The 72,089-nt window shown below is 45.3% G+C and overlaps 2 non-coding genes across 2 annotated transcripts; one reads left to right on the top strand and one right to left on the bottom strand.

The window, feature by feature from the left end:
* The first annotated feature begins 46,013 nt into the window (after positions 1 to 46,013).
* Positions 46,014 to 46,151, top strand: LOC114810554. The gene has a single exon (XR_003758250.1). It is a non-coding gene; the product is annotated as a small nucleolar RNA SNORA7 (small nucleolar RNA).
* A 4,590-nt stretch (positions 46,152 to 50,741) lies between these two features.
* On the bottom strand, positions 50,742 to 50,881 carry LOC114810746. Its single transcript, XR_003758441.1, has one exon. It is a non-coding gene; the product is annotated as a small nucleolar RNA SNORA7 (small nucleolar RNA).
* Between the last annotated feature and the right edge of the window lie 21,208 nt (positions 50,882 to 72,089).

Below are 72,089 nucleotides of genomic sequence, written 5' to 3'. Positions count from 1 at the left end.
GTGTCTGGAACATTAGAAGTGCTTAACAAATACCAATAAAAAGTGGGTGAAGTGATCAATCAATGAATAGTATTTATTGAGTACCTGCTGTGTGTAAAGCACCTAATTAAGTGCTTGGGAGGGATATCTCCCCAAAAGCTAAGGGGTTCCATTTGACCACGCACTCCTTTCTGCTCCTTAAAAATGAACTTGACTAGGTAGATGCTTCAAAGAGGCATCTTCTTCAGGGCTACTCAAATAAGACTTAGGGAGAACAGTTGCTTTCCAAATGTCCATTCCTTTGGTCTTCAATTGTTCCCATCCTCCCTTAACTCACTTTCCCATCCCCCTTGTATTTGCCTCTCTCCCTCTCTCTCTGCCACTTCTTTCCATCACTTTAGTTTCCAGAGTTTCTCTGGATTGATGAGCGGATAACTGTACATTCCACAATGTCCAGCCCAGCCTATGGGAGCAGCATGGCCTATAGATAGAGCACGGACCTAGGAGACAGGGGACTTGGAGAATTTGGGTTCTAATTCTGGCTCCATCATTCATCTTCTGTGTAACCTTGGGAAGTCAGTTAACTTCTTTGTGTCTCAGTTTCCTTGTCTGTAAAATGGGGATTAAGACTATGAGCCTCATGTGGGACATGGACTGGTCCAACCTGATTAGTTTGTATCTATCCCAGTGCTTAGTGCAGTGTCTTGGCACATAGCACTAAACAAATACCATTATTATTATTAGTAGTACCCAGAAGACAGAGAGGAACTACTTTCGGGCTTGGGAGTCAGAGGTCATGGGTTCTAATCCTGCTTCTGTCACTTGTCAGCTGTCTGACTTTGGGCAAGTCACTTAAATTACCTGGGCCTCAGTTCCCTCATCTGTAAAATGGGGATTAAAACTGTGAGCCCCATGAGGGACAACCTGATTACCTGGTATCTACCCCAGCACTTAGAACAGTGCTTGGCACACAGTAAGCGTTTAACAAATACCATCTTTATTATTACTCTTTATTTATACCCTTCACACACCCCAGTCTCAGAACCCCCAGCACATATTTACAAAGCCATAATTTATCTTATTGTCTTTCCTTCTAGACTGTAAGCTCCTTGAGGGCAGGAAACATGTCTTCCAACTCTGTTACAGTGTACTCTTCCAAGCACATAGTACAGTACTCTGCACACAATGAGAGCTCAATGCATGCCATTAATCGATTGACTGAAGTCAATTGGTGCAAGTACACACTTTTGGAGATAATCACTAGAAACAGATTTTTGACCCAAACTACATGAAGAGGGAAAACACCTCCCACACTAAACAAGTATCTATAATGCAGAACAGAACTAGGTTTTGTTACAATCCAAAGGAGAAATCATTTTTTCCCTGGACTGAATTCGGGGCTGCTTGGCTGTGGACCATGGAACAAAAGCTAAGAGGAAGGACCCACCCCATCCAGCTCGACATCATCCTAGACAGGAGACACTCCTTAAAAACGCTGCATAAGCTCCAGTGGCCATGACTCAGCTGCACCCACAAACAGACCAGAGAAACGAACGGGATTTCAGTCGGAACATAAAGAGAGAGAAAGAAACTTAGAATATTCAGGGAGAGAATCTCAAGGGGATAAAGCAGGCGCCTGGGAGTCAGAGGACCTGGGTTCTAATCCTGATTCTGCCACGCATGTGTTGTGTGACTGTGGGCAAATCACTTGACTTCTCTGGGCCTCAGTTACCTTGTCAGTAAAATGGGGACTAAGAATGTGATTCTCATATGGGACATGGACTTTGTCTAACCCTTATTGGTTTATGTCTATCCCAGAGGTTAGTACAGTACCTGGCAAATAGTAAGGACTTAACAAGTGCCATTTGAAAAAAAAGTAATAATCGACAGCAACTGAAGATTTCTAGGACTGAATTTGAATAGCAGACCATCCACATAGAAATCAATCCCAAACGTCTGGACCTTTGGCTCAGGCCACGTTACTTGAGAGATTCCCTGAAAACCTGCTTTTAAGCTGGAATCATCCACCAATAATGCCAGATTCACCCACATTAGCCTTCCTTTTCATCTCAAATGTAGCTAGGAGAGAGAGAAATGATTTATCATTTACCTCATTTATCATTTACCTCATCTGTAAAATGGGAATCAAGACAATGAGCCCCATGTGGGACACAGACTGTGTCCAGCCTGTTTAGCTTGTGTCTACCCAGGACTTTGTAGAGTGCCTGCCACATAGTAAATGCTTAGCAAATGCCGTTTAAAAAATCAAAGGCATTGGATCAAGTCTTAGGTCTTCTTAGGCATTGGATTAAGACGTAGGTCTTCTTATCACAGAGACTCAGATGTCAGATCTCAGATCTTAGAGAAGCAGCATGGGGTAGTGGAGAGCTCATGGGCCTGGAAGTCGAAAGGTCATGGATTCTAATCCTGGCTCCACCACTTGTCAGCTGTGTGACCCTGGCCAAGTCACTTCACTTCTCTGTGCTTCAGTTACCTCATCTGTAAAATAGGGATTGAAACTGTGAGCCCCACATGGGACAGGGACTGTTTCCAACCAGATTTGTTTGTATCCACCCAGCGATTAGTACACATAATAAGCACTTAACACATACCATCAGTATTATCAATATTCTTATCATTACCTCCTATCCCATTATCAGTTCCTAGCCAAAGAGATCCCACCTTCAAAGAAGCAGCATGGTGTAATGGCTAGAGCCTGGGCCTGGAAGTCAGAAGGTCATGGGTTCTACTCCCGTCTCCACCATGTGTCTGCTATGTCACCTTGGGCAAGTTACTTCACTTCTCCGGGCCTCAGTTACCTCATCTGTAAAATGGGGATTAAGACTGTGAGCCCTGTGTGGGACAGGGACTGTGTCCAACCTGACTGACTGATATCTACCCCAGTGCTTAGAACAGTGTTTGGTACATAGCATTAACAATACTATAATTATTATTATTATCTCTCACCCCCACCTGTGCTCAGAGCAGCCCCGCTGTGGGGGCTTTTGACTTCTTCTACACTGTGAGCTCACTGTGGGCAGGGAACGTGTCTACCAACTCTCTTACATTGTACTCTCACAATCGTTTAGTACAGTGCTCTGCAGACAGTAAGAGCTCAAACAATATCATCTATTGACTGATTGATTGAGCCATTGGTCTAAAAGTCACCTCCTCCCCAGATTACTGCATGCATTCTGGAAGGGTGGGGATGGAAAGACTCTACCAGATGATGGCCAGCTGCCACCTGGTTAGCAGGTTTTAGAGGCAGGCACCATGAGTCACGCCTCCCAATTTGCCCAAGTACCCGAGATCCGCATCTCTACCTAATTACAACCATGGCATTTGTGAAGTGTTTTCTTTATGCCAAGCAGTGTGCTAAATTCTGGGTTAGAGACCATCAGATCAGGCACAGTCTCTGTCCTACATGGGCTCAAAGTCTGATAAAGAGGTACAGGTGTTGTATCCCCCACTTTGCAGATGAGGAACCAGAAGCACAGAGATGTAAAGTGATGTTCCCGAGGCCACACAGCAGGCAAGTGGCAGGTATCCTGCCTTCCTCTCCTTTCTGGCCCCCTGGGAGCCCTTGACTCTATTCCCAGAGTTCAGGAGGCTGGCAGCTAAGAGGAGAACATACCAGGGTACCTAGCACTCACTCATTTATTCAATCAAATTTATTGACCAATTACTGTGTGCAGAGCACCGTGCTAAGCAATTGGGAGCACACAATACAACAAGAAATAGACAATTTCCTGCCCATGACAAAATTATACTCCAGAAAGGGGGACACAGACATCAATAGAAATAAATAAATTACAGATAGAGTAAAAATAATAATAATGGTATTTATTAAGAGCTTACTATGTGCCAGGCAGTGTTCTAAGTTCTGGGGTAGGTACAAGCAGATCAGGATGGACACAGTCCCTGTCCCACATGGGGCTCACAGTCTTAATCCCCATTTTACAGATGAGGGAATCGAGGCACAGAGAAGTTAAGTGACTTGCCCAAGGTCACACAGCAGAGAGGTGGCAGAGCTGGGATTAGAACCCATGTCCTCTGACTCCCAAGCCCTAGCTTTTTCCACCAAGCCATGCTGGTTCTCATAATAATGGTATTTGTTAAGCACTTACTATGTGCTAAGCACTGGGGTAGATACAAAGTAATCAGATCGCCCCATGTGGGGCTCACAGTTTTAATTCCCATTTTACAGATGAGGTAACTGAGGCACAGAGAAGTTAAGCAGCTTACCCAAGGTCACATAGCAGACAAGTGGCACAGCCAGGATTAGAACCCATGTCCTCTGCCTCCCAAGTCCCTGCTCTTTCCACTAAGCCACGCTACTTCTGCGATATGTCCATCAGTGCTGTGGGGTTGAGAAGAACTAAGGGAGCAAGTCAGGGCAACACAGAAGAGAGTGGGAGAAGAGGAAAGGAGGGCTTCATCTGGGAAGGCCTCTTGGAGGGGGCATGCCTTCAAATAAGGCTTTGAAGGGGGTGAGAGGAATTGTCTGTCAGATTTGAGGAGGGAGGGTGTTCCAGGACAGAGGCAAGATGTGGGCTAGGTGTCGGCGGTGAGATAGACGAGATTGAGGCACAGTGAGAAGCTTAGCACTAGTGGAGTGAAGTGTGTGGGCTGGGCTGGGCTGTAGTAGGAGAGAAGTGAGGTGAGGTAGGAGGGGGCAAGGTGGTGGAATGCTTTAATGCCAGTGGTGAGGTAATTTTGTTTGATGTAGACTTGGATGAAAAATTACTGGAGTTTTTTGAGGAGCAGGGTGACATGCCCTGAACTTTTTAGTAGAAAATTGACCCAGACAGCAGAGTGAATATGGACTGGAGTGGGGAGAGCAGCACTCCTGAGGAGAACCTGTCAATTAGTCAAAAAGGCCAATCAGGAGGCCCATTATTTGAGGAAGAAAACATGAAGGGGGAAAGTGTCTGTGATGGCTATAAGATGGACGGAAGTTGACCTAACTGCACTACCAAAGAAACCACGATTGCATAGCTTCCCTTGGGTTCTAATCCTGGCTCTGCCAGTGCCTGTTGTTTGACCTTGGGCCAGTCTTTTAATTTTTTTTGCCTCAGTTTCCTCATCTGTAAAATGAGGATTCAATGCAGGCTCTCTCCCATTTAAACTCTGAGCCCCATGTGGGGCAAGGCCAGTGTCCAATTTGATTAACCTGTCTCTACCCAATGCTTAGAACAGCACCATGCATCTAGTAAGCACTGAATAAATACCATAATAATGGCAATGATAATTGCATCAAAGAAGGATGGAAAATGTTTATGCCATTAAAAAATATAGCACAATTATTTTTGAATTTCATTTTGTCCCAGATAGACCCAGCTGACGTGTGTTCTGAGCACATGCACCCTTTAAGAATTCAGAAATGGAAGATCCAATCGATCAATCAATTATTTATTGAGTGCTTACTGCGGGCAGAGCACCGTGCTAAGTGTTTGATCCAATGGGCCTGTTAGCTTTTGGCTCCTGAAGAATCATAGGAACCTCAGCTGGGACTCCATAGGACATGGGAGAGGACCTTCATTTCATCTTCTTCCACAAAGATGTGACTTCCGGGTATGATCGGGACACTGTACCAAGCTATAGGAAACACAAATTCATTTTGGAGGGAAGAGGACTTTGGGGTTTGAGGAACTTGCCATTCCAGCTCAGCTCAGTCCTGCAGACAACCTCAAAAATGGATCGGTTGGGTCGACACAGTGAGCTGAAAGCCGGTGGGGATTTGGGGGTTTTTGCTTCATTTATCTGAAGTAGGTTTGGAGCCAAGATTAAAGGAGAACAATTGGCTTTCCTTTCTGGGTGAAACAAGCTGGCAGAGAAGCCTTTCCACAGCCCTGTGATGTGGTAAACTTCTTTGCGATGAGGGGAAGGATTGAAAAGGCCACACCTTTTTAAGAAACCCCTCTCACTGGCCTCCCTTTTTTCTGCATTCCTATTAACTAGCAGCTGATTAATGCTGAAAATTGATATTAGCAAAAATTATTTAAATGCTCACTATGTGCAGAGCACTACACTAAGTGCTGGGAAAGAGCATATGGGTACAGATTAGAAACTGATCGTGTCACACGAAGTGCCTGGGAGCCTCAGGGGAAATAACTCTTTTTTGTGAGTTATTTTTTAATGGTATTTCTTAGTGTTTTACTTGGTGTCAGGCATTTTACTAATTGCTGGGGTAGATTCAAGGTAATCAGATTGGGCACAGTCCCTGTCCTATATCGGGGTCACTATCTAAGTAGGTGGGAGGAAGATTTAATCCCATATTGCAGATGAGGAAACTGAGGCCCAGAAAAGTGAAGTGACTTGGCCAAAGTCTTACAGAAGACAAGTTGGGGAGCCAAGATTGGAACCCAGGTCCTTTGGTTCTCAGACCCACATTCTTTCCACTGGGCTGGAGGGTCACCCCAAGAATTGTAAGAAGCCCACCCAAAGTTGAACCTTTTCTAGAGAAGTCTTGGCTCATGGTTGGCCTATCCCACATGCCACGCAGCAGCAGAGTTGATTGAGCTTTACTCCCATGGACGGCCCATGAGCTATACATCTGGTTTCCATAAGAATTCCAGGGGACAGCCATCTAGGATTGCTGCCCCTCTGGTCGGCACGCAGGACAAGCAGCAGAATATGGGGTACTTGGGCCCAGAGAGCCATTCCAGATGGGAGACCAGGATTTCCTTAGCTATGTATCGGATGCCGGATTTCCTCTTCTCGGAAGAGCTGCTTAGGACCGCAGGCTCAGCAGTACGGGGAATGGCTTGTCCAAATCCAGAAGAGGGCATTTTCTCCAAGTGCTGAGAAGGATGCCCAAGCTCCTGCAAGTGCCAGGGAGGGAACATGCCAGGGTGGAGAAGAAACATTGATTCTCCAGCTCGAGTGTGGGAAAGACGACAACATCAGTGCTACTCAAAGAGCACAGGGAAGCACTTTCTTAAGCACAACCTAACCCATTTTCCTGGCCCAAGTTTCAGGAGGAATAAATAAGCCTCCAAAGTATGGAAGGAAATCATACACGTGCTGGGATTGGGGGCTGGAGAGGAATGAAAGGGAAGGGGAGTGCGGAAGAAAAAGGAGCAAACAGCTGTTCCCTAATCCACTGAGATGAGAGCACGGGGGAATTGTTAGAAATGGCAGCAGGAAGGGCTTGAATTTTATATTCTGGACGCTAGGGATCACGAGACACTGGAATATATGAGCAGTTCTGGTTACTGCACGTTAGCTAGGACATCATAGCGCTGGAAGCAGTACAGAGAAGAGCAAAATGCCTCCTCCATTTGAGGACAGGCTGGAAAATATTAGAACTCTTCAGTCTTGAAAGATGAAAGCGGAAAGGAGTTGGGATGAAAGTTTATATAATGCTGGAGAATGTGGAAAGTGAGTTGTTACTCACCAAATCCCCCCACACCAGGATGAGGAAGCATCCGTCGACACTCGCTCGTTATAGATTCAAGACAAACAAAAGGAAGCTCTTCTTTACATAACACGCGGTAAGCATATGGAATTCATTATCTTCGGAAGTTGCGGAGGCAGAAAAATCAATAAGTTCAAGAGGGGTTTGGATAGATTCATGGAAAAGAGATCCATTAGGGGTTACCAGAGGGAAAAATTAGGGAAGTTAGAAGGCTAAAGAAGGGTTTAGATAGATTCATGGCCAACCGTTTCACGAGAGAAGGGTTATTAGAGGAAAAGTCTGGAGATGTTAAAAAGAACATACTCGCTCCTGAACAGATGTTATTCCAAGTGTCTTTGGAGGCTACTGTCAGAGACACAGTTCTACTCTGGAGAGATCAACATCTTGAACCACAATCTAAATAGGTGGGAGGAGGATTTAATCCCCATTTTGCAGAAGAGGGAACCAAGGCCCACTAAAGTTAAGTGGCTTGGCCAAAGTCACACAGCACACAAGATAAGGAGCCAGGATGCAACCCAAGTCCTGTTATTTTCAGACCCACACCCTTTCCACTGGGCTGGAGAGACACCCCAAGAATTTAAAAAATGCCATTCAAAGTCAAATCTTTTCTAGAAAAATCCTGGCGCACATTTGGCCTGTCCCACATGCCACAACAGTGACAGATTTGCCCAGCAGCCCTCCTTTTTCTTCTTATGAAGCTGTGCCAACTCCATAAACATTTAAGAAGCCAAAGGTCGAAAACAATCATTAAAAATTAGTTTGGATGGAAATACATTCATTTGATCATATTTATTGAGAGTAACCTGTGTGTAGAGCACTGCACTAACCAAATAACAATGAACAGTCACATTCCATGCTCACTAGGAGCTCACAGTCTAGAGGGGGAGAATTCTGGGTAGATTGAAGGGAATGAATTACACAGCCTCTTGAGATCCCATCCACTAAGTACTCAGCAGTTCCATGAGCCACTGAAAATCTGGTGGCAAATTCATTGAAAAAGAATCCAATAACTAGGAACAGTTGCAGAGAACTAACAACCTGCTTATTTTCCAAATTCCCTAGGGTTGCTGTTGGAGTAAATAGCCTAGGTCTGTGCAGAAAAACCCTCCCTCTGCCCTTGGTCAGAACACACCAAGGTTAGTGTGTACTTCCAAGAGTATGTGATGGAAAAAGTTTCTGTGACAGAGTCCTCCACACAGATATGACTTAGGCGGGAGTTTGCTTCCTTCCTCCAAATAGACTTTAAGCTTACTGGGGGTAGGGATTGTTTTCGCTGCTTATTTTGCACTTCCCAGGTTTTTACTGTCCCCAGTAGCTGCTCAATAAATGCTGTTTTTTATAGTATTTGTTAAGTACTACTATGTGCCAGGCACTGAACTAAATATGGGGATAAGATACAAGATAATAATTTTGGACACAATCCATGTCCCATGTCCTCATGGTCTTAATGCCCATTTTATAGATGAGGTAACAGAGGCACATAGAAGTGAAGTGACTAGCCCAAGGTCACACAACAGACAAGTGGCAGAGCCAGGGTTAGAACTCATGTCCTTCTGACTCCCAGGTCCATGCTCTATCCACTAATAATAATAATAATAATAATGGTATTTGTTAAGCACTTACTATGTGCCAAATACTGCCCTAAGCGCTGGGGGAAATACAAAGTTGTCCCACATGGGGCTCACAGTCTTTATCACCATTTTACAAATGAGGCAACTGAGGCACAGAGAAGTTAAGTGACTTGCCCAAAGTCACACAGCTAACAAGCTGTCCTTCCATCATAGGTATCAGGCAGACAACCTCATCACCCTGAACTCATCTACATCTGAAGGGTTTCAATATTAATAATAGTAATTGTGGTATTTATTAAGCACCCAGTATGTGCAAATCACATAAGCGCTGGGGTAGACAATCCCTAAGTGTGCAGGAGGCAGGGAATAGGGTGAATACTGAATCATTTTTCTCAGTATTCTGAAGATGAGAGTTTAACCGGAAAGATCTCAGAAATCACTTTGGGAATCCCATGTCCAGGTTTATCTTTCAGTCTTCTCTTTCCCTGAGCAATCAATCAATTTATCAATAGCATTTTGGGGATACTTACTGTGTGTTGAGCACTGTACTAAGCATTTATAGTGTTTATCACTAAGTACTTTGGGAGAGTACAATAAAACAGAGTTGGTAGAAATGCTCCCTGACCACAACTCACAGCCTGGATGGAGAGACAGACATCAATATAAATATATAATTGATAACTATGGACATGAGGGCTGATCCTAGAAAATTTTGTTTTCTTCCTCCTATCATTCCTCCTCTAACCCAGATCCCTATCTTTCTCTCTTCCCCACCAGATACTGTATGGAATTATTAACCTAGCAGTGTGGTCTAGTGTAAAGATCGCTGGCCTGGGAATCAGAAGACCTGGGTTCTATTCCCATTTCTGCCACTTGTATGTTGTGTGACATTGGACAAGTCACTTAAATTATCTGTGACTCAGTTACCGCATCACGAAGTGGGGATGATGACTGTGAGCCGCATGAGGGAAATGGATGGGGTCCAACCTGATTAGCTTGTATTTACCCCAGTGCTTAGGACAGGGCCTGGCACACAGTCAGTCCTTAGTTAACAACTGAAAACTAAACAAACAAAAAAACTAGCTTTCCTTCCCCACCCCCTCTAAGTCCGTGCTCCTTCCCTCATCCTTGCAGTAGTTTTCTATCTCTGGGGCTCACTCTGGAAAGCACTGATCCAGGCAGCCCTGAGCCCACAGCTCCTCCTCACTGCTCCCAGATGGGAAATTCTCACAGCTAGAGAGAGCCTTTTAACAGCGTAGGCTGGAGCAGCTGTAATTTCCTCCCATCCTCTTCCTTGTTCTCCACCCCCTCCTCCTCCTTCCCCACCTTCCTTTCTTCTTCCCCCACCAGACAAATCCCCTACACTGGAAAAAGTCACTTTGAAAGAGAAATCCCACCTTCTACCCCATCCCACCAGGAAGCAGGGGGCCACTTTAGGTTTTCCCAAGCCTCCAGATCAGTTTGCAATAGGGTTGGACTGAAAGGATGTGGAAGTTAAGCGTCCTCACCCTCTTGGGTTAGAAAGGGCAGGAAAACCTTGCTCCTTGGCAGGGCAAATATCCACACGCCTGAACCACCAGTATCCTGCCCTGGAGACCCTTCACATATGGAGAGAATAGAACAGGAGCCAGGTTGTGTAGAAGCAGAGTTTAGACAAAATGGTCTCTCTAGGTCACTTCCAGACCTGGGTTTCCCAGTATACTTTAGTTCTTGCCAGTCAATTGCATTTACTGAGCATTTACTGTGTGCAGAGCACTGTACTAAGTGCTTGGGAGAGTACAATTTAACAATATAACAGACACTTCCCTACCCACTATGAGCTTACAGTCTAGAAGAATGAGCTTACAGTCTGGGGGTGAGGTGAAGGAGAAAGCTCTTGACCAGAAAATGGGAGTCTAAACTCTTCCCCTCTCCTCCTTTCCCTTCTCTTTCCCCGTCCCCCTCACTCCTCTCATCTACCTAGGCCACTTGATGCTCTCTCTGATCAGGAGAAGGCAGCACAACCGTCAAGGCCAATTGTCAGCCAGCTGGTGAGTTGGCTGTGGGAAAAAGGAATTTTCACTGGATTTTGGAACCAAAGGGGTAAAGAAGCCAGGCTGCAGCACCACTTGGATAGGACAATTCAGGATCCACAGAAGAGCTGAATAGAAGGGAAAATCCAGACCAGACCAGGCTAGGAGAAACCAGGATGAAGTTCACTTTCACAACAAAGCTTAAGAAGGAACAAGTTTAGACGGGAGCTGAGTGCTGTTGGCCAAATTTGCTCACCTCTTAATTAGGACAGGGGAGGCAGGGAACAGAGGGGCTTTTTCCACCTCCCTTTACCCCTCCCTCTTCTTTTCCTAGCTTACCGAGAGAGCTTGGATTGAGTTATGATTACAACCTTCTCACTAGTGTAAATCTGGATGTCAGTCAATTGTTCAGTCGATCAATGGCCCTGTACTAAGGAGCTGAACTGCACTTGGGAATGGGGTAGCATCAGGGAGAGAAAATGGGCCATGAGAGAAGAATGTTGTCCAAGGGGTAACACTGGGAAGAAAGGTAGGAAGATGAAGGTCAGAGTTGTTGGAAACTGTGATTCACAGACTCGAAACCACTGGAAAGGATAGAGGACTGTTCTGGGAATCAATCATCTGGGTTCTTGTTCTGATCCTGCTTATAGCTGACTAATGTTTTTGTTGATTTATTTTGTTTTCTTTTTAATGGTATGTTAAGTGCTCACTGGGTGCCAGGCACCATACTAAGCGCTGAGAGATAAAAGATTATCCAGTTGGACACAGTCCCTGTCCCACATAGGGCTCACAGTCTTAATCCCCATTTTACAGGTGAGGTAACTGAGACAAAAAGAAGTTGTGAATTGCCTAAGGTCATAGCAGGTAAGTGGGAGCCAGGATTAGGACCCAGGTTCTCTGACTCCCAGGCCCATGCTCTTTCCACTAGGCATTGCTGCATGTGGGTAAAGACCACACCTCCACCAGTCACTTTGTTGTACCCTGTCTGCCTACTCATTCATTGCACTCCCTGACCCAGTAAGAACACAATGGACAGGGTTGGGAGAGTGGGAGTGACTATGCTCCAGCCATTAGGATTTATATCAATTGCTCTGTGGAAGTTATAGGTCCTGAAGGCTCAGGTCCGAGCCCTTCATTCCTGACAGTAAACTCCATAGTGGGAAATAGGAGCACAAATTCACCATTTGTCTCCCTTTTGGCTTCTCTGTACTTTGCAAAGTCCAATCAATCAGTCAGTGATGTTTATTGAGCGCTTACTATGTGCAGAGCGCTGCTCTAAGTACTTGGGAGAGTACAATACAACAGAATTAGCAGACGTGTTCCCCGCCCATAATGAATTTACAGTCTAGCGATATAGCCTACAAAAGACTATACGGTGTAGAAAATAGTCTGGGTTGGGGGAAGAGGAGGGAATGAGAAGAATGATCACATTGCAAACTCCTAGTGGGCAGAGAATGTGTCTACCAACTCCATTATATCATAATCTCCCAAGTGCTTAGTACAGTGCTCTGCACACATAAGTGATCCAAAAATAGCAATGATTGATAGTAGGAGGTAAAAGAGGGACCTACCCTCTACACACACCTAAACACACCTAATCAAACCCAGGAAGGAGACATCCCACCCATCCTCAGTTATGGGTTACACTGCCTAATAACCCTTATTGCCAGATTTTTCTTACCAAATCTAATTTAAATCCTTCTTGTTTTTCCCTCCTCCACCTGGACTAGAAGTAAGGAACAGTAGCTTCTCTTTCCTGATGAAAGAGGATACACCATGGAGACCACACCGAAGTTTTCATCGAAGCAGAACACAGACCAATGGATTTATAACCTCAAATATAATCAGAGCCTGCTCCGCCCCCAAAATGCATTGTGCGGTGAACGGTTGGTTGGCTAAGAGATCCAGTGAAAGAATGCAGATGAGGAAGGGGGGAGGGGGAGACTCCGAAGACCTTGGGTGATGCATGAGGAATGAGAGGAAGAACACAGTAAAAGAATCATTGCCAAGGTGAAATGAAGCAAGAAGAGAGCAGGAAGGCCAAGGTAGCGAGACCATCAAGCATATGAATGCAAAATTCAGTCAGCAAAAAATATCCAGTAGGAGGAGGAGGAGGAGGGTGAAAAGCATCCTTGGATTTGGCTATGAGGACATGGCTGGAAGCCTTTCCCTGAGTGATTTTCTGAAACCCAAACTCCTCTTTCTGCCAGGATGGATCAGAAGCAGATGCATCAAAGCATTTCCCAAAGACCCTCTGGCGTTCCATGGAGGATAGAAAGAAAACCTGGCAGTTACGCTGCCAACTGAATAATCAGATGGAGTGGGAAGCACTGTGCTAGTCATGTGGCAAATTTCCAGAAGGTGAAAAAGACAAGACCCCTTGCTCTCAAGAAGGTTACACTTCAATAAGAGAGATCAGCAGATAAGAAAATGAAAATACAATTTAATGATAATAATTGTGGTATTTGTTAACTTCTTACTATGTGCCAAGCACTGTTTGAGAACTACAATGACCAGGTCAGACATAGTCCCTGTCCCACATGGGACTCCCAGCCTATAGGAGGAAAAGCGCTATTGAATACCTAGTTTAAAGGTGAGGAAACTGAGGCATAGAGAAGTTAAGTGACTTACCTAAAGTCCCTCAGTAGCTAAGAGGCAGAGCTGAGTAGGAGTATGGCCAAGTAGATAAAGCACAGGCCAGGGAGTCAGAAGGGCCTGGGTTCTAATCACAGCTTCACCACTTTTTTATGGTATTTGTTAAGTGCTTACTATGTGCCAGGCACCGTACTAAGCGCTGGGGTAGATACAAGATAATCAGGTTGGAAACAGTTCATCTTTCCATGGGATTCACAATCTTAATCCCCACTGTTTACAAGAGGTGACTGAAGCACAGAGAAGTTATGTGACTTTCCTGAGGTCACATAGCAGACAAGTTGTGGAGCCGACAGTAAAACCCAGGCCAATGATCTATCCGCAAGGCCACACCGTGTCACTTGTCTGCTGTGTGGTTTTGGGCAAATCATTTAACTTCTCTGGACCTCAGTTACCTCATCTGTAAAACGGGGGTTAAGACTGTGAGTCCCGTGTTGGATGTGGACTGTGCCCAACCTGATTAGCTTGCATGTAATAAGTGCTTAGCAAACACCATGAAAACAAGGGGAAGAAAAGGCTAGGATTACAACCTAGATCTCTTGACACCCAGTCCTGAGCTTTTACCATTAGGGCATGCTCCTTCTCTAAATAAGAGAACAAATGCATATAGGACAATGAAAAAGAAAAGAAATATCAGACCCTAGAGAAGTGTAGTGAGCAACATCGGGATAAAAAAGCAAGGCATGAGTTCTAGTAAAACTGTAACTTTCAAGTCAAAGAGGAGTTGAGAGAAGCAGTGTGGCTCAGTGGAAAGAGCATGGGCTTTGGAGTCAGAGGTCATGGGTTCAAATCCCGGCTCAGCCATTTGTCAGCTGTGTGACTTTGGGCAAGTCACTTCACTTCTTGGTGCCTCAGTTACCTCATCTGTAAAATGGGGATTAAGACTGTGAGCCCCATGTGGGACAACCTGATTCCCTTGTGTCTACCCCAGCGCTTAGAACAGTGCTCGGCACATAGTAAGCGCTTAACAAATACCAACATTATTATTATTAGAAGGGCTTTGAAGGGGAAGAAATGTGGGGCTTGGTGAAGAAGAGAGGAGAGGATGATGTTCCAGGGATAGGAAATGGCTTGGACAATGAAACTGAGAGAGGGAGGATTTGAGGAGGTGAGGCAGATTCATTTAGGAAGAGCAGAGAACATGAATTTGGAAGAACAGGAGAAGAGGGAGCCAACGTAGGGAGAAGAAAAATGAGAGGCTTGTAGCTGGTGTTTGGGCCCATAGTAAGCATTGGAAACACTGGAAAAGGAGAGAGATGTCATCCAATTGTTGTGTCAGAAAGATAGTGGGGATGAGCATAGGTTCGACTGGAGACTGTAAGCGCGTCAATGAGCAGGGATTGTCTCTATCTGTTGCCGAACTGTACATTCCAAGCGCTTAGTACAGTGCTCTGCACATAGTAAGCGCTCTATAAATACTATTGAATGAATGAATGAATCAGGGAGAGGCTGGAGGGAGGAAGACCAGTAGAATCAGGAGGAGGAGGAGTAATAATATTATTAGTACTATTAGTGGAGAGCACTGCTCTTAGAAGTAGGAAAGAACACACAGGTGGGAATTAGATCTGGTCCCTAACCCTCAGATGATTCATAACGTAAAATATAAAGAGGGAGAGGGACTGGTGACAGACGCATAAGGAGAGGGGAAACAGGACATTGGGAAAACATAAAGATGTGGGCAAATACACAAAATCAAAACAAAACGGCTGAGAGTACACAACTCAACCACTGCCACAGTGATTCATTCATTCATTCAATAGTATTTATTGAGCGCTTACTATGTGCAGAGCACTGTCCTAAGCACTTGGAATGTACAATTCGGCAACAGATAGAGACAATCCCTGCCCATTGACGGGCTTGCAGTCTAATCGGGGGAGACAGACAAAAGCAATAGGAATAAATAGATCAAGGGGATGTACATCTCATTAACAAAATAAATAGGGTAATAAAAATATATACAAGGGATTACGATGGCAACTGCTGCCACAGGTTTCCCAAGGGTGTGTGGAGGCGCCAGGCCACTATGGCTTTTCTCTTGCCCACCGGGGTGATGCAAGATTGGGTGGGATGGAGGTTCTTCATTCCCATGGAAGCGAATCGTCACGGGTTTCCAAGGAGGCAGTGTGGAAGTCTGGTAGAGGAGGACACCACAGGTCCTGGGGTATGCGACATGGTGCCAACTGCCTAAACTATGTTTGTTTGGATTACAGCCATCCTAAGTGCCCCTCCCTTTTATAAAAAAAAAGGTATTTGTTAAGTGATTACTATGTGCCATGTACTGTTCTAAGCGCTGGGATAGATCCAAGCTAATCAGGCTGGTCACAGTCCATGCCCCACATGGGATTCACAGTCTTAATCTCATTTGACAGATGAGGAAACTGAGGCATAGAGAAATGAAGTGACTTACCCAAGGTCACACAGCAGACAAGTGGCAGAGCCGGGACTAGAACCTAGGTCCTTCTGACTCCCAGGCCCCTGCTCTTTCCACTAGGCCACGCTTCTTCTTTCTAATCTTCCTTCATTCAGCTAAGGGAATAATTTACGGTACAGTTATGCATCACCTTGTTTGATTGGATTTTGTCGACGTGAGCCACATTTTTTAATTGGTTCATTGGTCCTGTTGTGGGAGGGGTTTGGAGCCAGGCCCTTCCAGCTGACGGGATCTGAAACTTTATTAAAACTTAATTAGAGATGGAGAGATGGAAAGAATATTTAGGAAAAATTAAAATCTTCTGCAGGGAGTTCAGGGATGGATAGATGCTGGGTTCCCTCCCCTCTAAACTGTAAGCTCATTGTGGGCAGGGAACGTTGTATTGTTATATTGTACTCTCTCAAGTGCTTAGTATAGTGCTCTGCACTCAGTAAATATGATTAATTCATTCACCAAAAATCCCACTGGAGCTGGGCAGCCTGTAGCCACCCCAGCACCTCAGGGTGCAGAGCTACATAGGGAAACAGAGGGAAGGAGGAGGGGGTGCCCAGGATGGAGAAAAAGCCAAGCTCAACAATGCCAGGAGAACCATTTTTATTTACTTTGAAATAAAAAGAATAACTGCCACCATCTCCCCCAATCAGTCATATCCACAGAGTGAGCAGCCCCAGCACCAAAAGATGTATTTTTTATTTAGGGCGACAGTATCAGCAGCATCTGGCAATCTCCTCTCCAGCAACCCCCAAAACTTAAGAGGGGATGGTAGCTGACTGAGGAGCAGCAGCTCTCTTTGACCGGCTGGGAGACCCATCCCGTGCTAGCCCAAACTGGGGTTCCCCGCCTTGCCCGGAGGGTCAGCTCCAAGTTCACCCATGCTTGATTTGGCTATGAAGAAAACCACCTACGCTTCTCTCGATCATCCTAGTTTTCTTCTCCCCACCTTCATGAAAAGTCCTGCCTCCCTCTTCCTCAGCTCTTCCTCCTGCTCACCATAACGAGCAATCTAGTAATTCAAAGAGAGAGAAAGATTGTCCCAAAGACATTTAGAAACCTCACCTATTCTATCATCTTGAAGGATTTCACCTGAAAAACATGCCATAGATAAAAATGGGCCTCTCTGTCACGGAACCAATGCTGAATGTCTTGATTGGAAGGCCGCACAATTCCTAGTAGATTCAGTTGGGCATCTGGTAGAGGCACGCTGCAACAGCTCCTCATCATCGGTATTATTATTATTATTATTGTTACAGCATGGCCTGTTGGAAAGAGAGTGGGCCTGGTAGTCAGAAGGATCTGGGTTTTAATCCAACTCGGCCAATTGTCTGTTGTGTGACCGTAGGCAAGTCACTTAAATTCGCTGTGCCTCAGTTGCCTCATCTGTAAATTGTGGATTAAGACTGTGAGCCCTACGTGGGACAGGGACTGTGTCCGAACTCATTATCTTGTACCTACCCCAGCACCTAGTGTAGTATCTGGCATACAGTAAGCACTTAAAAAATTCCAAAATTAGTAATAATAACAATGACAATAATATTTGTGGCATTTGTGAAGTACTTGCTGTGTGCTAACCAATGTACTGGGGTAGATACAATATAAGCAGATCAGACATTGTTCCCATCCCACATGGAGCTGACCAGCTAAGGGGAGCAAAGTGAGGGAACTGCGGTACTGAGAAGTTAAGTGACTTGCTCAAGGCCAGACAGGAGGTGAATAGACTGAGTCCAGTGCTAAACATTTAGTACAGTGCTCTGAACCCAGTAAGTGCTTAAGAAATACCATCCATCAATTGACAGAAATAGGAGAACTAGGATTAGAAGAACCCAGGTCCCCTGATTCCTAGGCCAGCGTGCTTACCACTAGGCAATCCCCTGCAGCTGAGCATGCATGGGATACATCAGAAGCCCAGGCACTGTGAGGAGAGATGGGAAGGCATCAGGGTTACCAGTAGATCTGCTCAGGGGTCTGATGGTTGAAAGGTGGGAGAAGAAGTGTCAATTCTGGGAAACATTATTCAGAGAATAGCAGGAAAAGGTGACAGATTGTATGGGGAATAAGAAAGAGGCAAATGAGAGAAGCTGTGACAAGTGCTTGGACCAGTAAACTTCAATGGCTACCCATTTCTCTCTACATTAAACAGAACCTTCTAACATTGAATATAAGGCTCTTGACCAGCGGCCTCATTAATTTTCTCCTCTCTGCTCACCAAGCCCTAGAACCAACTCTTCACTCTTCCCAAGCCAGCTTCCTAACTGAAACTTACGCTCAAATTTCCCATCCCCCATCCCTCCCTCACACCCTCTCCCTGAGTGGAACTTCCTTCCCAATGGAATTTATCAAACCATGTCCCTCCCAACCTTCAAATCCCTCCCAAAAAGCCACCTCTTCCAGGAAGCATAAACTGACTAATCCCCACCTCCTTAGGTGTGTCCATACTAATAATAATAATTCTCTGTTGTGTGACCTCGGGCAGGTCAATTAACTTTTCTGGGCTTCAGTTACCTCATCAGTAAAATGGGGATAGACCTCCCATCCTCCTGTCTCTCACCATTTCAGTCCATACCTCACTCGGCTGCCCGGATTATCTTTCTGCAGAAATGCTCTAGGCATGTCACTCCCCTCCTCAAAAATCTCCATTGGCTGCCTATCAACCTTCACTTGAAGCAAAAACTCCTCACTCTTGGCTTCAAAGCTCTCCATCACCTTGCCCCCTCCTACTTCATCTCCCTTCTCTCCTCCGACAGCCTAGCCCACACACTCCGCTCCTCTGCCACTAACCTCCTCACTGTGCATCTTTCCAGCCTGTCCCACCGTTGACCCCTGGCCCACGTCCTACCTCTGACCTGGAATGCCCTCCCTCCTCACATCTGCCAAACTAACTCTCTTTCCCTCTTCAAAGCCCTACTGAGAGCTCAGTTAGGAGGCCTTCTCAGACTGAGCCCTCCCTTTCCCTCTGTCCCTCATTCCCTCCCCATTCCCTCTACTCCCTCCCTCTGCTCTCCCCCTTCCCCTCCCCACTGCACTTGAATATATTTGTACATATTTTTTTCTCTATTTTATTAATGATGTGCATTTATCTATGGTTCCATTTATCTATTTTGATGGTAGTGATGCCTATTTGTTTTGTTTTGTTGTCTGTCTCCCCCTTCTAGGCTGTGAGCCTGTTGTTGGGTACCTGTTGCCGAATTGCTCTTCCCAAGCACTTAGTAGAGTGCACTGCACACAGTAAGTGCTCAAGAAATAAGATTGAATGAATGAATGAATGTAAGCCCCATGTGGGACAGGGATGATGTCCAACCTGATTGCCTTTTATCTACTCTAGCAATTAGAACAGTGCTTGGCACATAACAAGTACCATAAATATTATTATTATTAATTGCACTAATTACATACCATATGCCAAGCACTGTACTAAACACTGAGGTAGATATGCTGCATGAAGAACAGCCACAGTTTCTATTTCAGGAAGGACTCACAGTCTAAGGGGGAGGGAGAACAGGCATTTCTTCCACCTCCGCATCAAACAGAAACGCCTTAGCATCGGCTTTGAAGCACTCAGTCAACTTGCCCCTTCCTATCTAACCTCTCCGATCTCCTACTTCAGCCCAGACTGCACATTTCATTCTTCTAGTACCAGCTTTTTCGCTGTGCCCCAATCTTTCCAAAAACACCTTTCAAACATTCTCACACTGGCCTAGAGCTCTCTCCCTCTGTATCTACACCAGACCACTAGTGTCGGCACCTTCAAAGCCTAATTAAGGCCACATCTCCTCCAAGAGGCCTACCCGATTAACCACTCTTTCCTCCCCCCAACACCTTCTCCCTTCTGCATCATCTAGACACTTGAATCTGTACCCTTGGGGCATTTGATATTCACCCCTCCCTCAGCCCCACAGCTCTTATGTAAATATCTGTAACATTTATTTATATTAATGCCTGTCTCCCCCTCTAGATTGTAAACTCATTAGGGGCAGAGAACATGTCTACCAACTGTATTGTATTGTTTTCTCCCAAGCGATCAGTAGAGTGCTCTGCACACAGCAAGTACTCAATGAACACCACTGACTGGTTGATTGATTTTATTTCCATTTCATAGGTGAGGAAACTAGGGCACAGAAAAGTTAAATACATGCCCAAGGTTACACAGGAGGCAATTGACAACTGGCAATTAGCTCTCCTGACTCACAGGCCCTTGCTCTTTCCAAGAGGGCAGGCTGTTTCTCATTCTGTTGGTCACCTTTAACATTTATGTGGATATTGGCTTATTTATTCACTGATTTGTTAATTTTTGCTTTCTGGCCCTGCATGTCTCTCACCAAACCCCTCTAGCCCCATTATTCTTAGATTTTGAGATATTTAAGGATCTGGGAAATGTCTAATTTTCACCCACATATTTTTTCCCGGTTTTTAGTACTATGCTTTGCAAACAGAAAGTGCTTAATCGATATTATTACTACTACTACAATCACAACAACTACTGTAACTATTTTTTTAATTAGTTATTTTTATTCTCCTTCTATTGTTTGCTTACAATTTTCCTTCCAGTTTCCCCTCACAAATCGCAAACTCCTCAAGGGCACCCACTATGACTTCCACAAGGTTCCCAACTTCCCAACCCAATACTCTCTGCCAGTTGTATTGAAGCCTCCTGGCAGGATTATCAGCGAAACTCAAAAGAACCTGCACAGAGGAATTGATTACAATTTGCACTGTGCTACTTGGAGTAATGCCTTCTTCCCTGCCAGGCATGGAGTGCAATGAGTAAGTAGGTGTTCGGGGTTCAACTCATTGTGAAGTATATCAATCCATTAATCGATCGATCAGGTGCATTTATTGAGTGCTTACTGTTTGCAGAGCACTGTACTAAGCACTTGGAAGAGTACCATATAACAATATAACAGACATTCCCTGTCCACAACGAGCTCACAGTATAGAGGGGGAGACAGACATTAATAGAAATTAATAAATTACGGATGTCAATTTATCGATCAATCAATGGCATTTATTGAGCACTTACTATGTGTAGAGTACTGCACTAAGTACTTAGTAGAGTACAACAGAATTAACAAATTCCCTGCCAATAATGAGCTTACAGTTTAGAGGGGAAGACGTACATGAATATAAATGAAATATTTATATATATAATTTAAAGCTATGTACATAAATACTGTGGGGTTGGGGGTGGGACAAATATCAAATGTCCAGAGATCACAAATCAAAGTGCACAGATGATGCAGAAGGGAGAGGGAACCTGGAAAAAGACAGCTTCATCCGGGAAGGCTTGTTGGAGGAGACGTGACCTCAGCAATGCTTTGAAGGTGGTGAGAGTGTTTTGACATTTATGGAGGGAAGAGAGTTCCAGGCTAGCGAGAGGACGTGGGAAAGGGGTCAGTGTTGAGATTGGGGCAGAGTGGAGTAAGCTGACAATGGAGGAGCAGAATGTGCGAGCTGGGTAGGAGATCAGTGAGGTGAGGTAGGATGGGATGAGATGATCTAGACAGGCTAGAACCTGACTCTCCTTATTCCCAGTCCTTTCTTCTTTCCAACTGTAAATGAGGATTCAGTCCCTGTTTCCCTCCTATTTAGACTGTGAGCCCTGAGTGAAACAGGGGCTGTATCTGATGTACGTAAAAGCTGTGGGACTGGGATGGGGCCGTAGGGTGAAGGGAGAGAGTCAGGGGGATGAAGAAAGGAGTGGAAGAGAAGGAAAAGAGGGCTTAGTCAGGAAAGGCCTTTGGAGAAGAAGTTTCTTCAGTAAGGCTGTGAAGGTGTGGGGAGTATTTCTCTGCCAGGCCAGAGGCAGGATGTGGGCGAGAGGTCGGCGGCGAGATAGATAATATCAAGGTACAGTGAGTAGGTTGGCATTAGAGGAGCAAAGTGTGCCAGGGCTTCAGTAGGAGAGTAGTGAGGTGAGGTAGGAGGGGGCAAGGTGAGTGAGTGTTTTAAAGTCAAGAGTGAGGAGTTTCTGTTTGATGCAGAGGTGGATGGGCAACCACTGGCGGTTCTGGAGAAGTGGGGAAACAAGGACTGAACGTTTCTGTAGGCAAGTCTGCATTTGCCATGAAACAGAGACACCTAGAAACAACAGGAAGATGGCTCCCTCAAGGAGGAAGAGGGTTCTTGCCTTAAGATTGCTGGCAGGCACTCACCCTCTCCACCCAACCCAGCTGACCACAAAGTCAGCAGGAATTTATATACAAATACCATGGTCCTCCCCTCCCCCAGGTTAGTTAACAAATGACCTGGCCTCTGACTCACCCTCTTTGGAGAGAAGAAAGAGGGAAACAAGCAACAAATTGAAGGGAGACCAGCACCTTATTCTGTTTTTCATTCATACATGTCAATTCCCCAGCCCCAACTGTCAAGCCACAAATTGGATTTACAATCAGATGTATTTATTGAGCACTTACTGTGTATAGAGCACTGTACTAAGCACTTGGGAGTATACAATGCAAAACAGTTGGTAGGCCCATTCCTGGCCCACAACCACTCCTATTGTACATTATATTCCATCTATTATCTCTTGAATTTGTTGGATGAAACATTTGCTTTTTGCTGGTCTCTCTCCCTCCCTTACTTTGTCTCTCAAAGGGAAAAGGAAGGAAGATGCAGGGTGAAGGAGGGAAACTAAAGAAATGAATAATAACAATTGTTGTATCTGTTAAGCACTTCCTACGGGTCCAGTACTGTATGAAGCACTGGGATAGATACAAGATAATCAGGTCGAGCATGGTCCCTGTCCCCAGTCGGGATCACAGTCAAAGGGGGAGGTAGGATTGGTATTTTAATCCCCATTTTACAGATTAGGAAACTGAGGCACCGAAAAAACAAATGACTAGGCCAAGGTCACACAGCTGGCAAGAGGCAGAGCTGGGATTAAAACCTTGGTTCTCTGATTCCCAGGCCTGTCCATTTTTCACTAGGCCACATTTTCCATGCTCATCCATCTGAGTCAAAGAAAAGGAGCAGCTTGGGACCCTAAAATGAATCAAAAAAAGCATGCTTGGCTCAAGCAGCATGGCTCAGTGGATAGAGCATGGGCCTGGGAGACAGAGGGACCTGGGTTCTAATAGGGGCTCCACCACTTGTCTACTGTGTGACCTTGTGCAAGACACGTCGCTTCTCTGGACCTCAGTTACCTCATCCATAAAATGGGGATTGAGACTGTGCACCCTATGTGGGACAGGGACTGTGTCCAACCTGATTATCTTCTCCCCCTTCTAGAATGTGAGCCTGTTGTTGGGTAGGGATTATCTCTATCTGTTGCCGAATTGTAATTTCCAAGCGTTTAGCACAGTGTTCTGCACAAAGTAAGCATTCAATAAATACGATTGAATGAATTAATTTGCTTATATCTATCCCGATGCTTAGAAAAGTGCCTAGCACATAGTAAGCACTTAACAAATACCACGATTATCATTATTATTATTATTATCTGTAAAATGGGATTAAGACCACGAGTTCCAAATTAAACAGGAACTGTGTCTAACCCAATTATTTTCCACTTACCCTAGCACTTAGCACAGTGCCTGACACATAGTAAGTTTTTAACAAATGCCATTTTTTAAAAAAATTAACACATTTTCATATATATTTATAGTCATATGTATTTATAAAACACACACACATATATAAATGTAGCCTACATATGAAGGAACCTTTACCAGTTGTTTTTATTATCATTTCTTTTGCTTCCCTTCTTCTCCCTACACCTTCCTTCATATATAGAAGCCCTTGGTCGCCAAGACCTATGAGATCTTGGACAACCTTAGTGCTTTTGCTTCCTCCTTGCCTAGAACAGGGTTTTCCCCTTCTCTGTCTTCTTTCCTGGTGTGTAGCAGGGTCTGGTTGGGCTGTGGTGGAAAGTGGTCCCTGCTTACACCGGCGGTCCAGGAAGAGAGAGAGACGATACGTGGTCTGGGGGCTTCTAGTTTTCTCTTGGCAGGCGGTGGAGGCGTATGTGACATAGCCGAGACTCGGGGATGACACGGTTTCTATTTATAAGGGCAAAAGGTCGGCAGTGATGCTATACCGTGGGCGGGCAGAGCTCTGGCGATGAGGGATTTAGCATTCTGGCTCCAGGAACACACTGCAGCATTGTTCGGCAAGCTCGGCCGTTTCAATCGAGACATGTCAGGTCTCGCCGTTGCCCTGTGTTTCTCATTGGGGATTAGTGGCCATAATAGACACCGCCGGTGTTCCAGCTCCCCACGAGGCTTTGGGCTTGCCAGCTCGATCTCGTTACAGGTTGGAAGGCGGAGACGAGAGCAGGAGTTTCGGGTGGATCTCTGCCAGGTTTGCCCCATGGCCACCCTGACTGTCCCCACAGTCTAGCTGACTCAGGGAGCAAGGTCTTTTTGTTCTCCCAGACCCTCTGTGGACAGGAAGGCTGGAGGAGGCTCATTCCTCCTCCCCTGGCATCTCCTGAGCTATCTGTGGAGCCTCTCTCCCAGAGGAGGTGAGAGAAACGGTGTGGTCTATTGGGAAGAAGAGCAAGGGCCTTGAATCAGAGGACCTGGATGCTAATCCTGGCTGCCTCCTTTGCGACCTTGGGCAAGTCATTTAACTTCTCTGGCCTCATCTGTAAAATGGGGATAAAGAGTGTGAGCCCCATTTGGGACAGGGACTTTGTCCAACCTGATAAACTCATACCTATCCTAACGCTTAGAACAGTGATTGGCACATAAAATGCACTTAAGTACCATTTTTTTTTCACTACCTGTTCTCCCTCCTACTTGGACTGTGAGCCTCGTGTGCAAAAGGAACTGTGTCCAACTTGATTATCTCGTATCTGCACTAGCATTCAGTTCAGTGTTTGGCATGTAGAAAACACTTAAATATCACAATGATTATTAGAAGAATGTAGGTCACAGAGGGTCCGGGCCAGAGTGGCTGGCAACCTCCTGATGAGACTCAAGTCCACCTTCGGCTGGAGACTCACGGGGTGGCTCTCAAAGTCTCCGGACAGGCCTCCCACCGTGGGAGTCCAGCCAGCCGTCCTCAGAATTTTGGCTGGAATTTCTCTCCCCGGCTCTCCTTCAGATCTCTACCACCGAGTGGAGAGAGCAGCAAGGGGGTGCTCCTGTCAAGCCACAAAGCAGGCTGGGGTGGCAGGCGGGAGGAAGAGGAAGAAGGGGAGATCTGCTTCTCCTTGATCTTATGAAGAAAGGATGATTCCGAATCGGAATCTTCCACTAAGTGCCAGATTCCCTTGCGTGTGATAACTGGAGAATAGGGTTGGGCCCGACCCCTGTTTCGGAGATCCAGAGGTCGTGTCAGCCAAGCGAGGAAAAATAGGTATTGAAAACCTTGGGTGAAGAGCCAGGAGTTGGGTTTTTCTCCGGAGAGCCAAGCAACCAGCCCACCATCTGGGGCTTGCGACAGCCAAAGCAATCAGAAGGATTACCGCAAGCCTCGGGAACACTGAGAGAATGCTAGGAACAATGGAATGGGGGCAATTACATTTATGTGAGAACATGTGGCACGGAAAAATTCAGCTGCTAATGTGCATGGTAATTTTATTTATTTATTTAGGATTTCTACCACACCCCTCCGCATCAAACCTCCCCGGGTGCATTACATCTGTGAACGCAATTTAGAAACCCTCACAGAGACCTTGCCAAAGAAACAGCTGCAGCCCACGCTCCAAGCCCTGTTCCCAAAACCCCAGAGCTACCCACACTTGCAAAGCCACAGCCCTCCCCAGACGCCATCGCTGCAGAGTTGAAGGGAGGGGAAGCGTTCATTACTCACAGTGAGAGGGTTGGGAGACTGGCCCCAAAGACAGGTCCCATTGGGTCAAGCCAGAACCAACCCAGCCCCATTGGATTGAGCCTTGCAGATCAAGCCAAGGTATCTCCTCAGAGAAATAGGGAAGAAGAGAAAGAGAGAGAGAGAGAGAGAGAGAGAGAGAGAGAGGAGGGAGGGAGGGAGGGGGACGAGAAAGCAAGATGGAGAAAGAGAGGGAGAGGGAGATAAAGAAACAGAGACAGAGAGAGAGAAAGAGAGAGAGAGTTCATTATGAATGCCAAACTTGGAACCAATTGTTGGCTACCCCCTCTGCGGGGAGCTGAAGATCAATTAATCAGTCGATTAATCAATCTTATTTATTGAGAGCTTACTGTGTGCGAAGTACTGTACTAAGTGCTTGAGAGAGTATAATGGAACAGAGTTAGTAGACATGTTCCCTGCCTACCAGGAGTTTACAGTCAAGATGAAGACTAAGAGATGGCCTCGTTCCTTCCCTCAAGGAGTTTATAGTGGCTGGGATTTTGAGGTCCTGGAAACCTTAAGCTACTCAATAGTAAGTGCTTAACAAATACAATGTTTTTAAAGAGCCTGAGGCTCTCTGTTCCTCCTGGTAAAGCCTTAAACAATATGATAGCACACTTTGGCCTTCTCAAATTGGCCCCAGGATGTCAGTCATAGCCTTGTCTCTCCAGAGGCCCACGAACTGGCCTGGAAACAGATTATCCATATTCCATATTTCAAGCCACTTAGTATTTATTAAGTGCTACTATGTTCCAGATTCTGTACTAAGCGCTTGGGTAGATATAGACTACTCAGGGGCTCACAGAAGTAAGCCCCATTTTACATGTGAGGTGAGACTCAGAGAACTTAAGCGACTTGCCCAAGGTCACACAGCTGACAAGCAATAGAGTCAGGACAGATTAGTTCCTCTAGGAGGGCTGCCCTTTCTGTTCTTGACATCATTCCATGAGTGATTTGTGTGGAATCAGTATATGACCTTATTGTCAGGGCTAAATCCTATAACACTCCTTGTGGCGAGGGCTCTACAGAAGCCACAAAAGAGACTCTTCTTTCCTTCACATAGTGATAGTAAGTAGTTGTAATACTAGTAGTACTAATAGCAAGTATTATTAGCTATATTTATTAAGCACTTACTGTGTGTGCCGCTCATCAGTACCTAAATCAAGCAGAATTTCACAGGATTCTCGACTCAGAGCCTAGTAAAGTAAATCCCAAGGCCACACCTACGAGCTGGTAGAAAAGAGCAGGAGAAACTATAAGAATCCAAATGGGTCCAGCCAATGAAACCACTACTTTTTTTCATTTTTTTTAAATATGCCGTTCTGTTTTCCCTGTTTTTCCAGAGAACTAATCATTCCCTACTTTCCAAACCTCAGGCACTGGAGCAAAGGCCTTAAGAATCATTAATCCCATGCCTAGAACAGTTTTTGTTCCCCTCCAATAAAGGACAGCAGAGAACAGGGTCTAGAAGGCAGTCCCAAAGTAGCTTTCGGGGAGACAGAAAGAGAGGATGGAAAGGAGCCTTCTGAGTTTATGCTTTGTTGTTTTTTTTTTAATCTCCCAATGGTAGAGGGAGACTCTGGGTGAAGAGGAAAGATAACAGCAAAACTACAAAATACCTTTCTTGGTGAAACTGTTTGAGAATATATACATATATACATATATACATATATATATTCTCAAACAGTTTGTTTGAGAATATTTGTTTCCTATTTTCAAACTCCTTATACTGCTTCTATTTTGTGATTTCAAAGGTGTTCCCCTTTTCATTTGGTCACAGAGATAAAAATGAAAACAAACTTTTGACCTTTTAAACCAAACTCTGGCCTCCAAATTCTTTGGAAATTCAGAGGGTAGTGTTTTTTTGTTTGTTTTTTGTTTTTTGAGTATTTTTAAAATGGTATTTACTAAGTGCAAACTATGTGTCAAGCACTACTCTAAGTCCTGGGGTAAATACAAGGTAATCAAGTTGGACACAGTCCCGGCCCCACGTGGGGCTCACAGTTTAAGTAGTTCAACTGATTTTTTTTCACTTGTGCAGCCATTCTTTGCATCAGATTAGTAGCAAAATAATAATGATAATTGTGGTATTTGTGCCACATACTAAGCAGTGGGGTGGACATAAGTAAATTAGGTTGGACACGGTCCTTTTCCCACATGGGGCTCAGTTTTAATGCCCATTTTACAGATGAGGTAACTGAGGCACAGAGAAGTTAAGTGACTTGCCCACTGTCCCCCAACAGACAAGTGGTCGAGTTGGAATTAGAACCCAGGCCCTGAAATCTGCTAGAGCCAAAATTTAAAGTTTGGTTTTACAGGTTCTTAGTTCTTATAGTTCGCTATCATGGATAAATTTCACCTGAGCTCAGAGAAGCTGTGCTTCAGACAGCTAAGGCATCGGTAGTTATTAACCAGCCTGGTGCCCTGCCCTGAATCTTTCTAAACAGGTAAATGAAAGTTATTCCATTTCTTCAGGAAGCATGGGCCTGAGAGCCAAGAGTCCTGAGTTCTAATCACACCCTTGACATTTACCTATTGTGGGTCCTCAGACAAGTCACTTAATTTCACTGGGCCTCAGTTTCCCTATCTATAAAAGAGAATAATAATAATGTTGGTATTTGTTAAGTGCTTACTAGGTGCAGAGCACTGTTCTAAGCGTTGGGGTAGACACAGGGTAATCAGATTGCCCTACGTGAGGCTCACAGTCTTAATTCCCATTTTGCAGATAAGGGAACTGAGGCACAGAGAAGTTAAGTGACTTGCCCACAGTCACACAGCTAGCAAGTGGCGGAGCCCGGTCCTCTCCCAGACTTCTCTATCACCGTGGATGGCACGACCATCCTTCCCGTCTCTCAGGCCCGCAATCTCGGTGTCATCCTTGACTCGTCTCTCTCGTTCACCCCACACATCCTATCCGTTACCAAGACCTGCTGGTTTCACCTCTACAATATCGCCAAGATCCGCCCTTTCCTCTCCACCCAAACGGCTACCTTACTGCTACGGGCTCTCGTTATATCCCGGCTAGACTACTGTGTCAGCCTTCTCTCTGACCTCCCTTCCTCCTCTCTCACCCCGTTCCGGTCTATTCTTCACTCCGCTGCCCGGCTCATCTTCCTGCAGAAACGATCTGGGCATGTCACTCCCCTTCTTAAACAACTCCAGTGGTTGCCTATCAACCTCCGCTCCAAACAAAAACTCCTCACTCTAGGCTTCGAGGCTCTACATCACCTTGCCCCTTCCTACCTCTCCTCCCTTCTCTCTTTCTACCGCCCACCCCGCACGCTCCGCTCCTCCGCCGCCCACCTCCTCACCGTCCCTCGGTCTCGCCTATCTCGCCGTCGACCCCCGGGTCACGTCCTCCCGCTGTCCTGGAACGCCCTCCCTCCTAACCTCCGCCAAACTGATTCTCTTCCCCTCTTCAAAACCCTAACTTAAAACTCACCTCCTCCAAGAGGCCTTCCCAGACTGAGCTCCTCTTCTCCCTCTACTCCCTCTGCCACTCCCCCTTTACCTCTCTGCAGCTAAACCCTCTTTTTCCCCTTTTCCCTCTGCTCCTCCACCTCTCCCTTCCCATCCCCACAGCACCGTACTCATCCGCTCAAATGTATATATTTCCGTTACCCTATTTATTTTGTTAATTAATTGTACATCGCCTTGATTCTATTTAGTTGCCATTGTTTTTACGAGATGTTCTTGCCCTCGACTCTATTTATTGCCATCGTTCTTGTCTGTCCGTCTCCCCCGATTAGACCGTAAGCCCGCAAACGGCAGGGACTGTCTCTATCTGTTGCCGACTTGTTCATCCCAAGTGCTTAGTACAGTGCTCTGCATATAGTAAGCGCTCAATAAATACTATTGAATGAATGAATGAATGATTCAAACCCATGACCTCTGACTCCCAAGCCCGTGCTCTTTCCACTGAGCCATGCTGCTTCTGAAATACCTGCTTTTTCCTCCCCCCGCAGCCCTTTAGACTGTGAACCCCAAATGGGTCAGGAGTTGTCTTCCATCTGTTTAACCTATATCTACCTCAGCACTTACTATATTGCTTGGCACAGAGTAAGTGCTAAACAAAAAACACAATTACTGCTGTGATTATCTTTACCAGGAAGCTCAGTGTCCACATATCTAGTCATCTGTCTGCTTTTGGAACTTACCTGAATCCCCATTTAATATCCAATTTGTAGTGCAGGGGTGTTGCTAGCATTGTTAGAATGCACAAATACGTCTGTGGCAATAAAATCTACTCATCGTACTTTCAAAGATGTGTAAAATGAGTGGAAAGAAAGCATGAATTGATTTGTTCCAAAGGAAGTGAGTTGTCTACCAGCACCAATGAAAAGATCTTGAAAGAGAACCTGAGCGGCCTCTTTGGGAAACTAAAAACCTTGACCATGAATCTTCAGCCCAACTCAGTGAGACATTAGCATTTAAAAATTTGGTTTATAATGGGATGTCTGGTATGAACTATGATAAATGTTCCAAACTGGTCCATTTGGGTCAGATACTGTTTCGTAATTACGTAATCCTGACCAACTCACTTTAAGGGCAGCTTGAGATGATCTAGCCTGGCATCCCAGAGGGCAAAGGACAGACGATTGCTGTAATAGATCCACTTAAAACTTACATTCCTGCCATCACTATGGGAGGGGAATTTCCCAGAGGCAATTCCTTATTCGGCCAAAGAAACCCCTTTGACTTGCTTTTCCTGACACACCCCTCTCCGGGTTCTTCTCCTACCACTACAGCTGTTCCTTCTTGATCACTTTCCCTAACTCTTCGTTGCCTTCCTCCCACCCTCAGCTGTGGATGTCCTTAAGGTCTCAGTTCGGTTCTCCACCAAAGCAGTCTGGCTAAGTGGATAGAGCACGGGCCTGGGAGTCAGAAGGACCTGGGTTCTCATCTCAGCTCCATCACATATCTGATGTGTAAACTTGGGAAAGTCATTTAACTTCTCTGGACCTCAGTTCCCTCATGTGAAAAATGGGAATTAAGAGTGTGAGGCCCAAGTGGGACAGGGACTGTGTCCAACCTGTTTAGCTCGTATCTACCCCAGTGCTTAGTACAGTGCCTGGTGCATAGTAAGGGCTTAACAAGTACCATAATTATAATTATTATCCACGACCATGGTTTCAACTTCTCCCTCCATGCGGCTGACTCCCAAATCTCCCTAATTGTAATCTCCTCCTTTCCCTGTAATTTCCTCCTACCCTCCCATTTCCTCCTACCTCCAGGACATCTTTACATTGTTGTCCCTAACTCAAACGTATCAAATCCACAAATGAACTCATCTAGTCTCCCAAATCCTCTCCTCTGCCTAATTTTCCTATCATAGTGGACACCACCACCTCCCTCCCCATCGTTCATGCTCATAACCTTGGTATTATTCTTGACTCTTCCCTGTCTTTCAACCCCCAAATCCCATCAGTTGCAAAGCCTGTCAGATTTTCTCCCACCCATTTCCAGTCCACCCTTCCTTTCCAACCAAAAGGCCACTATGCCATAGTAGTAGTTGCATTTAATAGTCCAAGTACTAGTCCAAGAAATTGTCATATCACAGCTTGTCTAGAACAGCAGCCCCCTCACTGGTCCTCCTCCCTCCAGTCCCTCCCAACTCCAACTCATTCTTCACTTCACTGTCTAGATAATTTTTCTACAACTTTGTTCTGCACACATCTCCCTGTTCCTCAGAAACCTCCAAGGGTATCCCATTCCTCTCTACAGCAAGCAGGAACTCCTGACCATTGATTTTAAGGCATTCAATCATCTCTCTCTCTCTCCCACCTATCTGCTCTCTTTTTCCACTGCTCCCCAGATTGTGATCATTCTTCCTCTCAAGCTAACTGTGCTTCATTCTTGCCTCTCATTCATTCATTCAATTGTATTTATTTAGTAATTGCTGTGTGCAAAGCACTGTACAAGCACTTGGGAAAGTATAATACAGCAATAAAGAATGATAATCCCTGCCCACAACCAACTCACAATCTAGAGGGGGGAGACAAGCATCAATATAAACAGATTGCAATAAAAATACATAAAATTACAGATATATGCATAAGTGCTGTGGGGCAGGAAGAAGGGGGAAGAGCAAAGGGAGCAAGTCAGGATGATGCAGAAGGGAAAGGGAGATGAGGAAAAGTGGGGCTTAATCTGGGAAGACTTCTTGGAGGAGATGTGCTTTCAATAAGGCTTTGAAGTGGTAAAGAGTAATTTCTGGCAGATTTGAGGAGGGAGGGAGTTTCAGGCCTGAGGTAGGATGTGGGCCAGGAGTAGACAGCAAGGCAGGCGAGATTGAGTCACTGTGAGAAGGTTAGCACCAGAGGAGCAAAGTGTGCTGGCTGGGTTGTAGACAGAGAGAAGTGAGGTGTGGTAGGAGGGGGCAAGGTGATGAAGTGCTTTAAAGCTAATGGTGAGGACTGTTTGTTTGATACAGAGGTGGATGAGCAACCACTGGAGGTTTTTGAGGAGAGGGTGACGTGCCCAGAATGTTTTTTATAGAAAAATGGTCTAGGCAGCAGTGCAGTGTAGACTGGAGTGGGGAGAGGCATACATACCCCCTCATACCCACTTCTTGCTTACACTTTTCCCCTGCTTGGAGCTCCCACACACTTCAAATCCAACAGACCGTGGCTCATCCCATCTTTAAAGCCTTTTTGAAATTACAGCTATTCCAAGAGGCCTTCCCCAAATAATCTCTCATCTTCCCAGGTTGTATTCCCTCAATTGCCACTTCAGCACTTCTACTCCATTTAAGCACTGGCATACTAATGCCCAGAACATTACTGAAGTACTACTCATGCTTATTACTTAAGAACTAACTCATGGAAGTTACCCCTTTTCCTTCTTTCAACTGTCAGTAAATTATTATAGTGTCCACCTCCTCAGGTAGATTATAAACTTCTTGATGGCAGGAATCATGTCTATTTGCTCTATTGTATGCTTCATAAACACTCAATACAGTGTTCTCTGCACACAAAAGCCACTGAATGGTGATTCATCGGTGGTATTTATTGAGGGCACACTACGTTCAGAGCATTATACTAAGTGCCTATTAGACTGTAAGCCCGTCAAACGGCTGGGACTGTCTCTATCTGTTGCCGACTTGTTCATTCCAAGCGCTTAGTACAGTGCTCTGCACATAGTAAGCGCTCAATAAATACTATTGAATGAATGGGTACAGCGCAACAGAGTTGAAAGATGAGTTCTCTGCCCATAATGAGAGTGCATTCTCGAATCCCCTACGTTAACAAGATCCCCTAATGTTAACACGGAACCAAACCATCATCCCATTCAAAACAGGCTCAAATATGCCTGGCCTCCAGCTCGTTGAGTGATTTTCTTGTCTTGTACACAGGGCATATATATTTCTGGGATATAGGTATGGGGGTGGGGAATGTGTTACACTGAATGTGTCTGGTTATTGTTATATTGTTCTCTCCCAAGAGTACAGTGCTCTGCACATAGTAAGCACTAAATTAATATGATTGATTGACTTTACTCCAGCAGCAGGCCAGTTCTTATATCTCTGAGAAATAACCAGATGAGAGGTTTCATTCTTTATGATTTTGACCTGGGTCACTGTGACAGTTGTCAGTTGATCAGTCATATTTATTGAACACTTATTGTGTGCAGAGCACTGTACTAAGCATTTGGGAGAGTATAATATAACAGTGTTGGTAAACACCTTCACTGCTGCCAAGAGGTTCTTATTAAGACATCACTGACACTGAAATTCACCTGTGAATGTGTAGGTGGTTGAAAATGCCAACGGGGTACACACAGTACCAGCTACAATGGGCACACAAAACGACTGTCCCTAGTTATGCTGTCAGACTTAATGTTTGTCATGCCTGGAGCTCTTTTCACTTTCACCTCCTTCTCTCTCATTCCTTATGAAACATCTGTTTAAAAAGAGCCACTCCTTTCTTGATTACAGTGTACCATGTTGTTCTATCCTCGGCGATCAGCACCCTTTTTTGAGTTGGGACACAACATCGTCTGAGGCTTTTTTTTTTACCGTGTCCTTAAAATGCTTCCTCTGCCCTCCTTGCTCTCCGTTTCCCAATTTCAGTTCTCTGTTCGGCAGCTGTTTGGATATCCTGTTGCCGCTCATTCTCTTCATGTGCCCCACCCAGGATTGCCGTGTTATTGTGAGCTCACCTCGCCTCACCTTCATCTTTACCCAGTAGAGCTTTTCAAAGGCAGGCGATCTCTAAAGAGGGCAGTTTCCGACCTTTGCCCTAGGTTTGGAGAACAGAGGCCTAATTTCATTAATGCATTCATTCAATCATATTTATTGAGCACTTACTGTGGGAGGGGAACTATACTAAGCACTTGAGAGAGTACAGTACAACAGTAAACAGACATATTCCCCACCCACAACAAGCTTACAGTCTAGAGGAGGGGAAACACATTAATATACATAAATGAATTACAGATATGTACATAAGTGCTGTGGGCTAGGGGAGGGGATGAAAAAAGGGAGCAAGTCAGGGTGACACAGAAGGGAGTGGGAAAAGAGGAAAAGGGGGGGCTTCGTCAGGGAAGGCCTCTTGGAAGAGACGTGCCTTTGATAGGAATAATAGTAATTATTATTAAGGTATTTATTAACTGCTTACTATGTGCCAGACACTATACTAGGTGCAGGGGTGAATGCAGGCTAATCGGGTTGGACACAGTCCCTGTCTTACGTGGAGCTCACAGATAAGTCTTTGAAGGTGGGGAGAGTAATTTGAGGAGGGAGGGCATTCCAAGCCAAAAGGCAGGACGAGGGTGGTAAGATAGATGAGATGGAGGTAGAGTGAGAAGGTTAGCACAGAAACATGTAACCATCCTTACAGGTTTGCCAGTGTCCTGCCCACCCCTCTAATCACAGAACAGCGGGCATTCACCTGGCACTTTGAAAAACCCTCATGGAATTCAGAGAGAGAGGCCTGGGACAATGCCTATCACCTATCAACCAAAGCCCCTCTGGGATCCTGGGCTCTGCATTGGGATAAGCCTACAATGCAGCATGACTTCATGGAAAGAGCCCGGGCTGCGGTCAGAGGTCATGGGTTCTAATCCCGGCTCTATCACTTGTCTGTTGTGTGACTTTGGGCAAGTCACTTAACGTCTGTGTTCCTCAGTTACCTCAACTGTAAAATGGGGATGAAGACTGTGGGACAATCTGATTACCTTGTATCTACCCCAGTGCTTAGAACAGTGCTTGGCAAATAGTAAGCGCTTAACAAATGCAGCGTGGCTCAGTGGAAAGAGCACGGGCTTTGGAGTCAGGGCTCATGAGTTCGAATCCCAGCTCTGCCACTTGTTGGCTGTGTGACTGTGGGCAAGTCACTTAACTTCTCTGTGCCTCAGTTCCCTCATCTGTAAAATGGGGATTAAGACTGTGAGCCCCACATGGGACAACCTGATTCCCCTATGTCTACCCCAGCGCTTAGAACAGTGCTCGGCACATAGTAAGCGCTTAACAAATACCAAAAAGAAGAAAGAAGAAGAAGAAATGCCATAATCATTACTATTATTGTTATTACATTGTCCTTGACCCTTACCCACACCATCCTATTCCCCCAACCCGCCTGGGAAATAAAAGGGAAAGGAAAAAGATGGGCTGAAACAAAGGGCAGAACCTGGGATCCAAGATGGTACTCTTCCTAAAGAAAGAGTAATTAGTAAGCGAGCCAATCAATCAATGATATTTATTGAGTGTTTACTGTATGCAGAGAAGCAGAAAGGCCTAATGGATAGTGCATGGGCCTGGGAGTCAGAAGGACCTGAGTTCTAATCCCAGCTGCATCAATTCTCTGCTGTGTGACTTTGGGCAAATCACTTAACTTCTCTGTGCTTCAGTTACCTCATCTGTAAAATGGGGATTAAGACTGTGTCCAACCTGATTAGTTTGTATCTACCCCAGCACTTAGCATAGTGCCTGGCACATAGTAAGTACTTAACAAATACCATTAAAAAATTCAGGACACTGTACTAAATGCTTGGGGTTTGGAGAGTACAGAATAATAATAATAATTATGGCATTTGTTAAGCACTTATTATGTGCCAGACATGACAGACCTGATCTCAACCCTCAGGGAGTTTTACATTGGAGTAGGTGACCTTAAAATCTAAAACACATAGATTATTAGATTTTCCTCTAATTTCTTTTAGTGCTCATATTTGTTCGCATCTTGCTCATTTCAGCTTTTTTTTTCCATTTTTCTTTTTCATCAGCTCTTCCTTTTTTTTACTTTTCCTTTTTAATATTTTTACTTGGCATTTGCAAAGAGGCAGAAAAACTCCCCTCCCAGGCCCCTCTCCTTACTTAAGCCAATCTTAGTGCCCCATTCCACCATAGCTAATGAAAAATGACCAAGGTCCCAGCACTGTCTGCTCCTTAAAATGTCTTCCAGAAAGATCCCATTCTATAGCCTCTGGTTCCACCATTTTTTTTGCCATCCCAGCTACTAGTCCTGGGTTAAAATGTGAGACAGAGTGAAGACGACTCAATACAAACTCTCCTACTTCTAGAAAAGACTGGCATCCTGCTTGATATATCTTTCCCCTTCCTAAACCTGAAGGACTACACGAAATGTCAGCAGCCCTTTCTAGCACCACATAACGCTACTCTGTGTATCCAAGTAACCCTGCTCGGATGTAATGTTCGACCTGAATGGGAAGGGGCCAAGAAAAGGTGAAGCTGCATGGTGTAATGGATAGAGCACGGGTCTGGGAGACAGAAGGTCATGGGTTCTAATCCCACCTCCACTACTTGCCTGCTGTGTGACCGTGGGCAAGTCACTTCATTTCTCTGGGCCTCTGTTACCTCATCTGTTAAATGAGGATGAAGACTGTGAGCCAGGGACAGGGGCTGTGATCCACCTGACTTGTTTATATCCACCCCAGTGCTTAGTACAATGCCTGGAACATAGTAAATGCTTAACAAATACTATCATCATTATTATTATTAATAATAATAAAAGGTAGTGCACTGCATTTTGTAAGCCAAAGTGTACAGATATTGTCTTTCACAAAGCCACAAAGGAGCATCAGGCTCAGACACAGAAAGATAGCAAGCTGTCTACCACTCAATCATAATTATTGATCACTTACTCTGTGCAGAGCATTGCACTAAATTCTTGGATCTAAGGGCAGAATACCATAGAGTTAGTAGACATGATCACCACTGCCCTCAAGGAGCTTGTAATTCCAAAAAAAAAAAATAATGTTCCCTCACTAAGAAAAGGGCCCAAGGCACAGTAGTGAGAACACCAGATCCTAGCAGTGGTAATAGGAGGAGGAGGAGGAGGAGGAGTAATAGTAGAGTAATGATGATGGTATTAATTAAATGCTTACTATGTGCCAGGCACTGTACTAAGCGCTGGGGGAGATACAAGCTAATTGAGTTGGACACAGTCCCTGTCCCATTTGGGGCTCACAGTCTCAATCCCCATTTTACAGATGAGGTAACTAATAGTAATAGCAGTAATAACCACATTTATTGAATGCCCTCTGTGAGCAGTGCACTGTAGTAAGTGCATGGAATCCTAAGCACTTATCGTTTTAACAACTCACTAGTAGTACTGAGCTAGAACTTCTCTTTCTCCAAACCTGTTTACACTATTTCTCCATTTCTATCCTCCAAAACAGCCCTTTCAACCCCTGTGAAATAAACTGGAATTAAAAGAGGTAAGGGTTGTATGGAGATAGAGCACACACCAGCACCTATGGGAACAAGAGGATTAAATGAGCACATTCCTTATGATGCTAGACTAACAGAAATGCTGCTTTGCTTTGTTTTCCTGCCACACAGAAAACAAACAGGTGGTTTGTTGTTTTTTTCAGTTGATAATTTATTTCTTCATTCTCTTGTGGTATTGAAAACACAGGCACAGGAGACTGGAGAACAGAAAGGGACACTGGCAGAAGAGATAAAAGTGACTCTGGCTGCCATCCACAACCTACAAGCTCCTCTTCCCTAGACCCAAAATGGTGTCCTTTCTCTTAGCACAAAAGCAGAAACAACAGCTTTTCATAGACTTCTTCCTTGAGCCTTCCTAAACTTTTTTTTATGTTTGAAATGTTTTAAATATCTAATAATGATCATCTTCCACATTTTAGAACAAATTATTCTTGGGTGCAGTAGAGAAGCTATATTCTTAGTAGAAACAGAAGAGGAGTGAAAATCAGGAGTCCTGGGTTCTAATCCTAGCTCCGCCACTGGCTTTCCGTGTGACCTTGGGCAAATCACTTACCTTCTCTGTGCCTCAGTTTCCTCATCTGTAAGAAGGAGATTATAAACCCAGAATGGGAACCCCAGTGGGAACTGTGTTTGATCTAATTGTATTGTATCTACCCTAGTGCTTGGAACAGTGCTTAGCACATAGTTTAATGAACACAATTAACATAATTAGTATTACTGTTATTTATGGTATTTAATTATAATGATATGTTTGGCATGTTAAGCACTCGCTATCTGCCAAGCTTTATACTAAGCGCTGGAGTAGATATGAGATAATCAGATCGGATACATTATCTGCCCACATAGGCTTGGATCAGCGACCTTTGCATGTTTGATACTCACCACACCTCCAACCCAAACCCCACAGCACTTATGCACATATCTTAAAATTATATTTTATAAAGTACTTATTCATTCATATAAATGTCTGTTCCCCCTGTAGACTGTAAGCTTGATATGGGCAGGGAATGTGCCTGCTAATTCTGGTGCACTGTACTCTCCCAAACTCTTAGTACAGTGTTCTGCTCATACTAAACGCTCAATAAATACCATTGATTGACTGATAGAGAGAAAATGAGTGGCTAATCCCTATTTTACAGATGAGGGAATGGAGGCACAGAGAAGCTAAGTGACTTGGCCAAGGTCACAGAGCTGGCAAGTGACAGAGCAGGATTAGAACCCAGATCCTCTAACTCATGATTTTTCTACTAAGACACACTGCTTCTCTTTGAGGGCTGCCTTGATGCCAAGCACCATATCGAGTAAATCCTGGGGAAAGGTACCAGGATACTGAATCAGACACTGGCCTGGTCCACAGGGAACTCACAGTTGGAAAACTATGTGCAAAGGCAGACATACAGTAGAAGAAGATCATACAGTAAATTTGGAAACAACAATCCAGGAAAGATAACAACAAAAACAAAGTTATATGCTGGACTCTAGACTGTAAGCTCATTGTGGGCAGGTAATATGTCTATCAACTGTTGTATTTTATTCTCCCAATAATTAGCACAGTGCTCAACACACAGTAAGCTTTCAATAAATACCACTGATTGATGGATTGATTGAATACTGGGGTGGGGGGCAGCCCTCTGACTTTTCAACACCCTAAGGGAGGCGGCCCATCCTTGGTTTCCACCACTGTGACCTTCTCAACAGCCTAAACTTTGGCCAGGTAGTCTTCGTCCCACCCCGCTTCTGCAGCAGGGTGCAGTCTCTCCTCTTCTCTTCTCCTTCTGCATCGCTCTGACTTGCTCCCATTATTCATCCTTCCTCCCAGTCCCACAACATCTGTGTACAGCGCCCAGGCTTGGGAGTTGGAGGTCACAAGTTTGAATCTCGGCTCTGCCACTTGTCAGCTGTGTGACTGTGGGCAAGTCACTTAACTTCTCTGGGCCTCAGTTACATTATCTGTAAAATGAGGATGAAGACTGTGAGCCCCACATGGGACAACCTGATGACCCTGTATCTACCCAGCGCTTAGAACAGTGCTCTGCACATAGTAAGCGCTTAACAAATACCAACATTATTATTATTATTATTTACTTATATTAATGCCTCTCCTCACGTCTACACCGTAAGCTTGTTGTGGGCAGGAAAATGTGTCTGTAATATTGTTATATCGTACTTTCCCAAGGGCTTAGTCCAGTGCTCTGCACATAGTAAGTGCTCATTAAATACAATTAACTGACTGATTGACTATCAGCGGGGATCTCCGACGCTCAGGCAAACCCCAGATGGCTGGGAACTCCTGGCTGAGGGTCCTGGCTTCTGTACAATTCCCTCTTGCAGGACAGGCCTTCTTGCTGGTGATGGCGGGTGAGGATAAGATGGAGTTGAGCGGTAAACTGAGTAAATCAGGGAATAAAGCATATGTACCTGAATTATTAAGGATTTATTCAATCAATCAGGTGTATTTATTGAGCACTTGCTCTGTAAAGAGCACTGTATTAAGCTCTTGGAAGAGTATATACAACAGAGGTGGTAGACACATTCCCTGCCCTTAATGAGTTTACAGAATTAATTTAGAAAACCCACTAAATAGGTATGAGACAAGGAAGTGTAGAGCAGTTGGCAAGCTCCTTGGGGAGGAGGGCCAATAAGGTTTTTAATGTAAAAAAGGGTTGGTCACAGTCCCTCCTCAAATGGGGCTCACAGTCTCAGTCCTCATTTTACAGATGAAGTAACTGAGGCACAGAAAAGTGAAACTGCCCAAGGTCACAAAGCAGACAAGTGCCGGAGCCATGATTAGAACCTATGACCTTCTGACTCCCAGTCCCGTGCTCTATCACAGAGCCCTGCTGCTTCTCTGTTGGAGAAACTTGAAAGTAGAGGGTAATTTGGGGTGGAGCAAATAAGAAGAGATCAAGAAGTACTGGGAGCACCGAAGGAGATGTGGGGGCCTAGACAGGGAAGGCCTCTTAGAGGTAGTGAGACTTCAGTAGGGTTTTGAAAATGGGGAGAGAATTGGTCTGTCAGATACGGTGAGGGGCATAAGGAGGACGTGGGCAAAGGGTCAGTGGCTAGACAGGCGAGATTGAGGTTGGTGTTAGAGGTGGGAAGTGTGCGAGTTGGGTTCTAATATGAGATTAGAGATTTGAGGTGGGGAGGAAAGGAAAGGCCTAGTTGGACCCTCAGAGCTCTAGGGCTCTCCCTGAGGATAATGATAATAATAGTAACAATACTTTGGGTACTTAAGTGCTTACTACGAACAAGCACCGTCCTAAACACTGGGGTAGATACAAGTTAATCAGGTTGGCCCCATCCTTGTCCCACACAGGGCTCACAGTCTAAATTGGAGGAAATAGGATTAACCCCCATTTTACAGGTGAGGAAACTGAGGCACAGAGAAGCAGGCATCTTCTAGGCCCCAAGCCCAGAGGCCCACATTTCCACCAGGACAGATGATTCCTGCCGGCCCTCAGCTTCAGCAGGGAATCTTGGGATTATAAAGGGCAGGAGTGGGAGCCGCAGAGAAGCGTGGCACAGAGAGCAGAGCGAAACTTCCTGGCAAGGGTACTGATGGCAACCCAGGCTCCGTTGGAGCTTCGCTGATCGTATTATACGACCTCCGGCACTTAGTAAGGAGCTGGGTACATAGTGAACGCTTACCGAATACCACAGTGATACTAACAATTATGATTATTGTTGTTATTGTTATCATTTACTGACGTTCACTTTGGAGTCTGGAGAATCCAGTTTCTCAGTGCCCCACCCAAAGAGCAAGTGCTGACACCACTGGACAGCCTCCACACTGATCACAGACTGGCTTCATTTTGATAGCATAAAGGTGATTAACATTCCAGGTCATTAAAGAGCACTTTGCAAGGGAGCCTCCCAGGTATTTCGAGGCTCCCAGAGAGAGGTCATGAGGCTGGTGGCAATAAATAGCTCTCAGCTAACTCCAGCCCAGCAATGAAAACTGTGGTTGAGGCTACTCAAGCCCATCATGGAAGGATGTTTTCCTGCCTTTTATGAGCCCCACTGACCCGGCCCTCCCATCGATCTGAGCAAATGCAAATGCTTCTCAGGCTGACCTGAAACTACTGCCCAGACCGCTAAGCAGAAGGACTGTTAATTCAATTAAAATATGTAGCCCTTGGGCAATGATGGCACATTTTCATGAAGGAATATGATAATTTGGGGGGCACCGATATGCATATATTTTTACGGAAGACCTGAAGCCACATTTGAACTCTCCCCTCAAGGGAAGAAGGGCTCATTTTTATCCATCCAAGTCCACATCCGATAGAAACTTCTTACCACAGGTTTTAAGCCACTCAATTACCTTGCCCCCTCACGACTAATCTTACTAATCTACCTAGTAGTAGGGAGTACTACTGGAGTCAGGAGAACTCATGGAGTCAGGGCTCATGAGTTCAAATCCCAGCTCTGCCACTTGTCAGCTGTGTGACTGTGGGCAAGTCACTTAACTTCTCTGTGCCTCAGTTCCCTCATCTGTAAAATGGGGATGAAGACCGTGAGCCCCACGTGGGACAACCCGATTCCCCTGTGTCTACCCCAGCGCTTAGAACAGTGCTCGGCACATAGTAAGCGCTTAACAAATACCAACATTATTATTATTAACATTATTACCTATAACCCAGGCCACACATTTCACTCCTCCAATGCCAACCTGCTCACTGTAGCTCGATCTCATGTGTCTCAATGACGGCCCATTGCCCACGTCCTGCCTCTGGAAGTCCCTCCCTTTTTAAATCTGACTGGCCACCACTCTCCCCATTTTCAAAGCGCTACAAAAATCCCATCTCCTCCAAGAGATGTCCCTCCAAGAGATGTTCATTTTCCTGCCTATTTACCCTCTCATTAACATCACCTAAACACTTGGAACTGTACCCCTTTGATACTTACTCCACCATAGCCCTACAGAGCTTATGCACGTATCCTTAAACTCTATCTGTAATTTAGTTCGTCGTTCTCCCCAACTAGAATTTATGCTCCTTGAGAGCAAGAATCGTGTCTGCCAACTCTTTTGTATCGTACTCCCCCAAGTACTTAGTACAATGCTCTATACGTAGTAAGCTCTCCACAAATAAATGGACTGACTATCATTCATTTATTCATTCAATTGCATTTATTGAGCCCTTACTGTGTGCAGAGCACTGTACTAAGAGCTTGAAAAGTACAAGTCAGCAATAAAGAGAGACAATCCCTGCCCACGATGGGCTTACAGTCTAGAAGCGGGGAGACAGACATCAAAACGAGTAAACAGGCATTAATATAAATAAATAGAATTATAGATTTGTACATATATACACACAAGTGCTGTGGGGCAGAGAGGGAGGTAGAGCAAAGGGAGTGAGTTGGGGAGATGGGGAGGGGAGGGGGAGCCGAGGGAAAGGGGGGCTTAGTCCGGGAAGGCCTCTTGGAGGGGGTGAGCCTTCAGTAGTGCTTTGAAAGGGGGGGAATTGTCCTAGTTTGGCGGATTTGAGAAGGGAGGGCATTCCAGGCCAGAGGTAGGACATGGGACGGGCTAGATGGCCTGTTATTAGGGCCTCAGCCTGCCCAGTCTCCAGGTCTTAGGGAAAGTTTCCTCCTCCAGGGCAGGAGTCATGGCTACCTACTCTACTATATTTTCACAAGTGTTTAGGGGGACGAGTGTGAGATCAAATTCACCAGTGACAGGCTGGGACCTGCTTTTTATGGTATTTGACATCAATCAATCAATCATTCAATCAATCAATAAAGCTAAGTATTTATTAAATACTTAACTGTGTGCAAAGCACTGTCCTAAGCACTTGGAATAGTAATAATAATAATAATAATGATAACCATGGTATTTGTTGAGGGCTTACTATGTGCCAAGCACTGTTTTAAGCACTGGGGAAGACACAAGGTAATCAGGCTGTCCCAATATACTAAGTGCTTGGGAAAGTACATTATAACAGTACACTGACACATTCCCTGCCCACACCGGCTTACAGTCTACAGTTTACAGTCTATGTGCCAGGCACAGTACTAAGTGCTGGGATAGTTACAAGCAAATTGGGTTGGACAAAGTCCCTGTTCACATGGGGATCATAGTCTTTAGCCCCATTTTACAGATAAGCTAAATGAGGCCCAGAAAAGTTACGTGACTTGCCCAAGGTCCCACAACAGACAAATGGTGGAGCCGGGATTAGAACCCTGGTACTTCTGACTCCCAGATCAGGGCTCTATCCACTTGGCAACACTGCTTCTTCCCTACTAGTCCGAAGGACTCCCTGTCTGAGGTAAAAGCAACAACATCATGGTGACAATAGGGAAGGTCACTCCCACCACTTTGAGCAGACCTTTCCTGACTAACCCCTCCTTTCCCTTGCTCCCATTCCCTATGTTGCCGTGACTTACTCCCTTTATTCATCCCCTCTCCCAGCCCTACAACACTTACGTACATATCTGTAATTAATTTATTTCTATTAATATCTGTTTCCCCCTCTACAATGTAAGTTTGTTGTGGGCCGGGAATTTGTCCATTTATTGTACTCTCCCAAGCGCTTAGTACAGTACCCTGCACACAGTAAGCACTCAATAAATACGATTGAATGAATGAATAAATGAATGAGATGAATGACCTACCTGCCCTGGTCATCCCAGGCTGACAAAACATATGCGAATTTCCAACTAGTCCTGGAGAGTTGCAAAACAAAAGCCTTCTGGCCCTTTAGCTCTATCCCTTCCCTTCCCAGCCTCCCTAAAATCTCTGACCACCGTTTCCCCATATTCCAAATGAAAAGTTGGCAACTCTGATCTGAGGCCACTTCGTTTTCCCCTTTCAGGTCCACAGGGAAAAGCAGCAGAAGCCACATTTGGAAGAAAGGCACGTCTCTCCAAATTCCTTTCTGAATCCCTTCTTCCTCCTCCGACACTTGGGGCCAAATGGACCACCTGCCTTCCTCTAATTCCACCGCTGGTTTGGGCTTATAGCATATCACCGAGGGTTTCTACTGCCTTCAAGCTGAGGAGGGGAAAAGAAAAAACTTATGAACCAAGATTGGCTGAATTCCAAGTCATAATATTGGGGATTTTTCTCTTTGCTTTCTTTCAAACAAAAACGTTTAGATTTTTAGGAGGAGGGCTGGGGTCTTAGCAAGGAAGCTTTCCCACAGGAAATTCTTCTAACAAAGGGAGCAACCAAAAAAAGCAAATTCATGAAAGACCGGTTGCAAAAAGGAACCAGGATAATTGTCTGGAATTTCACGGTTCTTGCTAACTGGAGTCAAGCTTGCCCAATCTCCAGTCCTGTTCTCCCTCCCTTCAGTGTGAGGCAGACCAGTTCTTCTTTGCAGCCCGGGGAATGCTCAGGAAAACGAATCCCGGATTGCCTGGGGCCTCTTCCGAGTCCTGCTTTCTGATGTCTGGTGAGGCGTGAAGCTCACCAGCAAGCAGGTGACTAGAGACAATTATCCCAACATTTGCATATGTTAAATGTGACATTTAAGGATTTTCAAACATTGTAAAAGTCCAATTACATTCCAGCAACCTGTGCTTTGGGGCAGAGGTATAATTTGCTATTATTAAAGGAAGATTCAGTGAGATACTGGTTTTGATATGCAAATATACTTGCCTCTCCTTTTTAAGCAGGACCTGGTGGGCTGAGCGCCTTTGAACAGGAACCATCAGCTCTCCTTTTCAAATATTTTAGCTCAGTAAAATGGAGCCTTTTCCAAAGTTGAAAGGGTCGGTTCAGACAGGCGACAAAATGGTCACAAATCTCTTTTGGCAAGCCATCAAATGGGAGAACTCTAAAGAAACAGCTCACCACTCTATGTTGCTCCATCATTTCACTGAACCATTTTCAATTAGTGGTATTAACTGAGCGCTTACTATGTGCAGAGCACTGTACTAAGAGCTTGGGGGAGTACCATAGAGTTAGTAGACAGGATCCCTGCCCTCAAGAACTTACAGCCAGCGTGGATCTGGGGAGTGGAGAGAAGCAGACTCTATTGTATTTCAATTTCCCAAGCACTTAGCTCAGTGCGTTGCACTCAGTAAGAGCTAAATTAGAGGTAGGGGGGAAAGAATAGAGTTCAAGGACATAATAATAATAATGCTGGTATTTGTTAAGTGCTTACTATGTGCAGAGCACTGTTCTAAGTGCTGGTGGAGATACAGGGTCATCAGGTTGTCCCACGAGGCTCACAGTCTTAATCTCCATTTTACAGATGAGGTAACTGAGGCACAGAGAAGTTAAGTGACTTGCCCACAGTCACACAGCTGACGAGCGGCAGAGCCGGGATTAGAACCCATGACCTCTTACTCCAAAGCCCGTGCTCTTGCCACTGAGCCACGCTGCTTCTCATAAGAGCTGTGGAAAGTGTGCAAATATTTGCCCTCCTGCCCAGGACGGACAAAAATCAGGCAGAAAGTCAATATAGAATCAGGTAGTGGAGAACTAAAAAATGAACTAAGTTCTGCCTTCCACATTTTCCTTTCTTACCAATGCTGTCACCTCTCAGGATCGCTTCTGGCGAGTTTACAGTACTCTACCAGTCTCGACTATGGGAGGGAGAGTCAAGCAGAGGCCTGTCCATTCCATTCCTAGCTTGGCCAGTGGCTAGCAAATGGAAGGCAATCTGCTACAAGTCAAAACTCACCTGTGCTGGGCAGCAGCGGCATGGGAGAGAGTGGAGGGCAGAGACTCAGGTTTTCTGTGTGGAAGGAGGCAGTGGTAAACTGCTTCCATATTTTTACCAAGAAAACTCTATGGAAACACTACCAGAATAATTGCAGATGGAGGTGGAGTGTACTGGGAGAGATGTGTCCATGGCGTCACTATGGGTCAGACACGACTCGAGAGCTTAAGTCAACAATGACGACAACACCATTGCTGTGGTTCCCTCTCATAATTCTCTTTCTTTTGACCTGCACCACCCCTCCCCCCAGCTCACCTCCCCTATACTTACACTATTCTCGTTTGTCTCTCCATCTTTTCTACCTTTCCACTTCTCTCCTCCAAAAGAACAACCCTGAGGAATTCCCTGTTGTCATTTTACCTTTGTCCCTTCTTTTCCTCAGCTCCTTTCTATTAGGTTTCCCAGAGATTCAGGTCCCAACCTCTTACCCTCGTCCTGTCTGTGGCCTGGAACACCCTCCCTCCTCATATCCGACGCACAATCACTCTCCTTCCCTTCAAAGCCTTATTGAGCGATGTGGAGGCACAATTCCTCCAAGAGGCTTTCCCTGACAAAGCTCTCTTTCCTTTTCTTCAACTCCCTTCTGTGTCACACTGACTTGCTCTCTTTATTCATCCCCATTCCAGCCCCACAGTACTTATGAACATATCTGTAATTTATTTATTTATATTAATAACTGTCTCCCCCTCTAGACTGTAAACTCGCTGTGGGCAGGGAATGTGTCCATTATATTGATATACTGTACATTTGCAAGAGCTTAGTACAATGCTCTGCACATAGTAGCAGATTCTTGATTTTTTATTCTATTTATTGCTATTGTTTAAATGAGATGTTCATCGCCTTGATTTATTGCTATTGTTTTTGTCTGTCTCCCCCGATTAAACTGTAAGCCCGTCAATGGGCAGGGACTGTCTCTATCTGTTGCCAATTTGTACATTCCAAGCACTTAGTACAGTGCTCTGCACATAGCAAGTACTCAGTAAAAACTATTGAATGAATGAATGAATAGTAAGTGTTCAATAAATACAAATATAAATACAGTTTTTTTGGCCTGTGGATTTAGGGAGCCAGAGGAGTAAATCGAGCTGCAGTTGGGTGTGAGATGGTGAAAATTTTGGTGAGCCAGTAGATTTTTCAAGAATAAATCTACAAAGTTACCTTACAGCGCTGGAGATTTACTGCCAGTTCATCGATTTTTCCTCATTATCTTTTAAATATCAAGCAGTCTGTCACAAAGATCTGTTACCCTAATGAAGAGGAAGAAGCCAAATTCCAGGTTAAACCTTCCCTTCCCTCTTAAGTTCCATATTTTGTTATCAGAGGGATGTCAGGAAAGACAAAGATGAAATGAGTTGATTTTCTTTTTATTTAGTGGGTGTGGAAGATCAACACCAGACTGTAAGTCCAGAACGAGTGCTGTTAGGCACCGGGTAGCAAGCTTAAATACAATACAGTAAGTTAAGAACAGAGTGAAATCCTTAATTTGAAAATAGCTAGGCTTTGCAGGTTCTGTTTGTAACTGCCTAACTGAAAGACTTTCCCAAGCGATCCAGAGTGCAAAATGAGAAACTTCCTGCTGATGCCCTTTGATTATCAATCAATTGTATTTATTGAGCACTTGCTGGGTGCAGATCTCAGTACCAGGCACTTGGGACAGTACAACAGAGTGGTAGACACATTCAGTTTCAAGTTATGCAGCTCTAGAGAGCTAAACAGTTTAGGGGAAGTCAGAAATGCAAAGGGAGACAGAAGACTGCATGCTTGTTGTGGGCACAGAATGTCACTGTTTATTGTTGTCTTGTACTTTCCCAAATGCTTAGTACAATGCTGTGCACACAGTAAGAGCTCAATAAATATGACTGAATGAATGAAGTTCCTGGGGAGCTGTTTGAGAAGGTCCAATGATTAGAGGTGAGGTAGAGTGTGAGTTTCTTGAGGGCAGAGATTGTGTCTACCGATCTCTAATGCGCTCTCCCCAGGGCTCAGAACAGTGCTCTGCAAACAGTAAATGCTCAACTGAGACTCTTGACTGAGTGGGTGGGGATGAAGGACTCAAAGGAATCACAGATTTTCCATTTGGCAAAAACTTTTCACACTTCCCATTGGTCCAGTTTGAAATTCCATCGCTCAACTATGCAGCCAAAAAAGACAGATGGCTGCGGCGTCATTTGTTAGGCTTCGGTGAGAAGCTCTGAATCCCCAAAGCAGAGGGTTTAACTTGACTGCTTGGCGTAAGACCTGTGGAAAGGCAGCTCTGGAATTCACCATCTTTTCATTTTCACGTGACTGTGTCCATTGCAGATTCAAGGCATGACCCTCAGATATGGATGCCTAGGAAACCATGATATTATTATTAATAATAATAATAATAATAATAATAATGTTGGTATTTGTTAAGCACTTAACTACATGCAGAGCACTGTTCTAAGCGCTGGGGTAGATACAGGGGAATGAGGTTGTCCCACGTGAGGCTCACAGTCTTCATCCCCATTTTACAGATGAGGGAACGGAGGCCCAGAGAAGGAAGTGACTTGCCCACAGTCACACAGCTGACAAGTGGCAGAGCCGGGATTCAAACCCATGACCTCTGACTCCCAAGCCTAGACTCTTTCCACTGAGCCATGCTGCTTCTCTATTATTATCCCCTCCAATGTGTCCTAGGTTGATTTGTTTCAGCAAATCCTTTTCATGGGGAGGGACAGTTTCTTGTAGTACTTTCTCAAAAGACCCAAGTAGCCTTGAATTCAGAAAAGTCTGGCAAAGCTCCTTCAAAGGTCTGTATCACTCCTACTACTGGGCCAGACATAACTTCTGACTATTCTTCTCTAGTTGAAGGGGTGAGCCTGGGACCTCAAAAACCTTGATAGCTGGAGCCACAATGTAAAGTGAGTCTGGAACATCTCAAATATCCATTTGGTCCAGCATGGCCTAATGGAAAGAGCGCGAGCCCACAATGCAGGTGACCAAGCTTGTTGTCTGGACTTTGCTGCTGTTCTTTCAATACTGCAGCATGGCGTAGTGGAGAGACCATGGGCCTGGGAGTCTGGGTTCTAATCCCAACTCCACCAGCTGCCTGCTGTGTGGCCTTGGACAGGTTGCTTCACTTCTCTGTGCCTCAGTTACCTCATCTGTAAAATGGGAATTGAGACTGTGAGCCCCACATGGGTCAGGAACTGTGTCCAACCCGATTTGCTTGTATCCACCCCAGTGCTTAGTAATAATGATAATAATAGTAATAATGGCATTTGCTAAGCATTTACTATGTGCCAAGCACTATTCTAAGCACTGAATTAGGTACAGGGTAAGCAGGTTGTCCCACATGGGGCTCACAGTCTTAATTCCCATTTTACAGATGAGGGAACTGAGGCCCAGAGAAGTTAAGTGGCTTGCCCAAGGTCACACAGACAAGAGGAGGAGTCAGGATTAGAACCCACAACCTCTGACTCCCAAGCCCGTGCTCTTTCCACTAAGCTGCATAAGCACTTAGCAAATACCACAATTACTAGTATTGTTGTTAATATTATTATTATTATTATTACAGAGAGAAGATACTTCCTGTCATGACTGCAAATTACTCTCCCAAAAGGAGGAGCTGCCTGGATCATCCTTTTGCCATACTATTCCCTAGCATTTTTGTGCTGATTAGTACTTTAAAGGCTCTCATTCCCACTTACTCTAAAATGGGGACAATACCTTGGAAAAACTTGGAAGTCATCTTCCTACTCCCATATAAAGAAGAATGCAGTTAACTTGGAAGGTGGTCAGCAGGGAGCCTTCAGAGCCATAATGATGTGTCTAAGCAGTTAGGAAAGAAGACTTTAGAGGAGAGACTAAGTATTTATATAACCTGGAAAAGAAGAAACTAGAGGGAGAAGTCATCAAATTTAAATATATGAAGGATTCTTAATCAGAGTGACCATTTCTAGTCCCCTGCTATTGAAAGCAGAAGCAACTGGCCTAAATTTCAAGTTATAATAACAATGATGATGATAATAATAATGATAATGACAATAATAATTGTTAAGCATTTACTATGTGCCAAGAGAAGCAGCGTGGCTCAGTGGGAAGAGCACGGGCTTGGGAGTCAGAGGTCATGGGTTCGAATCCCGGCTCTGCCACTTGTCAGCTGTGTGACTGTGGAAAAGTCACTTCACTTCTCTGTGCCTCAGTTACCTCAACTGTAAAATGGGGATTAACTGTGAGCCTCACGTGGGACAACCTCATTACCCGGTATCTCTCCCAGTGCTTAGAACAGTGCTCTGCACATAGTAAGCGCTTAACAAATACCAACATTATCATTATTATTAAGCACTGGGCTCATGTCTTGTCTTATGCTGTCGAGTCACCTCCAACCTATAGCGACTCCAAGGACAAATCTCTTCCAGAACACTCCATGTCCATCTTTCTGGAAGTGCATCCATAGAGTTTTCTTGGTAACAATATGGAAGTGGTTTACCAATTGCCTTTTTCCGCAAAGTAAGCTTTAGTCTCGATCCTCTACTCTCTCCCACATTGCTGCTGCCCAGCACAGGAGTGTTTTGACTTGTAGCAGATTGCCTTCCATTTCCTAGCCACTGCCCATGCTAGGAATGGAATGGGTTTGCCTCTGCTTGACTCTCTCTCTCCTATAGCTGAGACTGGTAGAATACTGGAAACTCTCCAGGTGCGATACTGAGAGGACAAACACTGGGGTAGGTACAAGTTAATTAGATTGAACATAACCCCTTTCCAACATGGGACTCACAGTTTAATTAGGAGGAGGTAGGAGTTAGTCCTCGTTTTACACATGAGAAAACAGGCACAGAGAAGTTTAGTACTGCCCAAGGTCACACAGCAGATATGTGGCAGAGCTAGATTAGAACCCAGATCCTCTTATCCTCAGGCCCGTGCTCTTTCCACTAAGCCATGCTATTCTCAGGGAGAGGGCACTGAGAGTCCCAGAGCATTAGCACAGATTGACTCTAACCTTAGTAGGTGTTGAAAGATCCACCCTGGACTATGAGCCCTTCCAGAACCAGTAACATGCCGGGGCAAGCATACAGTAATGAGAATCAATGTGCCTTAATGGATACAGCGTGGGCCTGGGAGTCAGAGGACCTGGGTTCTAATCCTGGCTCCGCCTCTTTTCTGCCATGTGATCTTGGGCAAGTCACGTCATTTCTCTGGGTCTCAGTTGCCTCATCTGTAAAATGGGGATTAAGATTGTGAGCCCCAAATAGGACAGGGACTCTGTCCACCCTGCTTAACTTATATCTACCTCAGTATTAAGAACAGTGCCTGGAACATAGTAAGCACCTAACAAGTACCATTATTAGTATTAATAAACACACTAAGATGAGCTAAGAACATAGTGAAAATCTTCATTTGAAAAACATCTGACACTGGAGTTAGTGGGATCCCCTTCTCTGGAGGAGACACTCACACGTGTTTGGAATAGCAGAGCCAAAGGCCTCAGGATGGATATGATGACTACCGGAAGTCTCTTCGGAGGCATTCTGGTCCATGGAAAGTGCTCGTTGACCTCCTTCCTTCAACCAACCCCCAAACTGCACGGTGGCCCAGGTGCTCCAGAAGTCCTGACACGGAGACTGAAGCCTGAGAGTGGTGGGAACAGCTCAGTCGATCAATCAGGAGTATTGATCCATTCATTCAATCATCTCTATTGAGCACTTACAGTGTGCAGAGCACTGTACTAAGTGTTTGGGAGAGTTTAATACAACAATAAACTGACACATTTCCTTCCCACAGTGAGCTTACAACCTGGGGGCAGGGGAAGACAGGCATTAATAAAAGAGAAAGAGCGTGGCTCAGTGGAAAGAGCCCGGGCTGGGGAGTCAGAGGTGAGGGGTTCGAATTCCGGCTCCGCCACTTGTCAGCTGTGTGACTGTGGGCAAGTCACTTAATTTCTCTGGGCCTCAGTTACCTCATCTGTAAAATGGAGATTAACTGTGAGCCTCACGTGGGACAACCTGATTACCCTATAATAATGTTGGTATTTGTTAAGCGCTTACTATGTGCCGAGCACTGTTCTAAGCGCTGGGGTAGACACAGGGGAATCAGGATGTCCCACGTGGGGCTCACAGTCTTAATTCCCATTTTACAGATGAGGTAACTGAGGCACAGAGAAGTTAAGTGACTTGCCCACAGTCACACAGCTGGCAAGTGGCAGAGCTGGGATTCGAACTCATGACCTCTGACTCCAAAGCCCGTGCTCTTTCCACTGAGCCACACTGCTTCTCTACCCCAGCGCTTAGAACAGTGTTCTGCACATAGTAAGTGCTTAATACCAACACTATTATTGTTATTATTATTAAAAATAACTAAATTGAAAATACTTACACAAGTGATGTGGGGTTGGGAGCAGGGAAGAACAAGGAAGGCAAGTCAGGGCAACACAGAAGGGAGAGGGAGAAGAGGAAAGGGAGGCTGAGTAAGGGAAGGCCCCTTGGAGGAAATGTGTCCTAAATGTGGTTTTGAAGGTGGGGAAAGTAATTGTCTGTCAGATTTGAAAAGGGAGAGTGTTCCAGACCAGAGGCAGGACATGGGCTAAGGGTCGGAGGTGGGATAGACGAGATTGAGGCACAGTGAGAAGGTTATTATTAGAGGAGCAGAGTGTGCAGGCTGGGTTGTAATAGGAGAGTAGTGAGATGAGGTAGGAGGGGGCAAGGTGATTGAGTGCTTTGAAGCTAGTGGTTTGTTCGATACGGAGGTGGATGAGCAACCATTGGAGTTTTTTGAGGAGTGGGGAAGCATGTCTTGAACGTTTTTGTAGTAAAATGATCCAGGCAGCAGAGTAAAGTATGGACTGGGGTGGAGAGCGACAGAAGCCTGGGAGGTCAGTAAGGAGGCTGATGCAGTAATCCAGGAAGGACAGCGTGAGTGATTGCATTAAAAAAGTAGCAGTTTGGATGGAAAGGAAAGACAGATTTTAGCGATGTTGTGAAGGTGAGACCGACAGGATTTACAGGGTTGTGAGACAGGAAGGATGGTGTCGTCTACAGTGGTGGGAAAGTCAAAAGGAGGAAAGGGTTTGGGTGGGAAGAGAAGGAATTCTGTTTTATACATGTTAAGGTTGAGATGACAGGAGGACAACCAAGTAGAGATGTCTTAAAGGCAGGAGGAAATGCGAGACAGCAGAGAGGGAAAGAGATAAGGGCTGGAGATGCAGATTTGGGTATGGTCCGCCTAGAGGTGTTGGTTGAAGCCATGGGAGTTAATGAGTCCTCTAAGGGAGTGGGACCCAGAATTGAACCTTAAGGGACACCCCACAGTTAGAGGTTGGGAAGCAGAGGAGGAGCCCGGGAATGAGACTGAGAATCGATGACCAGAGAGAAGAAGAGAACCAGGAAAGGACAGTGTCAATGAAGCCAACGTTGGTTAATGTTTCCAGGTGAAGTCGGTGGTCCACAGTGTCGAAGGCAGCTGAGAGGTCGAGGAGGATTAGGATGGAGTAGAAGCCGTTGGATCTGGCAAGAGGGAGATCATTGGTGACTGTGAGAGGGTGTTTTCTATGGAGTGAAGGAGATGGAAGCGAGATTGAAGGTGGTCAAGGAGAGAATTGTAGAAGAAGAATTTGAGACAGCAGGTGTTGACAATTTGCTCAAGGAGTTTGGAGAGGAATGGTAGGAGGGAGATGGGGCAATAACTATAGGGAGCCGTGGGATCAAGGAAGGGTTTTTTTTAGGATAGGGAAGACATGGGCATGTTTAAAGCAGGAGGGAAGAAGCCACTGGAGAATGAACAACTGAAGAAGACTGCTTAGGAGGTAAGAAGGAAGGAGGAAAAGTGATTTGATAAGGTACCAGGGAATGGGGAGGGAATGGATTTTGAAAGGAGGTGGAGATCTCCTCTGGAGATTCTCCTGGGAAGGATGGGAGAGTTGAGGGAGGAGGGAGGATCTGAGGAAGGACAAGGCAGATTTTGGAGAGTTCACACTTGTTAGTGTCAATTTTCTTAATAAAGTAGGCGGCCAGGTCACTGGGAGCAAGGGAAGGCAGGGGAACAGGGGGCCTGAGGAGGGAGTTAAATGTCTGGAACAATGGGCCAGGGTGATGGGCATGGGGGTCAATAAGGGTGGAGAAATAATTTTGCCAGCCAGAGAAGAGGGCAGAGTTAAAGCACGTAAGGATAAACTTAATAATAATAATAATAATGGTATTTGTTAAATGCTTACTATGTGCCAGGCACTGTACTAAGCACCGGGGTATATCCAAGCAAATTGGGTTGGACACAGTCCCTGTCCTATGTGGGACTCACAGTCTCGATCCCCATTATACAGATGAGGTAACTGAGGCCCGGAGAAATGAAGTGACTTGCTCAAGGTCACACAGCAGCCAAATGACGCAGTTGGGATTAGAACCCATGACCTTCTGACTCTTAGGCCCACGTTCAATCTTAAACTTGAAATGGATGAAGTCAGCCTGATATTTAGATTTCCACCAGCAGTGCGTTGCAGCTCGTGTACAAGAGCGAAGGAGGCGGACTGCGCAGGTGATCCAGGGCTGTGGGTTAGTAGTACGAGATCAACAATTGAGCACTTACAGTGTGCAGAATACTCTACTAACCACTGGGGAAAGCACAGTACAGTAGAAATGGTAGACATGACCCCTGGCCTCAAAGAGCTTGCATCTAAAAAGCAGTGTGCTTTAGTGGATAAAGCATGGGCCTGGGAGTCAGAAGGACCTGGCTTGTAATCCAGGTTCCACCACACATCTGCTATGTGAGCTTGGGCAAGTCACTTCCCATCTCTGGGCCTCAGTTACTGCATCTGTAAAATGGGGATTAAGAGTGTGAGCCCCATGTGGGACAGGGACTATGTCCAACCTGATTAACGTGTATCTACCCCAGACCTTAGAAAAGTGCATGGCACAGAGTAAGTGCTTAATGAGTACTATTATTATCATCATCTCTGTCATGATGGGGTTAATGGAGCACCAGCTCTTTTCAGAGGAGTGTCCCCACGTCCCTGCCCTTGCTTCCAGCTTTCAAACCACCTCCTAAAAGTCTCGTGGTTGGCCAGAGGCCAGCTCTTTAAAAAATCGGAAACCTAGTCAGCTTTCTCCCTTTTCATGAAGATATCTCAAACAGAAGCATTGACCTTGACAAACCTTGTGTTGCAATGTTTTCCAATAGGCAAAACACTATAAATCACTGTAGGATAATTGTGAGTCTGATTCTCTACCCCCCTTTCACCTTTCCCTCTCCAATTCCTCCCTCAAGGCTTGGCCTTCCAAACCAACCGGATTCTTGACGAGTAAAGCCCCACTGGTGTGTGGGGTAGAGATAGCTATGATATACCCATCGTGGGTTTCACCCTGACATTTTGTATTTGCGTAACACCTTGGCTCAGTAACCCCATAAAAACAAAATTTATTTCTCTAGCAAAACTCATTATGACCCATATGAACAATCAAAGAAACCCGCAAAACTGAAAATGACCAATAAAATCACCTCCCGGAGACCACAAATGTGCAGCCCTCTGACTTTCCCTTACAAAGCAGAAAAAAAAATCATTTCCTTCCTTTTCTCTGGGTCATTAGTGCAGTATTATTTATCATACCTGCTTGAGACCTGGCCCTGTCAAATCATTAAGAATAGTAATGGGCTATTGTTAAAAATCCAGTTAACTAAAATTCCCGAACAAAAAGGATTCTTATTCATGTGGACATATCTAGGGCTAGGTAGTATGCTGAAAACTAGGTGTTTAGTTCTGAGCACCTAGCACTCTCCTAGGTACTTGGGAATGTGGAGTCCTTACCTGCAAGACAATTTTCACTTAGGTAAAGCACACATAACCCACAGAAAACATAAATATGTTCCTAGAGATGTAGTAATTAAGAAAGCTGGAGGAGTTAGCTAGGGAATGTTCTGGCAGACTGGAGAATGGGTGAGGTAAATTTAGGCAGCATAGAGGAGAAAATGGACCTTGAAACACTACTTAAAAGAGATTCCCCCTTCCACTTTCTGCAGGGATATGGGGAAAGCGAAAAGGAGAGGGATTGGCATCAGAAGTGTTTGTTTGATCCTGGGACAGGTGCCAGGATGCTCATCTCTACATCTCTCCCAATCTCTGCTCCCTTGAACTGATTCCCAGCTGCCAGGCTGGAGAAGGAGGTGGAGGGACGAAAGGAAAGATAAGAGGAAAAAGGAAGAGAGAGAAGGAGATTGGGAGAAAGAAGAGAGGGAGGACGGAGGGAAGAGAGAAGAGAGAGAAAAGGAAGGGAGGAAAGGAAAAGAAGGCAAGAAGGAAGGCAGAAAGGAAGGAAGGAAGGAAAAAGGAAGGAGGGAGGAAGGAAGGAAGGAAAAGGGAAGGAGGGAGGGAGGAAAGAAGGGAAGGAGGAAGGGAGGGAAGAATGGAGGAAGGGAAGGAAGAGGAAGAGAAGGAGGAAAGAAAATAGAGACACAAAAAGGGAAGATGAGGGAAAAGTAGAATTTGGAGAGCCCTAGGGTGCAATTTCCAAATTTATATTGTTCCCTAGAAGCTGGAATTAAATGAGTTGTGTATAGAAAGTTTTACATCTTCTTTTTCTAATGATTGAAAAGAACAACACACCCTGCTTCATTGTTTGTCCTTAAAGACACATCCTGCCTGCTCTGTTGCTGCATTGCCCCATCCAGATCCCGTCACTGTTTTTGAACCTACCTCTTGACATCGCCATCTCAATGTTTACTTGATGCTGAGCACACCTTTTCCCAATTGCTACCTGCAGCCCTGTTCTGCCACGGCAGTGGTCTGCCAAGGGTCTAGTGGCATGTTGCACCGATTAAAACTCTGCTTCGCTATGCCTCTATATTATTTATTCTTTATTTTTGGATTGTGTGCACCACTTTTCAGGTCACCATTCAATCGCTGCTTAGCTACACTGCTGTAATCTATTCTTTTTCCATGTTCTGCCTAGTGGGACCATACACAGCATCTCATTGCATGAGTCTGTAAGATCATCTACTAGACGGTAAGGTTCTCGAAGGAAGGAATTCTGTCTACCAATTCTCCTGTAGTGTAGTCTGCCAAGCAATTAGTGTGGTGTTCTCCACACAGTAAGAACTTATTAAGCACCACTGATTAACGGATCAAATGAATGCAGTCAGCCTCATGATTGGCAATCTTGTCCTGCCATTGTATCTTAAGTATTTAGTATAAGTATTAGAGAAGCAGCGTGGCTCAGGGGAAAGAGCACGGGCTTTGGAGTCAGAGGTCATGAGTTTGAATCCCGACTCTGCCACTTGTCAGCTGTGTGAATGTGGGCAAGTCACTTAACTTCTCTGTGCCTCAGTTGCCTCATCTGTAAAATGGGGATTAAGACTGTGAGCCCCACGTGGGACAACCAGATTCCCCTATGTCTACCCCAGCGCTTAGAACAGTGCTCTGCACATAGTAAGCGCTTAACAAATACCAACATTATCATTATTATTATTAAGTATTTCTGGTGGCAACACTGGATATTATTATTAGTATTATGGTGTTCGTTAAGTGCTTACTATGTGCCAAGCACTGTTCTAAGTGCTGGGGTAACGAGTTTGTCCCACGAGGGGCTCACAGTCTTAATCCCCATTTTACAGATGAGGAAACTGAGGCACAGAGAATTTAAATGGTTTGCCCAAGGTCACAAAGCAGACAAGTGGAGGAGCCGGGATTAGAACTCACATCCTCAGACTCCCAAGCCCACACGCTCTTTCCACTAAGCCATGCTGCTTCTCATAGAGTACGGGGCTGGGCTTCTAAAGTACCAGAGTTCTAATCCTGGTTCTGAAGCAGCATGGCTTAGTGGAAAGAGCACGGGTTTGGGAGTCAAAGGTCATGGGTTCTAATCCTGGCTCTGCCACTGATCAGCTATGTGACTTTGGGCAAGTCACTTGACTTCTCTGAGCCTCAGTTACCTTATCTGTAAAATGGGGATTAAGACTGTGAGCCCCACATGGGACAACCTGATTACCTTATCCCAGAGCTTAGAACAGTGCTCGGCACATAGTAAGCACTTAACAAGTACCATCATTATTAAGTGGCGGAGCAGGAATTAGAGCCAGTTCCTTCCGACTCCCAGGCCTGTGCTCTATCCACTAAGCCATTCTGCTTCCCTATACAAGGAAGTAAGGAATATGAAGAAGATAATATACGTATTAGCCCTAAATTTGGGAGAGAGGATAATCTAGGTGGAGTAGGGAGAAATGAATGAGATAATATTTGAATGAAATATCAATTCATATTAGCAGGCAGCCTATCTTCAGTCATTCATTCATTCATTCAATCACATTTATTGATCACTTACTGTGTGCAGAACACTGGAAAAGTACAGTACAACAATAGATAGTGACATTCCCTGCCTGCTCACAATCTAGAGTAGGAGAGATGGACATCGATAAAAATAAATAAAATTACAGATATGTACATAAGTGCTTTGGGGCTGGGATGGGGGAAGAGCAAAGAGATAAATGAAATTACAGATATGTACATTAATGCTTTGGGGCTAGGATGGGAGAAGAGAAAAAGGAGCAAGTGAGGGTGACACAGAAGGGAGTGGAAGATTAGGAAAAGTGGGGCTTAGTCTGGGAAGGCCTCTTCGAGGAGATGTGCCTTCAATAAGGCTTTGAAGTGGGGAAGAGCAGTTGTCTGTTGGATTAGAGGTGGGAGGGTGGTCCAAGCCAGATGCAGGACATGGGCTAAGGGTCGGCAGCAAGGCAGGCAAGATCAAGGCACAGTGAGAATGTTAGCACTAGAGGAGTGAAGGGTGTGGGCTGGGATGTAAAAGGAGAGAAGTGAGTGCAGGTAGAAGGGAACAAGGTGATGGAGTGCTTTAAAGCCAATGAAGAGGAGTTTTTGTTTGATACAGAGGTGGATGGGCAACGACAGGAGGTTTTTGAGGAGTGGGGTGACGTGTCCAGACGCTTTTGTAGAAAAATGATCTGGGCAGCAGAGTGAAGTATGGACTGAAGTATGGACCTTGCCATCTCCTTCCAGTCTGTAAATTTGAGGAGATGCATGGCCCAGTGAAAAGAGTATGGACCTGGTAGTCAGAGGATCTAAGTTTTAATCCTGACTCTTCCAGTTGCCTGCTGTATGACCTTGGGCAAATCACTTAACTTCTCTGCGCCTAAGTTTCCACGTGTATAAAATCGAGATACAATACATGGCTCTTTAAATGGTATTTGTTAATTGCTTACTACATGCCAAACACTGTACTAAGCTCTGGGGTAAATACAAGTGAATCTGGTGGGAGACAGTCCATACCTTCCTGGAGTTCACAGCCTTAATCCCCATCATTTTACAGATAACTGATGCAGAGTTCTCCCTCTTACTTAGTCCATGAGCCTCATGTGGGACAGGAACTGTATCAGTGATTGATTGATTCCAGGATCCTGTCCATGGCACTGAAGAGCCACTGTCTTTCCAACCACAGAAAGATCCTCTGTTAACCTCCAATCTAAGCCTGGCTGGGGATGAAGGAGTAGGAATAAAATTGTCGAATAGTATTGGTGAGGCAAAGTGTAGGTCAAATGCAAAGTAACATTTCCTAAGGGTGGGACCTCATAAGAATACATACCTGAGAAGTTGTTCATCTGTCAACTAATCAATCAATCAATGTTGTTTATTTAATTTCATTGTTAAAGATCATGATTCTAAGTACTCTGGTAGCAAAAGATATGGCCCCTTCCCCGTAGGGGCTTATCATTCAATCATATTTATTGAGTCCCTACTGTATGCAGAGCACAAATTTAACAGTAAACAGACATGTTTCCTTCCCACAGTGAGTTTACAGTCTAGGGGGAGGAGGAGATGGACATTAAGAAAATAAATTAATTACAGATATGTACACAACTTCTGTGGGCCTGGGAGGTAGGATGAATAAAGGGAGTAGTCAGGGTGACATATGACATACTATGGCATTGACATAGACAAAGAGGAAAGAAGATCGTAGTCAGGGAAGGTTTCTTGGAGGAGATGTGCTTTCAATAGGCTTGAAAGTGTGGGAGACAGTCTCATGAAGAAGAAGACTGTCAGATTCAATTACAAATAATGGAAGGAGGTCGAAAGTAGTAATAGACACCACAAATATGTCAGAATGAGGGAGGTGAATAAATAACTGAAAATGAATGTAAGGATAAGTGTCATGACAGGGAGCAGTAAAAATATAGGTGTTAAGGACGGCTGTTGGATTGATGCCCCTTAGAACATTGAGAATCAATCAGGGAAAGCTTTCTGGAGAGGTCGACCATAAGAGGTCTCTGAAGTTGAGCTGAGATGTCAACTGGCAAATTTTGAGAGAGACAGAGATTCAGAATGGGAGAACAGTGTGAATGAGGAGGTAGGAGGTGGAAGAATTGAGAGAGGTGCAGTTAGAAGGATAGCTTGGGAGGAGCAAAGATATGAGCTCAAGTATAACAGATGAAGAGAGCCAATATGGAGGATGACAAAAACTTGAGGGGATCCTCGAAGCCAGCGGTAAAGAGTTTCTGCTTGTTGCTGAAACTCATTGTGAGCAGGGAATGTCACTGTTTACTGGTGTATCGTACCTTCCCAAGCACTTAGTACAGCGCTCTGCACACAGTAAACAATAAATACGACTGAATGAATGAATGAAATGGTTAGGCATTGGATTCTTCTGAGGAGAGGAGAGATAAATGCTGAAGAAGGCTTTAAGATGATCTGGGCAGCAGGATGTTGTAAAACTGAAGGAGGAAGAGTTTTCATTTGTTACCCTAAAATCATACCTCCAAGAAGCTTTCCCTGACTAGGCCCTCATTTCTCCTGTCAGCTCCTTAAATCATTTTGATGCTCATCTAAACCCCACAGCGTTTACGTAAACATCTTAATACTCAAGCATTTCCCATTTCTGTTCATTTTAATGTCTGTCTCACCCCATAGACTGTAAGCTCCTTGTGGGCATCCTCCAGCTCTATTATATGGTACTTTCCCAAGCACTTAGCACAGTACTTGGCAAAGAGTAAGCACTCAGTCAATCAATCAGTGGTATTTATTGAGTGCTTACTGTGTTCAGAGCATTATACTAAGCAATTAAGCATTTGGAAGAGTATAACAGAGTTGGTAGAGACATTCCCTGCCCATAACATGCTTACAGTCTAGAGATGAATGGCGTTTGTTGATTACACCGCTCACAGTGAGATCAAAGCAACGTGGGCATTTGAGGAGATTCTACCTGTCTGCAAGAAGTTGTTTCTCAAAGTATGCTGCTCTACTTCACTGGTGGAGATTTTCAATTCTGTGACTTCTGCACTATCTCCTTGTATGTATGTTACCGTGGCTCAATGGAAAGAGCACAGGCTTGGGAGTCAGCGGTCATGGGTTTTAATTCCGGCTCCGCCACTTATCAGCTGTGTGACTTTGGGCAAATAACTTCTCTGTGCCTCAGTTACCTCAACTGTAAAATGGGGACTAAGACTGTGAGCCCCACTGGGACAACCTGATTACTTCGTATCCCCCCAGCACTTAGAACAGTGCTTCTCAAATAGTAAGTACTTAACAAATACCATTATTATTATTATTATTATCTCCTTTTAGCTGTGTATGTGTGTGTGTAACCATTCTAAGGTAAAACACCCAGTGCAGGGGAATTGCAACATTTATTGCCTCACTCCTGGTGACCCGACTGCATTCTCCGACCTCAATGTGGATGATCTTGTCCTTCCATTTGATGTTGATTATGGCCCTCAGGTGATGCTGATGAAATAGCTTGGGAAGCTGGTTGTGCCTCGGAAGGCAGTGGGAGGTCCAAGAATCTCAGACACAAAAAAGATGGGATGCAACAAAAGCTTAAAACATTTGGTTTGGTACGTAGCTTAATTCCCCTTGGTTGCCTCACTCTCTCTGTCAGTATCCTGGGCTTTTTGATTCATCTTTACCTGAGCCTCGCAACGCCCTGTGCCCTAGTGGGAAAATGGTTAGCAAGGCCGGGAGAGTGCTAGTGGTGCTCATAACCACCAGCACTATAATCCATCCCTTCACAGAGAATCTCAGTTCTCAGTCTTGAAGGACTTCGTCACTGACCTCATCAGGAGGCTCTGTCACTGCCCTGCAAGCACACCTTGGACACTGCTGTAAAATCTTTGTTATCTGTAGAGATTCCTATGCATCGGTTGAATCATAACCTCAGTTTTCTTCTTAGATTCATGATTTCAGAGCACATTCACTGGTATTGAGCTGCTCCCCAATGACTATCACAAAATCCATAACCTACTGAGTTGTAAGACTACGACCTGGAGAGCTGGGTTCTAATCGGGGTTCTGCTGCTGCCTGCTGTGTGACATTGGGCAAGTCAGTTAACTCTTCTGTGCCTCAGTTTCCTCACCTGTAAAATGGGGATGAAATACCTTTTCTTCTTCCTACTTAGACTGTGAATCCCATGTGGGACAGGGACTGTATATGACATAAACAGCTTGAATCTATCCCAGGGCTTTTTATGGCATTTGGCATATAGTCAGTGCTTAACAAACACCACCTAATTAGTATCGAATAGGACAACTTTTCACCAAAGTAGTACTTTTTTCCTGGTTTCTGACACCATGGAACACAAACGTCTACATGAAGTTATCTGTAATTTATTTATATTAATGCCTGTCTCACCATCTGGACTGTAAGCTCACTGTGGGCAGGGAACGTGTCCACCAACTCTGTTATATTGCACTCTCCCAAGTATTTAGTCCAGTGCTCTACACACAGTAAGCGCTCAATAAATACAGTTGATAGATTCATTGAGTGATTGAAGTTGCCCACTTAAAACTGAAGGAGTTCCTAGGTCCATACACCCTTGCTCTCTAGAGGAAATTACATCTTCTTCTCTATGGGACCTTTATTCAATCCATCAACCTATCAATCGATTGTATGCAAAGCACGCAATTAAGAGAGCACAATACAACTGAGATGGTAGAAATGATCCCTGTCCATAAGGCAAATCAGTCAGAAATCTCTACTGATTTTTATATCTTGTCCTCAAAGTACTGCTAGTAGATAAGAAGCGTGGCTTAGTGGAAAGTGCACATGCCTGGGAGTCAGAAGTCATGGGTTCTAATCCCTGCTCTTCCACTTATCAGTTGTGTGACTTTGGGCAAATCACTTAACTTCTCAGGGCCTCAGTTCCCTCACCTGTAAAAGGGGGATTAAGAATGTGAGCCCCACGTGGGACAACCTGATTATCTTGTTTCTACCTCAGCACTCAAAACAGTGCTTGGCACATAGTAAGTGCTTAACAAATAAACAATCATTATTATTAGATAAGAGACATGGAATAATAATAATGTTGGTATTTGTTATGCGCTTACTATGTGCCAAGCACTGTTCTAAGTGCTGGGGTAGACACAGGGGAATCAGGTAGTCCCACATGGGGCTCACAGTCTTAATCCCCATTTTACAGATGAGGTAACTGAGGCACAGAGAAGTTAAGTGACTTGCCCACAGTCACACAGCTGACAAGTGGCGAAGCCGGCATTTGAACTCATGACCTCTGACTCCAAAGCCCGTGCTCTTTCCACTGAGCCACGCTGCTTCTCTATCCTCCCACTTTTCAGATCATCATCAGTGGTATTTATTGAGCACTTACTGTGTGCAGATTACAATATTAAGCACTTAGGAGAGTACAATACAACAGAGTTGGTAGGCACATTTCCTGTCCACAATGAGTTTACAGTCAGGTGAGTATCCATACAGATGGGTTAGACCTATGGCTCTAGATAATATAGTTTTAGGAACCCATTGGAGTGTTTCATTCATTGGTCTCTCTCTCTCTCTCTCCCTCTCCCTCTCCCCCTTCAATTAATCAATTACTCATATTTATTGAGTGCTTACTTTGTTCAGAGCACTGTACTACACACTTGGGAAAGTATAATATAGCAGAGTTTGGAGACAAGTAGGGAAGCAGCGTGGCTCAGTGGAAAGAGCCTGGGCTTTGGAGTCAGAGGTCAAGGGTTAGACTCCCGGCTCTGCCACTTGTCAGCTGTGTGACTGTGGGCAAGTCACTTAACTTCTCTGTGCCTCAGTTACCTCATCTGTAAAATGGGGATTAACCGTGAGCCTCACGTGGGACAACCTGATTACCCTGTATCCCCCCCCAGCGCTTAGAACAGTGCTCTGCACATAGTAAGCGCTTAACAAATACCAATATTATTATTATTACCTACTTACAATTTAGTCTAAAGACTCCCTTTCTTTCCCTTTCTCTCCTTTTTTCTCTGACTCTGTCTTTCTCTCACCCTGTTTAAAGATTGTGGCATTTGTTAAATGCTTCCTATGGGTCAAGCACTGTATCAGGTGCCTGGATAGATACAAGGTAATCAGTTGGAAAGCAGTCCCTGTCCCATGTAGGACTCCCAGCCAAAATAGGGCAGGTTTGAATCCCTATTTTTCATTTCACTCTTTCTCTCTCCTGAACCCAGGAAAATATTGAAGCATTCAAAAGTAAGTCAATTTACTTCCAAGACATCAAAGCTGGCTAACAGCAGCAGTATCACACAAGCTTCATACACTAAATCAATCAATTGTATTTATTGAGTGCTTACTGTGCTCAGATCACTGAACTAAGGGGTTGGGAGACTACAGTATAACAGAGACGGTAGACATGTTCCCTGCCCATATGCATGGCATCCGGCTTTGCTTTAGATACTAAGCTATAGACTGGTTGTCTAGTAGTTTTTATTGGTACATTCCCAGAGGTAGTCCCTGGCTCCCAGCTCTGTCAGGACCTGTGCAAGGGGAAAGTAAACTCAATGTTTATCTTGCTCCATCAAAGAATTCTGTGCAATTCCAAGGACAATCAATGGCTGAGTTGGAACTTGATCAAATAAAGGCATTTACCGAGTGTTTACAGTAGGCACAGCAGTGTACTAAGTGCTTGGGAGAATACAACAGAGTTAATAGACATGTTCCCTGCCCACAAGAATCTTACAGTTTCAGACCTTATCATCAAGAAGGTAAGATTCACGAGTCTGAGAAGAAACAAGAGTTCCTCCCGTTCATATCTTAAGCAGGAAGACACCAGACTAAATTGAGGAAATTGGGGGTGGCAGAGAGTCCTCTCTTTCCAATAACTCGAGGCCCTAAAACCCAGGGATTGGAGATTGTTGTTGATGTAAATGATCTTGCCATTAATCAGATGCTTTATCCTGGCTGAGGTTTTCCAGAAAGAAAGAGAAGAACCTAATAATCAAGGAGTATCACATTCTTGGGGTTGATCAGCCTGTATCACTTTGCCTATAACTTTCACATCAATGTCCTGACACCCTGTCTTTAATGAACCTCTTGATGCTCAAGAGATGGGTAGCCAGATGGCACTCCATGTTGCCCATCCAAACTGGTAGCCCAAAGGGAAAAGCTCCTGAGCACAAGGCAGTGAGGTACAGATGGGGCAGAAGAACGCCCTGCTGTGTAAAACCCACAAAAGCCCAGACGTAGAGAGCGGAGGATTGGAAAAACCCAAAATGTTCCGACATCTCCTCCTCGTTCCACCCTCCACCAACCTTGCTGGCTCCCTCCAGCAGGCATCTCCAAACAGCAGGGGGATCGGAGAGCCATATGTGCTGTAACATGAAGGCAGAGTCAAGAACGAAGCGACAGAATGTGGGTATAGACGCACGGTAGCCCCGGACAGTCTTGCTTTTCTTGGGTTTAAGTCAGGCTAACCATGCCCACTTGAGCAATCTTTAATAGCGTGGTTATGATACTTTACGTAAAGCCCCTGTAATCTGCATTTCTCAGATTCCCATAATGGAGGCCAGATGATCTGCATCGGGAAAAAGCTTAAGCGACTGAGTGGCACGAAACCTCAGCCCCGTGTGTGCAGCGAGTCCCAGGGATCAAGCCAGCGGGCCCAGCGGAGAGCACACAAAGCATCCTTTTGCACCTCCTGCTGGGTGTGGTGGATGGGGAAGACGGGTCCAGGCTGAAAGCCAGGGAAATCGTGTCTTAGCATGACAGGGAACCATGCACAGACAAGGCCAGGTTGCTGCCGCCGGCGTGCCTGAGTCCATGGCAAAGGGCCAGCTGGGGCACAGCTTCTTGCTTAGGCTCAGTCACGGGCTCCTTTCACCACCATTCGCCTGAGGGAGGGAGTCTGAGCCCCCTCCCCCACTCAGCCTCTCTAGCCCCCCCAGACCATATAGTCCTGAACTCACAAGGCAGACCACTCCAGGAGAACACGCCCGAGACCTTGGCCCAGAATTCTAGACTGATTCACCCGTCACTTACCGGCTTTCTAGCCCAGCCCGTGGCAGGAATGCCTCACCGCTTACTACGTGCCGAGCACTGTTCTAAGTGCCGGGGTAGATAGATGTCTTTGTCACACATGGGACTCTCAATCTAAGTAGAAGGGAGGAGTATTTAATCCTCATTTTACAGATAAGGAAACTCCAGGTGCAAAGAAGTTCAGTGACTTGCCCAAGGCCTCACAGCAAGCAACTGTCCAAATAGAGATTAGAACCTTGGTCCTCTGATTCACAGGCCTGTGCTATTCCCATACAGCCCATGCTGCTTCTCATATGTCGGACAACCACTTTCTAATGTTTGATCTTTAAAAAAAAAATCACTCCTGGGAAGAGGAAGATTATCTTGAGAGAGAGCGAGTGTGCGTGTGCATGAATGTGCGCGTGCATGCGCGAGCACGCTTTGAACCAGGTGTTTCTGAGACAGAGGTCATCCGTGGGGGAAGTGTCATCATTCTGGATGTTATGAGTCGAGTTCATCGCAGCGATGTTTCCAGGTGTTGAGTGGAAATCAAGACCTCACTAGCGGTTAATTAAATTAATTCAAATTAGCATCTTCCAGAGCAGCACCCAGCTTGCTCCGCACAGGGTTGACTGAACAGATGGGTTTAGTCTGTCTCTCTTTCTCGAGAGACCCGTTGAACCAGTCAGTGCCTCTGAGACCATACTTCAACAGAGTGTATTTATTTGCCCAGGGCTGAAATGATCCACCAGGGCAGCAGGAAAATTCTAGAGGGAAGAAGGGCAGGAGGGTCAGCCCGGCTCACGTCCTTGGCCTTGATGGCCAAATAAGGAGGTAGAGCCAGAGGTTCCTTTCAGACGGCCAAGTGGGGTAAGGGCTGCCTAGTTTCCCTTCCCTTCAGTTGCCTAGAAGCCACACTGAGAAAAACTGAGGGCCAGAACCCAGAAGGGAAGTAAGGCAAATAATAATAATCATGGTATTTGTTAAGGGCTTACTGAGTGCTACGTACTGTACTAAGCTCTGGGATGGTTAGAAAAAAATAGGGCTGGACACAGTCCCTTTCCCACATGGGCTCACAGCCTTAATCTCCATTTTATTCAATATTCATTGAGGACTTACTGTTCGCAGATCATCATAGTAAGTGCTTAATAATAATAATGTTGGTATTTGTTAAGCGCTTACTATGTGCCGAGCACTGTTCTAAGCGCTGGGGTAGACACAGGGGAATCAAGTTGTCCCACGTGGGGTTCACAGTCTTAATCCCCATTTTACAGATGAGGTAACTGAGGCACCGAGAAGTTAAGTGACTTGCCCAACGTCACACAGCTGACAAGTGGCCGAGCCGGGATTCGAACCCATGACCTCTGACTCCAAAGCCCGTGCTCTTTCCACTGAGCCACGCTGCTTCCCTGAGCCACGCTGCTTCCCTACAGTGCTGCTTAGCACTGTACTAGAGTTAACTGAGGTACAGAGAAGAGAAATGACTTGCCCAAGGTCACACAGTAGACAAGTGGTGGAGCTCCATTAGAACCCGGCTCCTTCTGACTCCCAGGCCAGGGGTCTGGCCACTAGCCCATGCTGCTATCTCTCTCTCCTCCTGATCTTAGCATCTTTTAATCTGGGTTTCTGATTAACTTGTACCTATCTTATCATTTAGTACAGTGTCTATCATATAGAATGCCCTTAACAAATACCAAAAGAAGAGTAAAAGCAAGGTTACAGTAATCTAAGCTCCTTGTGGGCAGGAAATATTTCTGTTTATTCTTATCTTGTACTCTCCCAAGGGCATAGTACAGTGCTCTACACACAGTAAGCACTCAATAAATACGATTGAATAAATGAATGAAGTATCCCTCACAATGTAAGGTGAATTTACTTCTCTTGAGGAAAGTCATCCCATTTGCATCATATACAGAATTTGAAGAGATCATCTGGTTCAAGCCCCTGCATCCAGGAAGGGGAATAACCAAACCATTAGAGACAAGCAGCCATCGGAGCTGCTGAGCGCTCCTGGTGAAAATCCAAGCACCAAGCCGACCTCACACACTTCAAATTTATCCTTTCCTGCCTTAACTCTGCCCTCTCCTCCGCCAGGCAAAGCTTCTTCTCCTCCCTCATCGACAACCATGCCCGTCACCCCCACCAATTGTTCCAGACCTTTAACTCTCTCCTTAGGCCCCCTGTTCCTCCCCCTCCCCCATCTCTCACCCCCAGTGATCTGGCCACCTATTTCATCACAAAAATCAACACAATCAGGTCTGAGCTCCCCAAAGTCACCCGCCTCTCCCCTCCCCCCCACCAACCCTCTCCCCTACTTTTCCATCCTTCCCTGCAGTATCCTCAGAGGAGATCTCCTCCCTCCTCGTAAGTGCCACACCCTCCACCTGCGCGGACCCCATTCCCTCTCACCTTATTAAAACCATCGCCCCTGCCCTCCTCCCTTCCTTAACTTCTATTTTTAACCACTCAATCTCCAATGGCTCCTTCCCCTCTGCCTTCAAACATGCCCACGTCTCCCCCATCCTAAAAAAACCCGCTCTTGACCCCACTTCCCCCTCCAGTTATCGCCCTATCTCCCTACTACCCTTCCTTTCCAAAATCCTAGAACGAGTCGTCTACAATCGATGCCTAGAATTCCTTAACTCCCATTCTCTCCTGGACCCCCTCCGATCAGGCTTCCGTCCCCTCCACTCTACCGAGACTGCTCTCTCTAAGGTCACCCGTGACCTCCTTCTTGCCAAATCCAATGGCTCCTACTCCATTCTAATCCTCCTTTACCTCTCTGCTGCCTTTGACACCGTCGACCATCCCCTCCTCCTCCATACCTTATCTCACCTTGGCTTCACGGACTCCGTCCTCTCCCGGTTCTCCTCGTATCACTCTGGCTGGTCCTTCTCGGTCTCCTTCGCTGGTGCCTCCTCCCCCTCCCATCCTTTAACTGTTGGAGTTCCTCAAGGGTCAGTTCTCGGCCCTCTTCTGTTCTCCATTTACACTCACTCCCTCGGTGAAGTCATTCGCTCTCACGGCTTTGACTACCATCTCTACGCAGATGACACGCAAATCTACATCTCCACCCCTGTCCTCTCCCCCACCCTTCAGGCTCACATCTCCTCCTGCCTCCAGGACATCTCCACCTGGATGTCGGCCCGCCACCTAAAACTCAACATGAGCGAGACTGAGCTCCTCATCTTCCCTCCCAAACCCGGTCCTCTCCCAGACTTCCCTATCACCATGGATGGCGTGACCATCCTTCCCATCTCTCGGGCCCGCAATCTCGGTGTCATCCTTGACTCATCTCTCTCGTTCACCCCACACATCCTATCTGTTACCGAGACCTGCCAGTTTCACCTTTACAATATCGCCAAGATCCGCCCTTTCCTCTCCACCCAAACGGCTACCTTACTGCTACGGGCTCTCGTTATATCCCGGCTAGACTACTGTGTCAGCCTTCTCTCTGATCTCCCTTCCTCCTCTCTCGCCCCGCTCCAGTCTATTCTTCACTCTGCTGTCCGGCTCATCTTCCTGCAGAAACGATCTGGGCATGTCACTCCCCTTCTTAAACACCTCCAGTGGTTGCCTATCGACCTCGGCTCCAAACAAAAACTCTTCACTCTAGGCTTCAAGGCTCTCCATCACCTTGCCCCTTCCTACCTCTCCTCCCTTATCTCTTTCTACCACCCACCCCGCACGCTCCGCTCCTCCGCCACCCACCTCCTCACCGTCCCTCGGTCTTGCCTATCCCGCCGTCGACCCCCGGGCCACGTCCTCCTGCGGTCCTGGAACGCCCTCCCTCCTCACCTCCGCCAAACTGATTCTCTTCCCCTCTTCAAAACCCTACTTAAAACTCACCTCCTCCAAGAGGCCTTCCCAGACTGAGCTCCCCTTCTCCCTCTACTCCCTCTACCACCCCCCCTTCACGTCTCCGCAGCTTAACCCTCTTTTCCCCCCATTTCCCTCTGCTCCTCCCCCTCTCCCTTCCCATCCCCTCGTCTGCTCAACTGTATATATTTTCTTTACCCTATTTATTTTGTTAATGAATTGTACATCGCCTTGATTCTATTTAGTTGCCATTGTTTTTACGAGATGTTCTCCCCCTTGACTCTATTTATTGCCATTGTTCTTATCTGTCTCCCCCCGATTAGACTGTAAGCCCGTCAAACGGCAGGGACTGTCTCTATCTGTTGCCAGCTTGTTCATTCCAAGAGCTTAGTCCAGTGCTCTGCACATAGTAAGAGCTCAATAAATACTATTGAATGAATGATTGAATGAAGGGATCTCCAAGAATGTTCATTTTTGGTCAGCTCTTTCAGGATTTTATCACCCTTAAGTTTCTGTAGTTCATTGTGTCTAACCAAACTCTTACTGCAGTTTACAAAATGATAATGAGTATTTTCTCAGGAGCATGAGGTGTAAATTCTGGAGCAGATTGATGATTTGTTTACTTTCCGGGCTCTTGGCTCTTGCTTAGAAGACTTGCTACAGAATTGCCCTTTTGCACCTTCTATAGCAAGTGAAAGACAAGCCCCTGAGGTCCCAAGCCCCAAGGACCAGGTTAAAAACCAGCCACAAGGCCCTGGCCTATGACATGGGCTTGATTCACTCTATGAGAAACAAGAGTCATTTCTGCTTATTTATTATTGACACTTATGACGAAGAACATTGATGTATGTCAGTGCCTCAGTACATTCTCTTAATGGTCACATCTATGCCAAACATATTGATGTTCCTTAAACATATTAGAAACATAAATATCAACATTTAATTTTCATAAAAGCTTTTTTTTTTTTAGAGGAGTCCTATAAAGGCCCATGTGCCGTCTCTTCCCATAACTCAGCTAATGTGCCTGCATCTATTGTGAGTTATATTTAGGTTCCAATTGCTGGTTTTTTTCCATTGTTTGGATTCCCTAGGATTAAAGTTTTGAATTTCCCAAGGGAGCTACTCTGCAGTCTTCTGGATAAAATCAAGAACCTGATTGAGAGGAAGACTCAACAGTACAAATGCTTAGAATTTGTTTGACTGATGATTGCCACATTCTGCCTAGTGAGCTGCCATCCAACCCTGTGCCAACTATATGAAGACTTTGAGAGTCACTGTCACATCGGTTCCCAAATGAAGGAGCAAAGCTCCTGCTTTAGGGGGCCGGACAACTAGGTCACTGAGGAGATTTGACCATTTCCATGTGGGACTGAAAAGAGCTAAGAGTTTCGGTGTGGCACAGAACTGACCCTAAAAGCGGGTCATCTTCTTTCTTTCATCTTTCCTGCCTTCCTTTCTCTCTTTCACTTTCTCTTTCATTCTTTCTTTCTTTTTCTTATGTTTTCTCTTTAAACTTTCTCTTTCCTTCTTTCTCTTTCTCACTTTCTCTTCCTTCCTTTCTCTCTTTCTTTTTCTTTCTGTTAGGCATTTACCCACTGGGGTTCTCTTTCTTTCTGTTAGGCCCTGGTGTAGATACAAGCTATTCAGGTTGGACACAGTCCATGTCCCACATGAGGTTCACAGTATCAATCCCCATTTTACAGATGAGAGAACTAAGGTAAAGAGAAGTTAAGTGACTTGTCCAAGGTCACTCAACAGACAAGGGGCAGAACCAGGATTAGAAACCAGAACCTCCTGATTCTCAAGCCTAAGTTCTATGCACTAGGCCACAGCCACACTTCTTACCAAACCCTGAGCTCTTCATAGCCTGCCTGACCCTTCAATCCCATCTAATTTGTTCCTAAAC

Source organism: Ornithorhynchus anatinus, chromosome 3 (genome assembly GCF_004115215.2).
Source record: "Ornithorhynchus anatinus isolate Pmale09 chromosome 3, mOrnAna1.pri.v4, whole genome shotgun sequence".
NCBI lineage: Eukaryota > Metazoa > Chordata > Mammalia > Monotremata > Ornithorhynchidae > Ornithorhynchus > Ornithorhynchus anatinus.
Note: the sequence above shows the minus strand (reverse complement) of the source record. Positions and strands in the feature narration are given on the sequence as shown.